Below are 58,874 nucleotides of genomic sequence, written 5' to 3' on the forward strand. Positions count from 1 at the left end.
ATGCTGGTGATTCATTTTCAGAATTTAGCATGTCCTATAGGTAAAATATAAAAACAGTTTAGTATGAAGTAAACATTAACAACATGAAAACTTGACTAAGTAATAAAGCGTCAAGCATCAAAACAAATATACATAAAATGATTAAGAGATTTAAATTATTTTATTTACAATATAGAAAAAAATCAAAAAATATATTTCGTACAACCTTTCAACATACCTTATCACCTCTACCATCTTTGACACTTTCGACCTCATTTATCTTCTTCATATATAAGTCATGCTATGAAAACATACATATGAATATCAAAATTTATTATATGTTTAAAATGTAAGTATAAAGCATTGAATTAGTTTCCCAAAAACAATGAAGTTGTAATTATCTCAATCTTTATATACATTCCCATCCATTTGTCAATAACACTAATCTCATCAGTTGTGCTTACGACGGTGTATGTTGAATTTTCATGTACTGCATTGTTATATGAAACATTCACTCCGAACAAATATCTTTTGACAAGGAAAAACTTGAATTCTTCAGAAAATGTAGTTCCAACAGAATCCTTATAAAGAATAAGAAAGCAAATGTATAAGACCTTAGCATAAAAAACAATACTTGCTTCTCAAGAATATAAAGAGTGGAGTTAAAAAAATAAATTTTGACAACCTTGTCTTGCAAGTCAAGTATTTCTTTGGTTGTCTTACCAACCAATTTCTATACTTCTTTATCAAACATTAAGAAAGAAGCATCAACAGTCTTGTCCGATACGATGAACTTGATCTTGAACCTATTATATTAGTATTATGTGAAACAAAGACAAAAGCCTCATAAATAAGTAAAAGAAATTCGATGAAGAACCATTCTTACTTGTAATGAAAAGCCTCATAAATAAGTAAAAAAATTCGAAAACAAGTTTTAATTAACAAAATGATTCCAAGTTGAATGATTTGTGTTTGTACTGAATTTTTTGAATTTATAACAATTATGTAGAATGTGAACTGAAATCCCTAAAAAAATATATTACTTGATAGCTTTAGCATGATCCAAGGAATGAAATAATGGATCACTGTAATAGCCCTGTTTTTAAGTACCTTTATTTAAATACTAATTATATTTATTAAGATAATTATATTTCTAAAATCTTATTTTATTTGAGTTAGATTTGAATTATATTGTCGTGTTTGTAATATATTTATATGTTTAATTTTATAAGGTTATTATTATTATTATTATTATTATTATTATTATTATTATTATTATTATTATTTTATATTTTCAGATTTTAAGTTTAAGTTGAGTGGTATTTGGCCCAAATAGAAAACCTAACCCAAAACCCGAATCGTGTTTATCGGTTAATAAGAACCAAAACCCATCTTCTTATCATTTGGTTTCGGTTGGATAAGACCCATAATACCCCATCATAACTTATGTGTCAGTACATTAAGCAAATAAAAGCCAAAAGAAAACCAAACCCCAAAGTTTAAAACCCGTGAAAACCCATTTCACTCAAAACCCCGTAAAACCCCAAAACCAAAACCCAGTTACTCCTTTTCTCTCTCTCTCCTCGCGCGTCGGTGCCGGTGGCTACAGGCTGGCGGTGCTGTCGGCCGTTTTCAGCTCGCCGGAGTCCTCCTTTTCCTTTGTTCGCGTCGTTGCTGCCAGTGACGTTGCTGTTGCTGCTGCCATGTTTTCTCTCTCCTCCTCTGTTTCGTCGCTGTTGTTGTTTTAGCGGTGTTGCCGCTCAGTCTTCAAGTCGGTTCGTGGTGGTTGTGCCACCACGGCTGATGTCGTTGTTGTGGCTGTTTTGTTGTAGCTGCTTTGTGCGTGGAGTTCGTCGATGCTCCACCGCTGGGTACCGAAGCTTCGAAACCCCCCTTCATCCCTTTGTTCTTCGCTGCTCATGTTGAGCAGAGGCAACAACTACCTCTTTCTTTTCCTCTTGAAATTCTGATTTCATGTTTTGTAAATTAAACCCAAGTTGCTATACCTTTATAATCTTGAGATTCTGGTGGGGAGCAAACATGGATAAATCGAACATGAGTGTTTTAGAGAGAGAAACTCTCTCCTCTCTCTAGGTTTTCAATGAAACAGTAACGATTTCTGAAATTTTGAGCTTCTTTAGATGCAATCATCTTAGCCATGGCGAGAACATCAAAACAACAGAAATCACACAGTAAACCAAAAGGACCTGTTTCGGATTCGAATGCGAAGAAGACGAAATCAATGGATGAGTTGCTTGGTGTGCAAGCAATGGAGGTAGAAATGAGGGATGGTAATGAAGAAAATGATGTGGTAGAGCTGCAGAGAACTCAAAAATCACACAGGATGTTTTCAGAATGGTTATCCTCGATGAATATGAGTGCTGAGAAGATTGATAAGGAACAGAGGAGTAAGCTTAGCTGGGCTGATCGAAGTGTAAGGGAGGTTGAACCTATTCCGATTATGCAATTCTCAGATAATGAGGTATGTTCAGAAAACTCTGACCCTATTGATGATGATAGATGTATTGAGAATGTTAATAGGAATAATACAATGAGAGAAACTGTGAAAATTGAGCTTGAGGATGTTCAGCCTGAGGTGGATTTCTGGAGTTCATCAATCATCTGCTATGTGATTGGTGCAAATCCACCACCATTGGTGATGGAAGGATTTGTGAGGAGAATCTGGAGAAACAAGAAGGTGGATAAGGTAAATATGTTAAAGAGAGGGGTATTCATTGTGCGATTTACAACGATGGAATGCAGAGATCAGGTCTTAAGTGGGAATGCTAATTTTTTTGATAATAAACCTCTTATTGTCAAGGCCTGGGATCCTAATATGGATGTGATGAAACAGAATTTTGAAGTTCTCCCCATATGGATACAGGTGATGGTGGATTTTAAATACTGGAATACATCATGTTTAAGGAAGTTGGTGAGCCCGGTGGGGAAGTATATCAAGGTTAATCAAGCCACTGAGAAAAGAGAGAAGCTCCAATTTGCTCGAGTTATGATTGATGTTGCAGTGAATTAGGAATTTCCTGATCAATTGAACTTCATAAATGAGAAAGGAGTGGAGGTGGTTTATGAGATCAAGTATGAATGGAGACCTACTATTTGTGGTAACTGTAAGAAAGTGGGACATACACAGGAAGACTGTAGGGATAAGGGTGAAAAGGTGAGTAGGAAGGTTTGGCAACAAAAACAAACTGCTAAACAGATTATAAGTCCAGCACCAAGCAGGGTGGAGGATAAAAATGATGATGAGAAGCCAGTGAAGGTTAGAGCTAGGGTGCAAGAGCCTCAGAGGATAACTACACAAAATGCCTTTGAGATACTGGATAGCTTACAGAATGAGGAGCTCATGGTGGGGAAAATTGTTTGTGAAGCAAGGGAGGGAGAACAAGGGAGAGGGAACTCTCCAACTGAAAATGGATAGCATTATTTGTTGGAATGTCAGGGGTATCTCTAGTGTTAATAAGCAACTGGATGTAAAAAATTTGCTAAACACTAGAGCCCTGGGATTAGTTAGTCTTATTGAGACTAAGGTAAAAGTTAATAAGATGGGAGAAATGTATAAAAGGCTTTTTAGTGGGTGGTGTTTTTGCTCTAACTCTGCATATCACCAGAATGGCAGAATTATAATTGCATGGAATGCATTATCATTCCATGTCAATATTCTAGCCATGTCAGCTCAAGTAATTCATTGTATGGTTGAAGGGGTGTGTAGTAAAACAAAATTCTACTGTTCTTTCGTTTATGCTTTTAATCAGGCTGATAGAAGGGAGGGACTATGGAAGGATCTGATGAATTTTGAAGAACAGATTCACCTACCATAGATTGTTCTAGGTGACTTTAACTGTATGATGCATAGAGAGGAAAGAATGGGTGGGAATGTGAGAGAAGCAGAGTTGTTGCCTCTGAGAGAATGTGTAGCTAGATGTGGGTTGAGTGATCTCAAATCTACTGGAGCATTCTACACCTGGAATAATAAACAAGAGGGTGAGGCCAGAGTCTTCAGTAAGTTGGATAGGGCTCTATGTAATGATAAGTGGCTGGAGATGTTTCCTACTTCTGAAGCTTGGTTCATGCCTGAAGGGTTATTTGATCATAGCCCAATATTAGTGAGAGTCCATAAGGAAATTGTGCAGGGGAACAAGCCTTTCAAATACTATAAGATGTGGAGTAAAGCTTCTAATTTTCAGAGAAGGGTTAGGGATGCATGGTCCACAAATGTTACTGGCACTGCAATGTTCTGTGTAGTCCAGAAATTGAAGCATAAAGAAGGAAATGAAACAGTTGAATAAGGAAGGGTTTGCAAACATCCAAACTGTTGATGCTCAGGCCCTTGAAAAGCTGCTGGAATGTCAGAAGAAGCTCATGGAAAAATAATGATCTAAGCAACAGAGAGATGGAAACAAAGGCAGCAGCTGAATATAGGAGAATTCATGAGAATTTTCTATCATTCTTGAGACAAAAAGCAAAAGTAGAATGGATTGCTCAAGGTGATGAGAACAGTGCTTTGTTTCACAAAGCTATCAAGCAGAGAAGACTTCACAATACAATTTATGGCATTCATGATAGCTCTGGAGTTTGGAAAGAAAATGAAAGAGTGAATGAGGCTTTCATTGAGTATTACAAGAAGTTACTGGGTACAGCAAAAGAGCAAGGGACTCGAATAAGCCAGGAGATTATGGAAAGAGGCAATTTTCTTACAGAAGAGCATCAGCATAGCCTTTTGGAGCCTGTGACAGGTGATGAAATTAAGAAAGTGTTATTCTCTATTCCTGGTGAAAAATCCCCTGGTCCTGATGGGTTTGGAACCCACTTTTTCAGAGACTCATGGCACATTGTGGGGAATGATGTAATTCAAGCAGTTAAAGAATTCTTTCAGAATGGAAAACTCCTGAAAGAAGTTAATAACACACTTATCACTTTAGTGCCAAAAGTGAAATGCCCAGGACATGTTACTGAATACAGACCAATAGCATGCTGCAATGTGATATATAAAACTATCACTAAAATTATATGCAACAGATTAAGCAAGTAACTACTAGAGATCATTGCTGAGAACCAGGGAGCCTTCATCAAAGGGAGGTTCATAGCTCATAATGTGCTGATTTGTCAAGATATGGTGAAAGGGTATGGTGAACAAGGCTAGTCCTAGCTGCATCATTAAGATGGACTTGAAGAAAGCTTATGATTCAGTTGACTGGAATTTTATTGAAAGCTTACTTAAGGCTCTCAGGTTCCCTGATAAATTCACACAGCTGATTATGGAGTGTGTTAGATCACCTCACTATACTTTAGTGATTAATGGGAGTTGCTGTGGCTATTTTCCTGGAAAGAAGGGGCTTCGACAAGGTGTTCCTATGTCACCTCTACTGTTTGTAATTGGGATGGACTACTTGTCTAGAACATTGAAGATGTAGGGGAGAAAACTGATTTCATTTCACCTAGATGCTCTGGAATTAAGCTAAACCACCTGAGTTTTGCTGATGATCTCATCCTGTGTTGTAAAGGTGAGTTCAAATCTGTTTACATGATGCTTCAAGGGTTCAAACACTTCTCTAATGTATCCGGTTTGGAGGTTAATGAAAATAAAACAGAAGTTTATACAGCAGGCATGAAGGAAGATGAAGTTCAAAGAATCCTGAATGTTTCAGGTTTCACTAGAGGAAAAATGCCTTTTAAGTACCTTGGGGTCCCAATTAGTCACAAGAGGTTGGGGGTGAAAGAGTGTATGGTGTTAGTGGAGAAGATGACAGCAAGAGTGAGATGCTGGAGTAGTAGAAACATTTCTTACCAGGGTAGACTGGTATTAGTAAATGCTGTTTTACTAAGTATTCAAGTGTACTGGGCTCAAATGTTTGTCTTGCCAAAGAAGGTTATTCATGAAATTCAAATGGTTGTAGAGCCTATCTTTGGTCAGGAAATTATTTCAGTAGCAGGGGTGTTATGTAGCTTGGGAGAAGGTTTGCAGACCTAAGAATGCTGGAGGCTTAGGGGTGAGGAATTTAGAGTGTTGGAATATGGCTACTATGGGGAGATTTGCTTGGGCTCTGGAAACCAAAAAAGATAATCTCTGGATCAAGTGGGTGAATGACTTTATGTGAAGAATGAAAATTGGTGGGATTATAAACCTACATCAAGGATGAGCTGGTATTGGAAGAAAATTTGTGAAGTAAAAGATGTACTTAAAGGAAAACTCAGTGAGGCTGTGCTATAGAATATGCATGAATATTCTGTTAAGTCAATATATACTATATTGACAGGTGAATTTACCAAGATACATTGGGATAAATATGTATGGGAGAGAATGATTATCCCAAAGCACAGATTCTTCCTATGGTTGATGCAATTAGACAGGTTACAGACTACAAAGAGATTATATGACATGGGTGTTGCAACAACTGACCAATGTCTGATCTGTGGAATGCATGAGGAGACTCAAAAGCACTTGTTCTTTGAGTGCAATATAGTAAGTCTATATTCAGAAGGATTGCTACATGGATGGGGATACAGCTGAGTAACATGAATGCGCAGGCAATAATGCAGTGGATCAGCAGATGCAGGGAAACAAAATTTAAGAAGCAAGTCTATGCAATGGTACTGGGAGCTGTGGTATATCATATATGGCGAGTAAATGAGTGTATTGGTCCCAGTATGTGTCTACTGTAAATAATATGTCATAGAGTACAGAAAGATGTTATAGATAGATGCTATAGTGTTCTCCCAAAAAAAGTGTCATAGCTAATAGAGGATGGCTCAGAGCTTGGTTAATGTTTGTAGGTAAATGGGTCTGAGGGCCTTGGGGTAGAGGGTCCAACCTAGTTGGTTTGTCTCCCCTTGGTTTCTCTGTAGGTTGTTGATTTGAGATTGGTTTGCAATATATATTTTCACTTTAGCAAAAAAAAAAAAAAAAAAACCCAAGTTGCTATTGTTTGTTGTTGTTGTTGCATTGTTGCTGAAGCTTCGAAACCTCCCCCTCAACCTCTCTGTTTCTCGATTCTTCGCTGCTCTTAATAGAGCAGAGGCACACACCTCTTGTTTATCTTTGTTTTAATTTAGAATCTTTGATTAGTAAACTCAAATTATAAATTAGATGATGAGTTTAATTATGGAGTATTTGTTCTTTGGTGGTTTCTCTGTTAAAGGATGATTGAATTGTTGCAGGGTGTTATGTTGTTATCCTCAAATGGAGGAATGTTTTATTGTTATTTCCCTAGGAACACTACAAGAAGGGGGGGGGGGTGAATTGTAGGTGTAGAAATAAACGTAACTTTTTGCGGAAATTAAAACTTAAACGAATAAACAAGCTAAAGGAACACAAGGGATTTTTACGAGGAAAAACTTCTTGGGCCCAACAAGAAGAAACAACCTCGACCACTAGGGATTTTAAACTCAACACTTTCACTAATTAGGCCAAACAACTTTGTTACAACCTAATTCTAACTCGAGCCACACCTTGAGTTCCTAAACTCAAGTTCCTGAGCCACTGTTCCCTTAACAGCAGTTCCTCTCAACTTCACTCGAAGTTTTCTCACACATACAAGCTTCACTCAAAGCCTCTCTCTTACAGAACTTCACTCAAAGTTCCCTTACCCCAAAAACCAAAATACAATTGATCGAAATAAGCTTAGTGGAATTAGAGTAAGAAGGCAAAGAACAAATGGCTATTATGAGAGAATGAAGGCACTGACACTTAATAGGTTAAACTCACTTAATTACTTAGTCAGACACATTTGGAACTTATCTAGACTTCTATATTTATAGTGTTAATCATGAAGAACGTGGGATTAAACTAGAGTACATGTTTAGTCCATTAACCCATGATGTTCCTTCCCCTAAGGAACACGTTCCACATCATGTCCCATGATCCCATGAACTACAAATGAACGTGGATATTTTCTAGCCATTACTCCTAAGTAATAGGAGTTCCTTGAGCTTTATCCGAAAATCAGTTTTTAAAACACTTTTTATCTTTAAAACTGAATTTTTAATCTTTAAGAAAATAATACTTTTAAAATTCTTTCTAAAACCGGATATTTATTTTCTTATTTTTCCGAAAAATAAAATCTTTTCTAAAACAGATTTTCTTTTTAAAACTGATTTTATCATTTGAAATTAGATATAACTAATTTCCTATAATTTAGGCATGACTTACTCAATATCTTTTTAACCGTTATAATGTTGCACGCCTAAGTCTAGTTCCTTTTATTAACTAAGTTCCTTTAACATATTCGTTAGTGCCACTTAGTTTGTTCCTTACAAAGGAACAAACCTCATTCTCAAATAGACTGCCATGTTCCTTACCATTCTTTCTTTGTTCCTTTACATTGGAACTAGAAAATAAAACGCCTAGCTTCTATTCTTCTTGATCCAATGCTTGCTCCAGTATCAACATAGAAACTTCTTTACTTAGCCTTTGAAATCCTCTCTTGACTTCTTCTTGACTTCGTATTCTCCCAGTTCCTTTATTGATACCTTAAACACCATACACTTAAATAACTCATTAGTTCACTACTTAGTTTGTTCCTTTGTTTCTTTGTCATTATCAAAACTAGGGTTCAACAATTTCCCCCTTTTTGATGATGACAACAAAGGTACAAACTAAGGAAAATAACAAATAATATAAGTGAATGATAATAAAAACATAAAGAAGAAAATGAAAAATAAAACACAATTATGTAAGTAACTGAATTTTGATTTTTCATTTACCTTAACCTATTTTTGATTTTTCATTTACCTTATCCATTTTTTAATTTTTTAATTTTCAATTTTTTCAAGTTTATGTACAGTTTGTTCCTTAAATCATTTTCCCCCTTTGTCATCCTCAAAAAGAATGAACTCTGCATGTATTGATGAATTGATTTAACACCTTAAGACCAATATAAGCACCATTGTGGTTAAGTTAGAAAATCAAAGAGTAAACTTGCTCAAACATCAATCACATAATACTAGCCATTCCAAGGAAGAAATTATGCAAATCATTTAGAAACATAGACATAATAGCAAAAGTCATTGATTATATAGCACTTGTTCCATAACAAAACAAAGAAAGAAAAGAAAAAGGATTAAACAAAAGTTGTGTTCCTTGATAAAGAAACAGGAACAACAAAACAACAAAAAAACTAAGAAAGGGAAGGGGAATGGTGTTCCTCTACAACTTCTTCTTCAACCACATCCTCTAATTTTTTCATCACCACCCCATGATTGAGTCCAACCTGTTCCTTCAGCTCCTCCAAGGCACGGCCATAGAGTCCATCTTCTTTGTGCGCAACCACTGTATCACTCAAGTCTTCATAAGACTTACATGTATCAGTTTTGGCATCCAAAGTCCAATGAAGATGATTATAAAATTTTATCATATGTTTGAGCAAGAAGCAACATCATTAACCCAGTTAGCATCATCCGGAGTTCTCCTGTTCCTTACCCTTGGAACTGAGGCAGATGGGGATTTTGTGAAGGAACTGGAGGGTTAGTGGAAGGTCATCTGTTCCGGGAAAAGAAAGGTGAAGGGTGATAAATGGGAGGAAGGAATGGTGGTGTGGGGAAGAGTTGTGGAGGTGGAAGCAAAAGGATTTGGGCCTTTTATTTCATCCTTCACTCCAAACTGGAAGACAGAGAGAGTGAGAATGGAGGGAATTTGGTGAAAGGAACAGAGAGTTTGGAGATGGGTGGAGTAGGTTCCTTGAGAGTGAGGGTACCTGTTCCTCATTATCCGAAAGGACTAATGGAGAGTCCTCGTTGGAAGGAACAGGAAACTGAGCAATTTTTCTACGAGTGCTCTTCCTCACTCTCGAGGAACAGAGGTTTAGGCTTAGCTGATGTTTGCGCCTCTTAGGTTTGGTTCCTCCGGTTTGGAACAGGGTTCATCCAAGTCATTATCTTCTTCTAAGTCAGTTTAGGCAGTTTTCTTTTTCCTGAGGAACTTGGAGCCATTCTTCCTTGAGTGAGACACCTTCTTGGACAGACAAGCCAAGTCCATTTAGGGTCTTCTCATTCAAGATGTTCCCTTGTTTGACTCCTATGTGGTCCAACCCGTAAGTCTTACTTTAAAGTGATGAAGTAAAGATGTTATCAAAGCACCGTACCCAATTACACAATTGTTCTCAATACAGTGAGTTAAGTGTTGAATGAAGAGGGAAGGGAAATTGATTTGTATGTGATGGTCCAAGCAAAACATGTACCACATATCCAGAAGACCCACTTCATTCCTCTTTTCAGTTCGAGGAATGAGTGCTCTCCAAACCAATTAAATAGCACTTTGTGAAGGGGAGAGAGTAGGTTATGTGTTAAGTTTGTTTTGGCCAGCTGTTCCTCCAAAATATTCTAAGATTTTGTCTTGAGGAAAATTCGGAAAGGAAACAGTTCCTTTCCGTTTAAAGTACAAATCAGTTCCTTTGCAAGGAACTTCCCATACTTTGCCCAAAGTGGCTTGATTAAACCTTATTTTCTTTCCTCTAACCTCAGTTGTGCAAGTTCCATTAGTATTAACAAATTTGCACAAATCATCCATAGCTAGAGGAACAAGAGCATTATTAAAGGCGAATTCAAACAAGAATTCCATGCCTTGTTCCTTTAGAATGGAGGTTAATTCTGGAAATTCTATTTTATTAGCCCATTCTAAATCGACGCAAAAACCCAAAACATACCTAGATTCACTTCGTTCGACCCGTTTCTTGGAAGACGAAGAAACAGTTCCTTTGGAAGGAACAGGTGTGATTTCTTCTTCTTCCCCCTGAGTTTGTTCCGGGGTTTCTTCTTCATCGTCTTCCCCAATAAGTTTTCTACGCATACTCCTTCTAGGAGATTCTAATTGCTGTTCCTCTATGGGGTTTTCTTGAATTATGTCGGTTTCAAGGGTTTTGGTTGGAGATGAAGAATTTCCATTTTTGAAGTGTCGGTTGTTTTTGATGTGGAAAAGGAAGTTTCTTGAAGTTTTTGCCATGATTTGTGAAGGTTTGGAGGTTTTTATGGAGTATCAAAGGGTGTGATGAGGTTTCGGCTATGGTGAAGATGAAGAGATTGAGAGGAACACGGTTTCTTAGGATGAATTAAAGAAGGAAGTTTTGCATGTAATAGTAATTATGACACGCGGGAAAGAAATAAAGCAAAAAAATAAAAATAAAATAAAGGAAAAAACGAAAAGATAATAAGAACCAAGATTTAATTTAAACTGGTTCCCCTTATTTTGGGATTTTCGGATTTTTCGGATTTTTATGAATTTTAATTTTTGAAAGAAAATAAATGCTAAGGAACTTGTGCTATAGGAACAACTAATGCTACATATCAATGTCCTTCATATCATGCATGTTTCTTACCTTAGGAACAGTAAGGGGAGTATTATGTGACATTTGTGAGTTGTTTAATTTCTTTGAATTCATGTTTATGTTTTGCAACATTCCAATTTGCAATGGTCTTAGGCAATTAAACACAATTATTTTTAGCACACAAAGTCACTCAAATTGATTCAAACATGGGGGAATGACATAGGAACAATCACTTAATTTTTATTAACCTAACTCAAGCCTTAATTTTTCATATCTATCCTTTGCAAAGGCTTAGTTAGAATATCAGCAATCTGATAATCAGTTTGACAAAACTCAAGTTTAATCAAACCTTTTTCAACATTTTCTCTTAAAAAGTGATGTCTGATATGTATATGCTTTACTCTAGAATGATGCACTGGATCTTTAGATATACTATAGCACTTGTATTGTCACAATAAATAGGAACACATTCAAAGTTTATTCCATAGTCACTAAGTTGTTGTTTTATCCAAAGCATTTGAGAGCAACATGCAGCAGCTGCTACATATTCTGCTTCAGCAGTGGATAAAGCAACTGTGTTTTGTTTCTTGGTACTCCAAGAAACTAAACTATGACCAAGGAATTGTGCCATACCTGAGGTGCTTTTCCTATTTACAAGATCTCCAGCATAATCTGCATCTGCATATCCTTTTAGTTCGAATGTATCACTTCTTGGATAGTAGAGTCCAAGATCATCTGTTCCTTTAAGATATCTAAGAATTCTCTTCACAGCAGTGAGGTGAGACTCCTTTGGATTTGCTTGAAATCTAGCACACAAACCAACACTGAAAGCTATGTCTGGACGACTAGCAGTTAGATACAAAAGTGAACCAATCATTCCTCTATATTTTGTTTGATCAACACTTGTTCCTATGGAGTCTTCATCTAATCTAGTTGAAGTTCCCATAGGAGTGTGATTCATTGAATTTTCGAGGCCATATTTCTTTAATAGTTCCTTTATGTATTTTTGTTGGTGAACAATTATCCTTTTTCAGTTTGTTTGATTTGTAGTCCAAGAAAGAAATTTAACTCACCCATCATACTCATTTCAAATTCATTGCTCATGAGACTTGAGAATTCTTTGCACAATGTTTCATTAGTAGCTCCGAATATGATGTCATCAACATATATTTGAACAAGCAAATATCAGTTCCTTTAGATTTTAGGAACAAGGTTTTATCAACCTTTCCTCTTTTAAAATTGTTTTCTAAAAGGAACTTTGATAATCTCTCATACCATGATCTAGGTGCTTGTTTTAACCCATAAAGAGCTTTATCAAGCTTGTAGACATGATTTGGGAGATTATTATTTTCAAAACCAGGGGGTTGTTCAACATATACATCTTCGTTTAGATAGCCATTTAAAAATGCACACTTAACATCCATTTGATATAATTTAAATCCCATGTAAGCAGCAAATGCAATTAAAATTCTAATGGCTTCTAATCTAGCTACAGGAGCAAAGGTTTCTTCATAATCATTCCTTCTTGTTGATTATAACCTTTTACTACAAGTATAGCTTTGTTTCTGACAATGGTTCCATATTCATCTAGTTTGTTTCTAAACACCCATTTTAAGCCAATTACTTTTGTTGTTTAGATGAGGGAACTAGATGCCATACCTTGTTTCTTTCAAACTCATTTAATTCAGCTTGCATTGCAGTAATCCAATCAGAGTCAGTTAAGGCTTCTTCATGATTTCTTGGTTCCATCATTGATAGGAACGCATGAAATGCACAAAAGTTCCTTAACTGAGATCTAGTTTGCGTACCTTTGGATATGTCGCTGATTATGAGTTCCACAGGATGTGCTTTTTGTAATCTCCAAGGTTTTGGTTGAAACTCTCTTATAGGAACATGTTGTTCCTCATGAGTTCCTTGAGTAGATGAGGAACTCTGCTCAGTTGTTCCTCTATTAGCCTCAGTGGACTCAGTTCCTTCATTTTGAGGAACATGAGCATCTTCTTCTCCTTGAGGAACAGGAACATCATTGATGTCATTATTTTCAAATTCCTCGTTCCTTTCCTCTTTCACTTCTTCTTCTTCTTGTGAATCTGCGTTCCTTGTACTTGGTTGTGCTAATCCTGTCTCATAATCATCAACCGACCTTACCCATAGCAACTATGTTACCTTTCTTATTATCACCAAATGTTACACTTCCACCTTCATAGGTTGTGAGTGAGAGAAACTTCGTTTTGTCTCCTGTCATGTGCTTGGAACAACCACTATCGAGATACCAAGTGTTGTTCCCCCCACTCCAACCTGCAAAAATCAACTAGGTGTTAGTTGTAGGAACCCCATCTTTCGTGGGTTCCTGTTCTTGACTAGGATTTGTTTTGACAACCCATTTTTTCTTACTTATTGTCACGTTTTTCCCAATCATTTCAGATTTTAATTGACATTGATTTATGTAATGACCTACCTTGCCACAATACATACAAAACTTGTCACTAGGTAGATCCACATATTTCTTTGTCTTGTTCCTTTTCTTGTAGTTTTCAAAACCAAGACCTTCCTTCCTCTTGGTCTGTGGTTTCTCAATCCACTTAGGAACTTTCATGATTTTGCCTCTGTTCCTTGCGACAACCAGCTCCTTTTTAAGATTATAGATCTGTTCCTTTAAAATAATTTTCTCTTTATTCATTTTTTCAATCTCAGATCTGTATCCTTTCAAAGGGGTTGATCTTATATCAAAGGAACTCAGAACAGGGACAAATTCCTTCAAGTGTGAAATCTCTAAATTAATTAGATAATTTTCGTTTTTCAAACTTTCATAACATTCTTTGATTTTTAGGCTTTTATCAAATAAGTCAAAGAATCTTGTTTCGACATCTGTTCTCATTTTCTTAAGCCATTCTATGTGTTCCTTGCAGACTTTTAAAGCTTGTTCCGTTTGTTTACGTTTTTCACTTTCATCTCTACATTCAAGAATTGCATCATAAAGAAGATCATATATTTCAGGCCTAGTTTTACCATCTAAGTCTGACTCAAGACCATGTTGACTTACCTCAACCTTTTCTTCATCTTCTTTTTCGTCAGTGTTTGCCATGAGGTAAAGGTTTGCTGTTTCTTCAGTTGGTTGTTCCTCTTCTTCTTCCGTCTCTGAATCTCCCCAAGCAGCTATCATAGCTTTGCGCACATTTGCCTTAGAGAAAGGTGCTCTTGATTCTTTGTTCCTTTCAGCAAAGCGTTCCTTGTTCCTTTCTTTGGTTTTGTCATTTTCCTAAAGAGGACATTCCTTGATAAAGTGATCTGTACTACCACATTTATGACAAGCAGCTTTGTTAGATATTTTCTTAGTTTTACCTTTGAAGTTTTCATTCTTCATGTTCCTGTACATCTTTCGAAATTTTCGAACCATGAGGGTTGCTTCTTCTTCTTCTGAGTCTGAATCATCTTCATCATCTGCTTTGAGAGCAATTGATTTTGATTTGGAGCTTTCACCATATTCAGTATCAAGGTGAAGCTCATGAGTCATAAGTGACCCTGCCAGCTGTTCTAAGTTGAACTTAGTGAAGTCTTTGGTTTTTGAAGAGCATTGACTTTAGCCGTCCATCGTCCTTAGGAAGACTCCTAAGAACCTTTCGAACCTGTTCCTCAGATGAAATAAACTTTCCAAGAGAAGCCAACTCATTAATAATGTTAGTAAAACGATTAAACATGTCTCGGATGCTTTCTTTGGATTTCATGCAGAACAATTCATATTGATTCATAAGTAAATCAATTTTCGATCTTTTAACTTAATTAGTTCCTTCGTGGGTTACTTCTAGTAAATCCCATATTTGCTTTGCGGATTTGCACCCCATGATCCTACTATGCTCATGGGGTCCAAGTCCACAATGCAACATTTAATAGCCATGGCATTTACTTCCATTTTTTCAAAATCAGATTTGTCAAAATCAGAGAGGGGTTTTAGAGTTACCTCATTTTTGTCATTTGTAGTTGTGACTTCGAAATCACCAACTTCAATGACTCTCCATACCTGATAGTTTTCAGCTTTGATGAATATCTCCATGCGGTTCTTCCAATAGTTGTAGTACTTCCCATTGAACATAGGAGGCCTTTGAGTGGAATAACCTTCTTCAAGTTTCTCGGTGGTATTAATTGTTCCTTGGATCTTTTTCTCAATAGGGTTTCTATCTTACGTGAGTTCTAGCTCTGATACCAATTATTATTTCCCTAGGAACACTACAAGAGGGGGGGTGAATTGTAGGTGTAGAAATAAACGTAACTTTTTGCGAAAATTAAAACTTAAACGAATAAACAAGCTAAAGAAACACAAGGGATTTTTACGAGGAAAAACTTCTTGGGCCCAACAAGAAGAAACAACCCCGACCACTAGGGATTTTAAACTCAACACTTTCACTAATTAGGCCAAACAACTTTGTTACAACCTAATTCTAACTCGAGCCACACCTTGAGTTCCTAAACTCAAGTTCCTGAGCCATTGTTCCCTTAACAGCAGTTCCTCTCAACTTCACTCGAAGTTTCTCACACATACAAGCTTCACTTAAGCCTCTATCTTACAGAACTTCACTCAAAGTTCCCTTACCCCAAAAACCAAAATACAATTGATCGAAATAAGCTTAGTGGAATTAGAGTAAGAAGGCAAAGAACAATGGCTATTATGAGAGAATGAAGGCACTGACACTTAATTAGTTAAACTCACTTAATTACTTAGTCAAACACATTTTGGAACTTATCTAGACTTCTATATTTATAGTGTTAATCATGAAGAACGTGGGATTAAAACTAGAGTACATGTTTAGTCCATTAACCCATGATGTTCCTTCCCCTAAGGAACACGTTTCACATCATGTCCCATGATCCCATGAACTATAAATGAACGTGGATATATTTTAGCCATTACTCCTAAGTAATAGGAGTTCCTTGAGCTTTATCCGAAAATCAGTTTTCTAAAAACACTTTTTATCTTTAAAACTGAATTTTTAATCTTTAAGAACATAATATCTTTTAAACAAATTCTTTCTAAAAACCGGATATTTATTTGCTTAATTTTTCCGAAAAATAAAATCTTTTTCCTAAAACAGATTTTCTTTTTAAAACTGATTTTATCATTTAAAATTAGATATAACTAATTTCCTATAATTTAGGCATGACTTACTCAAATATCTTTTTAACCGTTATAATATTTGCACGCCTAAGTCTAGTTCCTTTTATTAACTAAGTTCCTTTAACATATTCGTTTAGTGCCACTTAGTTTGTTCCTTACAAAGGAACAAACTCTCATTCTCAAATAGACTGCCACTGTTCCTTACCATTCTTTCTTTGTTCCTTTATATTGGAACTAGAAAATAAAACGCCTAGCTTCTATTCTTCTTGATCAAATGCTTGCTCCAGTATCAACACAGAAACTTCTTTACTTAGCCTTTGAAATCCTCTCTTGACTTCTTCCTTGACTTCGTATTCTCCCAGTTCCTTTTATTGATACCTTAAACACCATACACTTAAATAACTCATTAGTTCACTACTTAGTTTGTTCCTTTGTTTCTTTGTCATTATCAAAACTAGGGTTCAACATTTATGATTTTGGGATTAAGATTGCTAGCTAGGTTTGGTTGATATTGTTCGCTAAATCAGAGTTATGTTATTAGTTGAATGATTGATGATAAGAATATATTAGAAGAGGATAGTTAGATTAACTTCTCATTTAGTGAGCAATTTGTTTATTAATTTGTGGTTATTGAGATGTAATTAGATAGCGATTGCTAATGTTGTGGGGATGGTCGAGATTTCTTGTTGTTGTGGTGGAGTTGTGAAGCAGTTATTGGTTGTTGTTGTTGCATTGCTGTTATTGTTGTTCTCTTGCTCTGGTGTTGTTGTTCTATTGTTGTGGTACTGTTGTAGTTATTTGTTGAGGTGTTGGTGTTGTTGCTATTATATTATTGTTGGTGTTGGGATTGTTGTGGTGGTGGTGATGTGCCACAGTTATTGGTTATCGTTGTTCTGGTTGGTGGCTGCCGTGGAGTTGTTTTGGTGGGGTTACGTTGTTTTTGTTGTTGTGTGGTGGTGGCTGGTTTTGTGGTTGCTACTGTTATGTTATGTTTTTCCGGTGTTGTTATAATAGTTTATTAGTTGAGTTTAGAAAACTAAGTTGTTGATGATTTTAGAAAAGCTTATTGATTTAGATTAAGTAATGTGATTACAGGTTATTTAGTGAATAATTTATTCATCTCTTTTATGGTTAAGATGTATTATCGGATAGTCGTTGTTGATGATGTGATGGAAATCATAATCTTAGAATTGGGAGTCTGTTATGATTATTGTAGTTGGAGTTAATATGTATAAAGTCCAGTTATGAATTATGAATTATAGGATTGACTTATTTAATTTCTATTTGCGGGATTCAGTTGATTAGCATGGTGGTTGCGTTAGAAGAAGTTAATTGGAATAATTAAGACTGGTTGTTGATTATTGTTATTGTGATGAGGTGATTATTGGAGGATGATTTTGGAATGGAGTATCGTTCGGAATTATGAAAGGGATTTTGTTGTTGGAATTGTTATTCGGTTGGTTAAGGATTTGAGTGCAAGATGAATCAGTTTATTGAGGTTTATTTCTGTGCCGAGTCAGCTTTATATTTCATTATATTTGTTGATAGCCAAATTATGTTCTTGATTTAGGTACGGTTGTAAGTTATGTTTAGTTTGTTTAGTTATATAATTTGGAATTGTGATTATGAATTGGGATGCTAGCCAATGTAGCTAATATCATCAAAGTTATAGTTATTAATTAAGGATTAAGGAAATTAGAATGTTAAAGGTTGATAATTTGTGAATTGAGAATTAGTTTAAGTTTGGTTATTGATTATTGATCTTATCGTGAGATGGTTGTTGGAGAATGGCTATGTAGACGTATATAATTCAAGATTACATGGGAAATCAAGTTATGATTATTGGAGGTTTCGTATAATTGTTATAGAGTTGAGGTAACCTTTAGGTTCAACAAAATATATATTTGAAGGCTCCTGTGTGCGTTACTATTGAATTTTAGATATCATATATCGTTTGTGGTAATGGCCATGATTAATACATCTCTATGAGTTAGTTGTGAATTGCTATTGGATTATTATAAAAGTATTCTTTTTGTTCAGTGGAATTGTTCGAAAATACTATATTTCTCAAAATATGATTTGGTATGATAATGAGGAAATGATTCAAATATGAGTTAAGACCAGATACGGTCGAATATGGTGTTATGTTATGAGTATTGAGGATTCAAGTATGAATCATTAAATATCTTATTTTATAAATATGAAAGTGAGGCATGAATAGGCACCTCGAGTTAGGGCGGGTAGAGTCCCTAGCTGTTGCCTTCCAGGAAGAGCGAATTCCTGGCGTTATAGGACATGTCCGGGTAAGTCTTGCAAGCATAACAATAAAAGACTGGGTGACGACCCTCAATAGTTTGGAGACAGCTGGTACTGCGTGGTACCCCTCTCCACTCGCGTTCATGCCAAACGATTTGATTTTGTGAAACTATATTAACTCAGTTGAGTTTGATTATCTGTTACTATAACTATGTGTTAGTTTTCAAAATACACCTAAACTTGTATTTTCTATTATACAATGTGTACTTAGCTTTGTTGATAGTGTTGTCATTTCTGTGGCCTGTCACTTGGTGGGTGGCAGAGTCAAACATTGTTGCAGGTTTGGTGTTGTGAGCTCAGGATTTTGAAGTGAAGCAAGATAAAGATGTCGTCGTAGCTTATGGATTGAGTTTGTATTTTAGATAGTCAATTAAGGAATAGTTTTTGATATATTCCTTTGTATATAACTTTTGGGAATTAGAGTGGAGTTATTGGTGTAATTCAAGTCTTATATAAAGGATTTTGTTTTGTGGGCCAGTAACCCACAGGTTCAGGATCGTTTTATAGGTTATGTTTCCGTTGCGAGTAAATGTTTAATCCGAGGCTTATTAAGCATTGATTGTGCTTAGTGGATCTTAAGTGTATTTACCTAGCAGCTCAGGAAAACGGGATGTTACAATCACATTTTTAGATAAATCAAAGTAAAAAAAAAATTAGAAATTAATTTTCCTTTGGAGCAAATGATGAAGATGTTAGAAATCACCTATCATTTTTAGAAGATAACTAATATAAAACATGAGTATATTCTTCAAGATTTTGTTAGTATCCTTTTCAAACTCATATAGCTATACTACTTTTATACGAAATTATTCGTTATTAATAAATCCGTGATATTCAAATTAAAAAAACAAAACCGATGATTATGTATTATTTTAAAATTTCATATCTTGAAATGGTCGAAATTATCATTCAATAAATAACAATATTTGTTAATAAAGTAGTCAACCGTATAAATTGTAAGGTAGTCTAAGAACACTAAATAAAAACTTCAAAACGTATATTAGATTGACGTTAAGGAAGATACAATAAGGTAGTCTAAGAATAAATATATTAAAGCTAATAACAACAAACATAATCTAACATAACATAACAAACGATCGACTAAAATAAAGATCAAATACAAATGATTAAAAATACTACATTAGTTTTTTCAAAGGCATCATTAGTCATAGATTGTGAAACATCATCTTCAATGATCACCTTTCTCCAATTCATCACGATAATATTCAACAATATTCCTTGCTTCTCAAGAAGCAAGCAAGTTCAATTTGGTTGCGAAAATAAATAATTTGATCAATGTAACCCATCTTTACCTTTCCTTCATCTTCTTTTAATTTGCGTAATTTGTAACATGTCTGCATTCAAAATCTTCTAATCAATTGTCGACCAAAACTCTAAAAATTCAAAAGTGGCCTCGTTAACTTCTACCATATGTAGGGATGGGCATGGGTTCAAGACCTGACCCAGATCCTGTTGGACCAGACCCTAATTTAAGGATCTAGGTCCAAGCAATTTTTTAGGGTCCTGGTATTGATATTTTAGACCCCGACCCGACCCTTAGACCCTAAACTTATTTAATATATAAATTTAAACTTTTTTTAATAAAAAAAACCTGATTTTTTAAAAGAGTAAATCTTAAATAACTAAAACACCAAGACTCATTCTGTTTTGTGGGAGAGAGACGCCTCCAGGCTCCAGCCCTCCACAGTCCACACTACAGCGCCGCCGACTTCACCAGATTTCCTTCGACTTTGCCGTCGATTAACGCTGCTCACGCAACGCCAGGTATTTTCTCTTTAATTTTTTCAGTTTTTTGATTTCTCTTATTCTGATTTTCCTTCGATCTGTTTGTCTAATTTTCAATCTTTTTCTTTATTTCTCTCATGCAACGCCAGACTCATTCTGATTTTCCTTTGATCTTTTTCTTTGTTTCTTTCGAACTCTTTTTGTATGCAACTATGAATTGCACTCTTCAAACTCCCAATTTCTTGACTTCCTAAGTGTCTTTGCATTAAATTTCAATCCGTATGTGTGTCGAATCACGAATTCATTTGTCTGATTTGATTGTTAAATTTCAAATTGATGAATCGAAATGTGAAATGTGGATTTGTTTGTTTCAAACTGATTTGTTTGTTTCGTTTTTCAGTTTATTTGTTTAAATTTCAGTCTTGATATTTTGTTTGTCTCATGCGAATTATTGTTTTTGATGAGTCGAATTTGTAAAAAATTAGGGTTAAAAAATTGAAATGTGTACTTTATGTTGATGAAATGATATTTTTCTTATTTATGGGTACTAAAAATTTGGCAAAATAAAGAATTTAGGCTTGGACCCTCCAGACCCTTATAGGGTCTGGGTCAGAGTCCAATTTTTTCAGACCCTTAAAGTCCGGTCCGGGTCTGCAAAAAATACAGGATCCGGGTCCAGGGTCCGGCCAGACCCGACCCTTGCCCATCCCTAACCATATGCTAAGAAATTTTAGGATCTATTGAGATTATATGCTTAAATTTTATGGATTTGAGAATAATAGATGAAGTGCTTTGTAAATGTATTGAGTTGATATTTAGGAAAAACAAAGAGGAAATTTGCCTCATCCATAGAAGAGATGGCCGATTTTTTTTGAGGGCAAATTTATTACATGTTGGTAGAAGTAGATATAGCATTTATAAGGATTGACCAAGTGTGGTCAAAATTGAAAATGACATTGTTGCATGAAATACACATTAACTGAATTTTTTTATTACTTTTGAAAGCATTGAATAAGTTGGAAGACATATTAGTTGGTAGGATTCTTAAATTACATTTTTTGAGATGTTGATATTTATTTTTTTTTTAAAAAAATTGCCTCATCTAGACATAGCTGAATTTATTTAGGGAAATGTATTGAATTTTGGTGGAAGTTAGTATTAGAGAATATTATTTAACTTTGGAAAAAATATTGAATATAGGAATCACCATGATTTCAAATTTCTTTATGTTTTGCAACAATCACTCAATTATTTTTAAATTTATGATACCGTTTAGGTAGGTTATATTTTTCCAAAAAAAAAAAACGATTATATAACGTAGAATTATGAAAACGTTCTATTATGACTTACTTCCTCCGTTTTCTAAAGATCTTCCTTGATACTGTTACTACAGATACCAATGAGAATCAATTTATATGGGGTGTGGGAAGGGTAAAGTAGGAGAGAGAAAAGGGTTAAGATAAATAAAAAAATAAAAGGGGTTAAAGAAGGAGAGAGAAAGGAAGTAAAATTGAATTAATAATATAATGGTGGACCATATCATAGGGACATGAGAGAGTATAAAGGGGGGCAAAATTCCAAATAAGAAATAAAGTAAAAAAAGGAAGATCTTTTGGAAACGCACTTAAACGGAAAGAGGATGATCTTTAGGAAACGGAGGGAGTATATAACTAAAATGAAACGTTTTTCTCAAGTTATGATATGCATATTATAAACGAAATACACTACTTATATTATGTCATTCAAACATTATATGACAATTATATCATTACCAAAAAAAGTTAACAAACCGATTTGTAAGACATACAATAAAAGCAACAACAAAATATATTCTATTTTAATATAACCGAATAATACATATAAGGGGGTTGCTAAACACAATCTCACTTTACTAACGCAGCCTTACAAAAACCCCAAAAAACCCTTATTATCATATTCTTTCTAAAAACCCTTTATCTCTCTATAAGAAATGGGGAAATCGCCCCATATGATGGAGAATTGGGTAATTACTATTGAATCAGAAAAACTTCGAGAGGACGTTGAAGGAGGAAGAAGGAATGAGAGAGAGAGAGGGGAGTGAAGAGAGGAGCAATTAGAGAGAATGGGTGAAATGGGTTTTAAGGCTAAAGGGTAATTTAGGTATTTTGTAGAGTTGTATTAGTAAAGTAAGGTTGTATTTAGCAACCATGTACATATAACATGAAAACTCATTCAACATAATCGATTAGTACATTGAAAATAAGAAACTAACATTTTAAACAACTACGATTAATACTAACAAAGGTTATTATTTTTGCTAGCTAATATAGTAGTAGCTAACAAATACATCTTCATACTTCACTTCTCAATAAGAGATTCCAAATACTCAACGATACACTTTGCTTCTTTTGTAGCAAGTTCAATAGTATTACGAAAAGAGATGATCATAGCAATGTAACCCATAGCTTCCTCACCTTCTTCTTCTTCTTCTATTTTATTTAAACTTTGAATACATGTAGTAAGTTTATCATCAACCATGGACCACTGGTCCAAGAATTCGAGCATAACATTGTTAACCTCTTTCACATCATTGATACATTTTGGATCTATTGTAAAAATAATACTTTTTATATCTTAAACTTCTAAAATATGAAACTTCAAATGAGGGTTTTTTTTGTAAGTCACAAAACTGGTTTTTTTGGAGGTGATATGGAACGAACAAAGAAAGACCAGATAGATCTTTATATAGACCCAAATGGAACCGGTTGTGCTAAGTCAAATTTATTGCAATTTGGTAGGACAATGCAATTAACTATGTTAGGTAGATTGTTAGCTAATGTAATGGAGACCAATATAGTCAAAGGTAGACAATGTATCAATACATGGAAATATAATTGCTTTGAAAGTGATGAATTCAATTATTGGTGAACATGTTATTTTTTTTTTTTTTTGCTAAGTAATAATCATCTTATATCACCCAAAAAACAATTACAACCAAGGCCAAAACTAGGGAGAAACAAACCAACTAGGTTGGACCCCTCATCCCTAGCAAGGCAAAACACATTCTATACACTCAAACATCACATTACAGTGAGTAGAACCTGTTTCTATCATTTCTAGACATCTTCCTAGGCATGACAAGGAAAATTCTTCTTCTGACATTCTCTTTGATCCATGACTCCATGTGTTGAATACTAGGAACTCTTTGGTTCCATTTGCTATCATTTCTTGCTTTCCACACCCCATACACAACACCTACTATAGCAGCACCATAAGCAGCCTTCTGGAATCTTGACTTCCTGCTACTATATAGCCATCACACCAGTCTATTCAGGTCTTCACATGTGGAATCCATATTGATCCAGTTCCTGATTTTTCTTAGCAACTCTCTGCTATAATAGCATGAAAACATCAGATGTTCTTGTGTTTCAGTGGCATCACAGCATATCCAGCAATCAGTAGGAGCATTTGGATCATAAATCTGGACCTTATCTGCTGTATGTAATCTCCTTCTCATAGCCAACCAATTAATGAACTTAAACCTATTCACACTGAGTCTATTCCAGACATATTGATCCCAGGAAACATGTTGTCTTTCCTCAGCTAATTTTTCCACCATATCTTGAATCCTAAACTTATTCATCTGCTGAACCTCCTGTCTACTATAATAATTCTTCATGAGATTTTTAACCTCACATATGCGTCTCCAATACCAACTACTACCAGTAGGAGTATTGTACTCCCACCAGTCAACATCCTTTATGTAGACTGAGTGCACCCATCTCACCCATAATGTATCTTTCTTGGTAGCCACAGCCCACACATGCTTGCCTAAACAAGCTTTGTTCCAGTTGCTGATGTTTCTAAACCCCAAACCTCCTTTACTCTTGCTATTACACACCTCCTGCCAAGCAACATATCCTCCCCTAGCTGAGTAGTAAGCACCTGCCCATAGGAATGCCCTGCACACTGCTTCAATCTTTTTTATGACACTACTAGGCAGGACAAATACATGACCCCAATAGCCATGAATACTCATTAACACTGAGTTAACAAGTTGCACTCTCCCAGAACAAGAAATATGCCTTGTACTCCAGATCCGAATTTTAGCTGTCATTTTATCCACCAAATTCTCACATTGAGCAGCTGAAATTCTTTTAGAACAAATAGGGACCCCCAAATATTTAAAGGGGAGTATTTCTCTAGTAATACCAGACACATTCTGAATTCTCATAATTTCACCTTCCTGAATCCCACAACAGTAGAAGGATGACTTCTTAGTATTGATCTTTAGACCAGAGGAATCAGAGAATAATCTGAAGGCTCTCAACATTAAGTATACTGATGCAAAATCACCCTTTGAGCACAGAATAAGATCATCAGCAAAGCTAAGATGTGTGAGCTTTGTTGCCTTACATCTGGGGTGATATGTAAAGTGATTCATGGAACTCATTTTAGCTAGAATCCTAGCTAAATATTCCATACAAATTACAAATAATAAAGGTGATATGGGATCACCTTGTCTCAAACCTCTCTTTGATGAGAAAAAACCATGCATTTCCCCATTTATCATCAGGGAAAATTTTGGTGTGCAGACACATTCCATGACTAAATCCACAAAACTTGTGGAAGTCTAAAGCAAGAAGCATCTCCTTCAAAAAACTCCAGTTAATAGTATCATATGCTTTTTGCATATCTAACTTAATGATGCAGCCAGGCTTAGTAGACTTCCTATTATAATGCCTAACAAGGTCTTGCACAATCATAATATTGTGGATAATGTTCCTACTATGCACAAATGCCCCCTGGGTATCCTCAATCACATCAGGTAACACAATCTCAGTCTATTGCAAATCATTTTTGTGATGCACTTATAGAGTGTATTGCAATAAGAAATTGGTCTAAACTCACTAACATTCTTAGGACAAGAGGTTTTAGGAGTGAGAGTAATAAGAGTTGTGTTTAGAGATTTCAACATTTTACCATGTTGGAAGAAGTCCAGAACAACAGTTGTAATGTCCTCACCCACAATGTGCCAAGTGTCTTTGAAATAAAAACTCCCAAATCCATCAGGACCAGGAGCTTTATTTCCATCCATGGCAAATATGACATTCTTCACTTCCTCAGCAGTGTATGGTCTCAACAGTAACTCTTTATGCTCCTGAGTGAGAATGTTGCCAGCTCTAACCACCTCCCAGTTCACTGGGGTAATCTGAGTATCAGTAGTTCCCAACAGCTGTTGATAATACTCCAGAAAATCCCCTTTCACATCCTCATTATTGTCCATCCACTCACCAGACATATTATATATGCCATATTAGAGTTAATTACTCTTCTCTGTCTGATGCTTTGGTGAAAAATTGCTGAATTATCATCACCATCTTTAAGCCACCCAACTTTAGCCTTCTGTTGTAAGAAGGACATATAAGCTGATTTCTTCCTTTTGTATTTCTTCCCCATCAAAATCTCTTCATCAGCAAGCTGAATATTACTCGGATCTTCATGCATTCTCCTTTGGATATCTTCCAAGTCAGCAGCTGCCTTAATAACATCAGCCTGTATCTCCAGAAAACCAGACTTGTTAAGCCTCTTCAGCTCATTCTTCACACTCTTAAGCTTCTGAGTAACAACATACATCCTATCTCCCATCACCCTCTCCTGCCAACATTTCTTCACCAGCTCCTCAAATTGAGGTGATTGCTTCCACATTGTGAAGTACTTAAAGGGCTTCTTGCATTGCCCATGACTCTCATTCCCTGCTACAATTGCTGGGGAGTGATCAAATTCCCCTTCATTAAGGAAGGCAGTCCATACATTCTGATATACCTCCTCCCAATGATCATTAATCAAAACTCTATCCAGCTTTGCAAAAACCCTATCATTGCCTTCCTGTTTATTGTTCCATGTGAACCTATTACCAGAGCATTTCATATCATATAAACCACATTCATCAAGACATGATCTGATAGGTTCAATGTCCCAGCTACTCACCTGAGCACCAATTCTTTCATCCATGTGAAGAACACAGTTAAAATCTCCCCCCACTAGCTATGGCCCATTAATTTTTCCAGCCATCTCTTTCAGACCCTGCCATAACTCCTCTCTCCTATTTCTCTCATTAAAGGCATACACAAATACACAGTCAAAGCCACTTGCACCTGATTGAGGAGAGACATAACAGTGGATCCACTAACAATTTATTACTCCCTCTTATATCCACCATATACTTCCCAGGTTGCCAAGCAACTACAATTCTACCACCCTTATGAGATGCATTATTAGATGTAAAACACCAGTTCTGAAATACCATTTGATAAAGTCTGCCCATTCCTGCAGACTTCACCTTTGTTTCCAGGAGCCCCACTAGTCCAACAGATTGTTTGGTGATAAATTCCTTCACCACCTTCTGCGTCCTTGGACTATTGAGTCCCCGGACATTCTAGAAGCATACTTTATTCATTTGAAATGGAAAGGTTCCCTCTCCATTTGCTTGGCCCTCCTGCATTACCCCCACCTCCATATCTTCATTCAATAGCTCCAAGGCCTCAAACGAATTTCTAATCACTGTAGCAGGTGCAGGACTATTTGGATTTCTGATAGTTCTTCTAACATCCTGGAAGCCTTCACCATCAACTTGATCACTATGCCTCACCACATTTGTAACTGGTACCACTGCCACTGGAACGTTACTTACCCCAGGTTTAGCAACCCACACCGAGGTTTTCTTCCTCCTGCAACTTGATTCCTCATGACCAAATACTTTACAACCTTTACAGAAGGTTGGTTTCCAATCATACTTCACCTCCACATAAATGGTCAACCCCTTTTCATTTTCAAATTCAATCTCATCTGGAAATTCCTGCCCAAATTCCACTTCTACCAATACCCGCGCAAATTGTAGTTTCTCCCTATTCAATGTAGCCATATCCACTTTCAGAAACTTCCCCACGCCACTAACAATCTTCGTCAACATCCTTGACCCCAATATTTAAAATCTAGATTCAACTGAATCCAAATAGGAACCCTACGGATGTCCTCTTTACTGAAATCCATATCCGGATGTCATTTCTTCACCATAACAGGCTTCCCATCAAAAAAGGGGTATCCACCACTAATCACCTTGTCCCTGTTTTCCATTGTGGTAAATCGAACGATAAAAACCCCTTTAGCCACCATCGCCACCTTATCCACACCTAGATTCCTCCATATTCTCCGTACAAAGCCTTCCATTACCATATTTGGTGGATTCGCACCTAACACATAGCATATTATAGCAGAGTTCCAGTATTCTACTTCCTCCTAAATGTCCTCCAATCCAATTTGAATTACCGGTTTCATCATTTCAGCATTATTAATCGTATTAACATTCCTAACATCATCATCTACCTCATCAAATTGCTGTAATATAGAAGTGGACTTACCTAAATCATCTCTAGCATAGTGAGGGTCAGGTACAGGGTGAATCGAACTCATCCACGCTGAAAATGTTCTGTTCAATTCTGATTGTTGTTTCAATTAAATGATTGATTCACGAGGCGTAAGAACTTCTCCTACCTCAAAATTACCAAACTCCAGAGCTTCAATCCCCATGACCTCCTCAATCGAGCGAGTCTTCTTCGCCTTGAAGTCCGAAGTAGGACCCCTCGGTTTGATTGCAATATTCGCCGGAGATTTACCATCATTTTCCGCTGCGAAACTCCTCTTTTGGCCCCCCTTCTTTCTCGCCATGGCAACAGCGGAGCTGAAGAAAAGTTAGAGAGCTTTTAAGAGAGAGAAAAAACAATTGGTGAACATGTTAATACTCAAAATAAAATGGTAAATGATAGAGAATCTTAGTTCAATATCATTGCCATAATTGGACATTTGAATAACATAAAAAGAAATACAATAACAAAGAACATTAAAAATTACCATTGCTCAAAACTACATTAATAGTCGTATCAATAGAAATATAATCGAGCAACACTTTATTGTTAATACGACAACACTCCGTATTGTTTAAATCAATGTCTTCAAAAATAGTCATCATCAACTTTGTAAGTTCTTGGAGGAATGCATTGTAGATCATATAACATCATATTCCAAAAATCAAAATATGGACGATATCCATCTATTGTTGTATTGACATCTTCAACATAAGCCCAAACTTCATTGCTTATATTGATATGAAACGTGAACATACTTGACACATCGTGGAAATAAAGATGCCCTCCACGAAATAGTAGTAAAACCATAGATTCCACATCCAAGAAATTCGAATAATCAATTTTAGTGGGCCACTTTTCCTTTGAACTATGGGATTGTATATGATTTTGTGGAGGGTATATATGGTATTATTGCTTTTGAGGTGGAGGACAAAGTTGGCATGACAGAGCAAATTGAAAACACGAAAATGAGTAGTGATGATGAATGAAAAATCCGTACTATTTATACTAAAAGAGAGCTTTGTAAACATGTACTTAATTTCGGATATTTTTATGAATTGAATAATTGATTGGCCGAAATTTTAGTTGATTGCCAATTAACATAAATCATTCTTGATTGACATTTTTATTTCATTACCATATATAAATTAGAAAGGCAAAACCGAAAGTACATAAAATTGGAATGAATAAATTTCGGCCAAATTTAAACATAATCGGAGAATATAAAAATCGACCTTGCCTTTTTTATTCCACAATTTAAGCTAATCATCAATAATTACCTCAAATCACCCATAATTAAGGCATTTAAATTTCCGAAACTTTTTAATTTTCGGATTCCACCAAGGCAAATCCTACATGGATACTGATAGTTTTACATTCCTCATGCTCTAGAATTGCTCGGTGATTATAAGCTTGATACGTAGAAGTTTTTTATTTTATTTTAGATAATAATATAAATAGGGCATTATTTAGCGACCAGAAGATGACAACCAAAAACTTGACGAGTCAAAGGCCAGGCATGTCCGTATGCCATGGCATTACATGCTGACATTCCACATGCGAAATGATATTATTTAACAGATACATATCTATACTAATATATTAAAAGGCGTGCATAAACCAGGAACTGTGCCATGTGGCGCTCTTCCTAAGGGAGTTATACTCCATCATGTCATTCACAACAATTAAAAAAGTTAGAAATTGCATAGTATAGGGTTTGATCCCACAACCTCAAGAACACAAAGTAAAGTCTTAACCACTAGACCAGATAACATTTAGTGTTATCATCTTAATGTACAACATTAATAAATTGAAATTTTTCCTTACCTGGGGCGTAGCCCGGGCCTAATAACTAGTATTATTATTAAATCGTGTAACAAATAAAATAATAACCACGGGATTTGCTTGGAGTTTTCTAATTTCCTTCATCTATCTGTACTTCTGTAGTCTACACTCAATCGTTTTCTTCGCAGGTTCTATACTTCTCTCCATATAAGTTTTGTGGGAGAACTTCCATTTTCACTATAAAATATAATTCTATTTATCTGCTCTTTCATTCCCAATTTCTTTCTAATTTTTGAACTGGGTATGTGTAATTACTCTCTAATTTGTTCTGTTTATTTTGCAATTATGGATTTTAATTGTTGCCATTTCTTAGTATTTTTCCTCAACTTATTCTCAGTTTTATTTTAGTTCTATCGTTCCATATATGGTCTTATATTCTGAAGAGAAGTCATATCTTTTTGGAGCAGTTTTGAGTGATTCTTTAATCTTTATAGGGATTAGTAGGACAAAAAAAATTGGAACTTCGTGAATAAATGATTTGGGTGTATGATAATTTTCGATTTTTTTTTTAATGTTAAGTAGTAGATGAATCTTGTTCTTTTCATGGTTTTTGCTATCATTACTTTTGTTTGTCCTAGAAATTATGAGTACTTGTAAGAATTGTTCAGTGTCTGATTAGAGGGTGACTCTGAAAATGGTAATTTTATCATATGATCAAGTTCATAGTCTTTCTCTATTAATGGAGATCTGAACTAATGATTATCACAATTTATTGGCACCAACATGTTCAACAAATGGATTAAGAACCCTACTGCTTCCTGCATCAACATTAGATTGCACTGTGTCTCTTGCTGCATATGCTATTTAGCTTGTTTTACAAAGTCATTGCCAGTCGAAAATTTCATTTGAAAATAGTATGCTTAATAGTGATTCTGTACAGCTAATTTCTGAGTTGATTTATTCAATCGATGTTGTTTGGAGTTTTTTCGCCTATGGCTGACTATGGAGACCTAAGGTTGATGTTTATTGTTTTGTGTAGGTTATAGTATCTAATTCAAAATGGTTGAGGAAAAAGCCTTCATCGCTAAAGATGTGACTGAAGTAAGTAGCCCGACCCATTTGTATCTTTGTGGTGATATCAGGGAATTAAAACTCTCCCGTTCCGTTACAGAACGGCCGTTCTGTAACGGATTTTGGATTTGCCGTTCCGCGAAATCCCGTTACGGAACGCCATAATAAAATTCACATACTTCTCGCCGCGTTGTCCGTTCCGTAACGCGAACTCGCCGCGTTAGAACGCTTTTATCACCGTTACATCCGTTTTTTTCAAACATTGGCCAAATTCTTTCTATGATTTAATTATATAGTTGATGAAACATGTTATTCTATTAGATTTGATTACATTATGTTGTAATAATGCTTCATAAACTAAAAAAATGCAAATAAAGTTGAAACATAGTTATGTGAATTTTTTTAAAAAATTCACGCCGCGTCGGCCGCGAAACGTTCTATTTGCCCGTTACAAGCCGTTCCCGCGACAACGTGACCGTTCCCGCGAACGCGACCGCGACCGAGTTTTTTTTCCCTGGGTGATATACCATAGTTTATAAGATCTTGTCATTTGATGTGATTATGTTGGACTTGTGTAGTTGATTGGTAATACGCCATTGGTATATCTCAACAACGTTGTTGATGGTTGTGTTGCTCGCGTTGCTGCAAAGCTGGAAGCCATGGAACCATGCTCTAGTGTTAAAGACAGGTTATTTCTGTCCTGATTTAATATATACTTCTTCTTTTTTGTCGCATATTGACTTATCACGTTTGTCAAATGCACTACTTTGATCATTGGCATCTTTAATTATCTATTAGTAAAAGAATTAAAAATTGATATTTTGAAATTACACATTGAAACAAACTCAAGAACATTTTTTCACATATAAGTAAAAAAGATGGTCAGAGTAGGTTATATGAATAGTGCAAATGGTCAATGGTTTGTTGAGATCCTGACACGGCTCTTATTTGCTGTATATGTTTGTGTTTACCAATCTCCAGGATTGGTTACAGTATGATTACAAATGCAGAAAAAGAGGGGTTAATTACTCCAGGAGAGGTGAGTAGTCAGTAACGCTTCTGAATGTTGATTTTAAAGTTTAAGGTGTGGTAGTATCTAGTATCTAGTATCTAGTATCTAGTATCTAGTATCTAGTAAAGGTAGTGATGCTCTGAATTGGAATTTTACTTGTTGATCATTAATCATTATCTCTAGCTAGAAATTGCTGGGGAAAATGTGGTGAGGTAATGTCTGTTACAAAGCAAGAGCTAAGCTCCGCTTGTAGTGTTCTTTTGATGTTCTGAAGCTTGTATAATTTCTCTGTAATGGTTCAGAGTGTCTTGATTGAGCCTACCAGTGGAAATACTGGCATTGGATTAGCCTTCATTGCAGCAGCTAAACGTTACAAGCTCATCATTACGATGCCAGCATCAATGAGTCTTGAGAGGAGGACTATTCTCAAGGCTTTTGGTGCTGAGCTTGTCCTTACTGATCCAGCGAAAGGTATGAAAGGGGCGGTTCAAAAGGCTGAAGAGATCCGTGACAAGACTCCTAATTCATATATCTTACAGCAGTTTGAAAACCCTGCCAACCCCAAGGTAATGCTTGTTGGTGATTTTTGTGTGTCATTGGAGTTATAGCTTTAAAAACAACATATAGTCTGACACCATTCTTCTCTCTTAGATTCATTATGAAACAACCGGGCCAGAAATTTGGAAAGGCACAGGTGGAAAGATTGATATTCTCGTCTCTGGAATAGGGACTGGAGGTACAGTTACAGGTGCAGGGAGATACCTAAAGGAACAGAATCCAGATGTTAAGGTCAGTTGTGGCATTGATATGCGACAAACATTTGAAATCTTGCTACTTAAAGCTCTATTCGTTAATTTCATCCTTTGCGAATATATCTTACTATTTCTTCTGTCCCTTTCGTCCCCTTATCATGATATGTTATTTACCTTTGTTCTGCAGCTAATTGGTATCGAGCCAGTGGAAAGTGCTGTATTGTCTGGAGGAAAACCTGGTAAATAACAAAGCTCTGATCAGTGAGTTGTTCTTGTTGATGTCTGTTTGATTACCAGGAACATGTGGAAAAAGAAAGTTGAACTTTTTTCTACGAAGCATAAAAAAGTCAAGTTTTTTTAAATCTTGTGTAGCATCACTTGCAATATTTATATGTTTAGCTGTGAGCTTTTGGTGACTGCCTATTTTGTCTGTAACCGTTGATATTAAAACTAAGTATGTCTTGATTTTGAAGGAAACCTGTGCAAAAGATTATTTTGGCTAGTCATGAAAGTAGCTTCTCGTCCATTATGTCTGTGCCAGTATTATGTAAATTTTCCTAGTCTCCACACCGACTTTGAATATCTTATGTAAAAGTTATATTTTTGTAGTTTTTGTGGCTTTATGATGTAGATGCTATAGCTGCTGATACAACAGTATGCAAAGGATTTTCCATCCCAACAAAAAGACTATACAGTAGCAGTCTCTATATACAATATCTACCAAGCCTTTCGAACTGTCCCCTTCAAGCCCTTTGTCAATCATGTTATGTTGGTTTAAATACAAGCAGCATCAATAATTTACTAGGTGCCTGCTAAGGCAGGGATTAGGAGATTCAGATTCACATAACCTTACCTTTAATTAGCTGAAGACTATTAGGCAGGTGTGCTGGAACCCACATACAAAAGGAAAGCACACTCAGTTGTATGGAAATCCTGAGCTTACTTGTGTGTGTTGTAGAGAAAAACTTAACTGGTTTCTGTTCATTGAAAGCGATATTATATAACATCTTAGCACATAAGGTAACTACTTCATTATCAAAAATTATTCTTTGCTTTGTGATTCTTAGGTGCTGTTATTCTTTTCTTAGTGGCTGTAATTTTTTACTATGCAACAAAAGAGAACTGTTGCTTTACTGAGCAGTATAAGTAACTCTCTTCACTTGGTAAGATCACATGATTTTGTACATTTATAGGCCCGCATAAGATTCAAGGACTTGGAGCTGGATTCATACCTGGTGTTTTGGATGTAAATATTCTTGATGAAGTGGTCCAGGTGAGCCTTCAAGCCTTCTGGTCTGGATGATGATTTTCTTCCCCTAACTAATTTTACTGTTTGTTTGTATATTAGTTGTTGCTTATATGTCTATACATATATACTACATAGATAAGAATAAGATATCTAGGATAACCCCTTGAAAAAGACTAGCTTAAGTCATCCTTTGAACACATTATTACAAGTAAACCATTGAAGCATTGAGGGTTATGGGGTTATGGCCATTTTTAGTTATAAAATCTGCTATCTGAGTTGCCTCCTGAGAACCGCGTTGAATGAAGATGAAATCAAAGTGATAAAATCTCTGTCCAAGTTGGCAACAACATTGTTGGTGTGTCTTATTTGTATGATTCAGTTCAGACCAAAGGTAACATGATAGCGGACTCTAAATCATTTAGGACTAAGGCTATATTGTTGTTGTAGACCATAAGTTCCATTAGAGAATAAATAGCTTGAGGTCTCAACTCTCATGTATAACACCCATCTTGTGGACAAAGTTAGCTCAAGTCACAGCAAAATACTGACAGTTTCCACTTGAAAAAAAATATGAAAATTCTATCTACTTAACCTAACAGAGCATAAACCGAAAATGAACGCTCTTCGAGCTATTAGAATCTTGGTATGTATGTGCTCATGTAGTTCTCCTGCAAAAATGTTTTCATGCAGAGTTTTAATAGACAACTCATCCAGTTTTCTTTCCCTTTTTCTTCTCTTTCTTTCTTCCTCTCTTTTCTGTTGGGGGGGGGGGGGGGGGTTGATTGTACAGATATCAAGTGAAGAATCTATCGAAATGGCCAAATTACTCGCCCTCAAGGAAGGTCTGCTGGTAAGTTCTGGGTTATGTTTGTATATTCTACTTGCTTTCTCCACATGTTTCAATCACCAGTAACTGAATTTTTCATAATTTAGGTCGGAATTTCATCTGGTGCTGCTGCTGCTGCCGCCATAAAAGTGGCACAGAGACCTGAAAATGCTGGAAAACTCATCGTTGTAAGCTGCTCTGCTCTTTATACTTGAGTCCTATCTTACATTTTCACTATATTACACAGTAAGAAATGACTGCTTCTTCTTCACTAACTACATTATTGCTTAACTTATCAGGCGGTCTTTCCAAGTTTTGGCGAGCGATATTTATCCACGGTGCTGTTTGAATCAGTTAGGAAGGAGGCGGAGACCATGGCCATAGAATCTTAAGTTGAAGTTTCCATTGATGGTCTCGGATACATTAAAGGCTTCATACTCTGTTCACTTGGTCTTCTCTCACTTTTCTACTGTTTCCGTTTTCTTTTCTCGTAGACCTGCATATCGTTGTCTACCTTGTGTATTGAAATAATGCCAGTTGTGTTGCTGATCCTAGTCTTCCTGCACTGGCAACTATGGAGTGTGTTGTATGAAAACACTTTTATATCCTGCAATTTACATTCTATTGATTCCCTTCATGTTGAATATTGGTATATGCAATGGGTTTAAATTAGGCTAATTTGCTAGGCCTTTTACGGGATAAACCACCTTCGAATCAACCCGATAATATCATCTGTTGGAGAATTGATTCAGAGAGGGGGGAGAGATAGGGGAGAAAGAGTTGACACTTTTATACAATCTTCGTTGAAAGTTGAGCAAACTACACAAAATGTCAATGGTTTAACTAATTAAAACAACTTGGCCATCAAAAGAAATTGTAAAACAACTTGCTTTTTCAGGCTAGGAAGAGAGAATCAAAACCAAAACAATTGCTCCTCCAATTATTTCAAAAAGGGCAGAAATTAATTGTAGTATAAAATTTCATTGAGAGCTATCTGCTATTATTAATGGATTTTATTTAGAATTTATGTTACACAAAAACGGGAAATGATAAATGGATATGGAAGCAGGTAACAAGCGTTTATATGATATTATGCCTATGAAGTTGTCTCTTTTAGGTTTTCTTTTCGTGGAAACATTTCGCATTCAAAATGGACAAATGACTTTTATGTAAAATAGGCAACAACAACAACAACAACAACAATAGATTCAATTTATTTTCATGGTTTGTTGTAGGGGTATGTATATGCTTTGATTAAAACTTGATGAAATGAAAATAACCAACTACTCAACGTTGTAATCACATCGAAACATCCACAAGATTATATTTTTACCACAACCAATTTACTAGAGTAATTTGGAAGGCTTTGGACTTTTTGAGGTTTTCTTACGTCTTATTTTCTCAATTTAACCATTATAATATAAACATTGATATGAATTAGACAGAGGCTGCGAGAACGCATTCCCCCGCTGTCACAAATTATGATATACAATCTCCCTCTTGGGGAGATGTTAGACAAGCGCCCCTCCTAAGTGCAATGGAGGTCACCTCTCTAGGCCATGATAATCATAATACTACATAACTAGAGGAATGATAAAACCGTAGTAGCTATGGTCCATTTGGTCCCTAGCAAGGACTAAAATGCAAAATAAAATTTACAAAGGAGTATCCTAAAGGTTGGTTGAGAAAAAAATGAAAAGGCATTCTTTTGTTGAAGTGATGGGATGATTTGACACAAGGCAGAAAAGTTGGACAAATTAAAAGTGAACCTCAGTGTTTTATCACTCCTCAAATTTTAATTATCTTCATTCTAGTAGTATAAGATAATTTCTGAGAAGTTTGGTATCTAGTATCTACTATATACAATTTTTTTTATAAATTTTTGTACTTGTATCATTCACATGTTTCACTTTGAGTTTGACTATCATTTATGATACTCTTTCTGTTTCTTTTCAATCTACACACTTTTTTTTTTCAGTCTGTTTTTTTTAATCTACACATTGTTACTTTTTTTTATTCTTGATAACATGTCACATGGATGTTCTCCTTTTCCACCCATGTCATCCATTTTTGAATATTTTAACCCGTTTTTAGTTTCTCTCTATCACTTTTTAGTTTTTCTCTCCACTTTTTAAGTTTCTCTCTCATACTTTTGTACTTTCTCATTATTTTTCCCCCCAGAGTGAAGTGAGTAAATTAAAAAGAAACGGATGAAATATATATTTATAGGAAAAATATAGTATTATATGAGATTTTGTTAGATTAGTCACCATATACGTTTTCAAATATGACTTATTGTAAATTGTTTTTGTCATAACTGAAAATATTAATGGTTAAAACTTTATAAAGGCAATCATTTAATCAATCGTTTTAGCTATATGTGCATGTGATTATCTAATATTGACTAAATACAAATTATGTCAAATTTTTCTTTGGAGAAATTTTGTGAATAATTTTTCTTACTTATTATTTAAAATTATTAAATATAATAATACAATTTTATTTTCTATTTATTCTTGTATGCATCACATACATTTAAAACTAGTATTTATTATAAAATTTAGTCATGTAGTTTAAAATTAAAAGGGAGTAATAATCACCCATTGCCTTTACCTACGGTCAAATGGTTAGTTCTTCACTACTGGACAATAAAGGTACTTCTCTACATTTGAAACGAATGGAGTGTTTTGCAACTATTTAATGTTAATCTTATTTTTGGAAAAAAAAAATAATATATCAAGTAAAAGTATATCAATGTTAGAAAATTTTAGGTCCTAGAAAACAAATTCGAGAAATCTTTTTTTGACGGAAAATTCGAGAAATCTTTGAGCTTGAATAAGTGACACTCAAAAATGACCATGATTTTACGAATTTAGATATGTAAAGTATGATGGTGTTTGAATTTAGCCAAGTGTCAACCTGAATTTAACATGTTTCACGCGACATTGAACAACCATGGAACTTCTTCCCGTAGTTCGGACCATATTTTGTCACTCGAACAACAACATCCAGATTGTGTTTGCATTTAATTCGCCGACTTCCCCCCGTGAATGACGTCGACTGAGTACCAGATGCATGTGAATGTTCTCCTACCATTGCCGCTTTCAACCCCATAAATACGAAGTAAGGGTCCCTTTAATAATTTTCGAAATATTACCGTTGGAATTCATAATACCTTTCTAACACATAATACCTTATAAGACACGTCTTCAAACTTGGTACAAACAAGTGTCCAATGAAACCGACCACATATTACTATACATATTAGTTTATTAATAAACATATGGCATTAAAAACTTGAGTCCGTATGGGTAAGTGTAGAAACAAGTGTATGGTAATAAGAAACAGGTGAATTATAATAAGAAATAATGTATTTTAACAAGAAACAGGTGAATTGTAATAATAAGAAACAAGTGTATTGTTGTAAGAAACAAGTGTATTTTAACAAGAAACAAGTGTATGTTAACAAGAAACAGGTGTATTGTAATTATAAGAAACAAGTGTTATAAGAAACAATTGTATTTTAACAATAAACAAGTGTATTATAATAAGAAACAAGTGTATTGTATTAAAAAACAAGTGTATGGTAATAAGAAACAAGTGTATGTTAACAAGAAACAGGTGTATTGTAATAATAAGAAACAAGTGTGTTAAGAAACAATTGTATTTTAACAAGAAACAAGTGTATTATAACAAGAAATAAGTGTATTGTATTAAGAAACAAGTGTATTGGATAAGAAACAAGTGTATGTTAACAAGAAACAGGTGTATAGTAATAATAAGAAACAAGTGTCTTGTTATAAGAAACAATTGTATTTTAACAAGAAAGACGTGTATTGTAACAAGAAACCGGTGATGTAGTGATTGTGATCGTAATCGAAACTCTATTAGATTATTATAAGTTGTATATATATTGGTTTACTAATCATGTAGTGATTGTGATCGTAATCGAAATTCTATTACATTATTATAACTTATAGATATGTTGTTTTACTAATTGTGTAGTGATTGTGATCGTAATCGAAACTCTATTACATTATTATAAGTTGTAGATATATTGTTTTACTAATATATTTAGTAATTGTGATCGTAATCGAAACTCTATTAGATTATTATAAGTTGTAGATATATTGGTTTACTAATCATGTATTGATTGTGATCGTAATCGAAACTCTATTACATTATTATAACTTGTAGATATGTTGTTTTACTAATTGTATAGTGATCGTGATCGTAATCGAAACTCTATTACATTATTATAAGTTGTAGATATGTTGTTTTACTAATTGTTTCTTATTAACATACACTTGTTTCCCCATACAATACACTTATTTCTTATTAAAATACACTTGTTTCTTATAACAATACACTTGTTTGACGTAAGATAATTAAAACTGATATAAATATTAGTTTTCTCAGTTACTTTTTTTACTCCTAATTAAAATATAGTAAAACCAAAAATTCAAAGTACCATAAATAAGTTAGGGACAAACAACCATGTGTATATACCAATCCGCAAACAAACCACAAAACATATAACCAACCGAAAAACAGAGCGTGAAGAAAACAAAACATCAATATTTATACTAATCGATACGTACTAATTTATACTCCCTCCGTCTTTTATTAGTTTACCCCTTTTGACTTTTGACACTATTCACATAAATGACTTTGACTATCTCTTGTGATTTGTATTTAAGGAAAAATATAGTCATGTGAGATCTTGTTGGATTCGTCTCAATGTGTATTATCCAAATATCAACTTTTTGTAATTTTTGCTTATCGAAAATTAGAGATATTAAGGTTCAAATTAGTATCTCGGCAAATGTGCCCCAAAGAAAGGGGTAAACTAATAGAAGACGGAGGGAATAGTATTTATACGAGCTAAAAAACTGTACGTTTAAGCTAAAACTCCGTTACCACATTCTCTAGCAAAATGCCCTGGTTCTCCACAGTTATAGCATCCACCACCACCACCACCACCTCCAAATCTTCCTCCAATCCTACCACCACCACCGCCACTCTGACGACAATCTCGAGCCAAATGTTCGAACCCACCACAACTATAACAATTCCCACTACCCGCACCAACAACGCTGCTGCTACCGTTTCCGCTTCGGCATTCTCGGGCAAATGAGGGGAAGTTATGTCCAAAAACAAGTGGAAGTTGTGATTATAAACCTTTTCTAAAAGTGTGTAAAAGTTTACAGCAATAATAAAATATTTTCAACCTTTTCTAAAAGTGTGTAAAAACCTTTCTCATCATTGAAACTTAAGTAGGTGATGGCGGGTGTTGATGGGGCTAGTTGGTGATGGAAAAAAGAGAAGGTGTAAAATAGTAAATTAAAAATGATTTCCAAATAATTTTAATAAATTTTGAGACAATATTAACCATCTTAAAAAATCATGACAAGAAATTATAAAGTAGTGTGTTACTAGTAGTCAACTTGTTCGTGAACATTAACTAGTTGAACATAAAAGGTGGTCGAGTTAGGCTGATTTGCAGCCCTAAGAGTTAAAAAGAAGAAACACAATGTTGCTAAACTCAGTATTTTCCAGAAATGGCTACAAACTCGGTATAACCCAGTCACCCCCAATTACCAACACCAAAACTAAACCCCAAAAATGGTGAAAAACCCAGAAACTCCCTCCCACCTCCATCATCCACCATTACAACCACCAGCACCAACACACCAAAAGCGCCACCAAAACGATTCATACGCAAACAAATCCCTGCCTCAATCCTGAACAACCCATCCCTAAACGCCGCAATCTCTCTCCTCCCAGCAAACTACAACTTCGAAATCCGCAAATTCATCCACCGCATAAACTCTTTCTCATCCCCTTCCCCACGCATCGCTCTTCAGCTCCCAGAAGGTCTCCTCATGTTCTCCCTCTCTATCTCCGACATCTTCCGCACCTTCGCTTCAGTTTTCGACGTTTTCATTCTCGCTGACGTTACTTACGGCGCTTGCTGCGTCGACGATCTCTTCGCCGCCGCCCTCGGTAGTATCATTGAACAACATATTAGTGCAACTTAAAGAACAACAACAACAAGCTTGTTGCTTGACAACAGTATCATCATCATCATGTTCTTCAAATGAAGTTGGAGATGCAGAATCTTGCTGTAATTTCGGCAACAACAACAATATTGAGCGTTATTACAACAACAACAAAAACAGAGAAAAAGGGGTTGCAGAAACAGGGAAGGAGAGAGAAAATATGAACAAATGCGAAGTTTGTAAATCTGGGAATTCGTGCATTTTGTTGCTTCCTTGCAGGCATCTATGCTGTTGCAAAGCCTATGGCAGAAGAATGCTTTTGCAGGCACCTTTTTTTTTTTTCTTACACTCCACTTTTTAGAGAAATCCTTTATAAATTTTATTTTGCCATTTAGTCCTTGCTATGCTCCATTTAGCCCGTAGCTGCTATGGTTTTATTATTCCTCACATAACTAGCTTTTAAATCTGTGCAATACACGTACAAGCTAAAGTTAGTTATAATCATAATACTAATGGTATTATTAATACATTTTCATCCCTTCCCTAATTCTTTTTATTTAGTTGATCAAGACGTGTTGCAAAGTATGTTCCTTGAGACTTATGAATTGATTGAGTTTATACTTCATACATGAATCATGTCTGAAAGCACTTTGAACTTAAATATAATGATATAAGTTTTCGAAGTGTATAAGAAAGTTAAATTTAACTTACTCTCCTTGATCATCTCTAGTAGTGAAAGTGTTTGATTCCTTGAATCATTCATTAAGTCCACGTAGGGTAATATACACCAATTACAATAGCAATCCTAGGCTAACACTATGGAAACTACCATATAGCAAAACAAGTATCCTAATATAGAAGATTACAAAGATTACACGAATTACAAGAATATTCCCAAGATATTCTAGGATGCTGACACACCACCAGAGTTGAAGCGGGAGAGGAACGAATATTGAGACTGTCACGAAATTCCTCAAATAAGACTAGGGGAAGGCCTTTGGCAAAGATATCGGCAATCTGATAGCAAGAAGGAACTTGTAAGACACAAACCTCCCCACGAGCAACTTTCTCACGCACAAAGTGGATGTCCATCTCGATATGTTTAGTGCGTTGATGATGGACAGGATTACCAGACAAATATATAGCACTAACATTGTCACAATAAACCAATGTAGCGTTGCGAATGGGATAATGTAATTCTAACAAAAGATTCCGTAACCAACAAGATTCTGAGACCATATTGGCCACCCCTCGATATTCGACCTCAGCACTCGAGCGAGACAATGTAGGTTGGCGTTTGGCAGACCAAGTAAGCAAATTATCACCAAGAAAAATACAGTAACCAGAAGTAGACCATCTGGTATCCGGACAACCACCCCAATCGGCGTCAGTATAAGCAATCAAAGAAGAGGTAGGAGACGGATACAAGTGAAGTCCATGAGTGAGAGTACCCTAGATATAGCGTACAATACGCGTAAGAGCATGCATATGGATTTCCCGAGGATCATGCATAAATAAACACACCTGTTGCACAACATAAGCAATGTCCAGTCGGGTGAAAGTAAATAACTGAAGGGCCCCTGCAAGACTCCGATAGTGAGACAGATCAGCATGGGGGGGCTAGACTCAGCACTGAGCTTGGGTTTAGTGTCAACTGGTGTAGAAGAGGGCTTGCAAAAGGACATGGCAGCACGATCAATGATTTTAGTGGCATATTTCCGTTGAGACAAAAAGAGACCAACCACCTACATGACGGGTGACAATAATGCCCAAAAAATAGCTCATTGGTCTCAAGTCCTTCATAGCAAATTCTGTACTGAGAAGAGAAATAATAGACTGACAAAGATCATCAGATGAGGCAGTCAAGACAATATCATCCACATATAATAAAAGATAGGCCACAGAGGAGCCTTGCCGATAAATAAATAGTAATGATCAGAAGTACTATGAGAAAAACCAATAATAGAGACATAATCAGCAAAACAATGGAACCAAGCTCTAGGGGCTTGTTTCAAGCCATAAAGATACTTCTTTAATAAGAAAACATGAGTGGGTCGATTTGGATCACGGTACCCCAAAGGCTAATTCATATACATAGTCTCTTTCAAAGCACCATGCAAAAATGCATATAACATCAAGTTGGTGAATAGGCCAAGAATGAGACGAAGCCAAGCTGAGAACTGTACGAATAGTAGCCTGTTTAACCATCGGACTAAAGGTTTCACCACAATTAATGCCAACCTATTAAGGTTTGCCATCACCTACAAGACAGTGATAAGAGTTTTTAAGTGTGTCGTTAAGGCACCAAAAACCGCTTTTCAAACAATAGTTATAAGTCCTAACAAGCAATTACTAAGATAATAGTAAGGGCTAATCAAAGGTCGATCCACAAGGAAAAAAGGATTGATTAAAGTCTATCAAGTTTAGACTACCTCATTGAAAGGTATTTGGGGGTTCGAAAGAGGTTTGGTAACAATTAATACTAACTAATAACAAGAACAAGCAAATATCAAGAGTTTAAATATCAAATGAAAAGACAATAGAGTTGAGGTTACTAGTATGAATAAGAACTGTTGTATAATATGAGCACTATAAGAGGGGGGGGGTGAATTATAGTGAGAGAATAAGCACTACTTTTTGCGGAATTAAAAGTAAACTTGGGAACAAACAATGGGAACACGAGAGATTTTACGAGGAAAAACTTCCTAGGCCTAGTAGGAAGAAACAACCTCGACCACAAGGGATTTTAAACAACTTTCCACTATAATAGGCCAAAACAACTCTGATTACAACCTATTACTTTTCTCTCGATTCTCAACTTAAGTCACTCAACTCAAGTTCCCAACGACAGTTCCCAACAACTGACGTTTTCTCTCAAACTTCACTCGAAGTTCCTTTCTCTTTCTCTTTCTCTTTCTCTTGCTTCACTCAAAGCTTTCTCACACTTACAAGAGTTCACTCAAACCCTTTTTCTCAAAAATACACTTTGTAAAACAATGGAAGAGTAATAAAACTCGATTAATGTAAGTATGAATTCTCTTAAGGAAAGGCACTGACACTTTAGATAACTTAAGACAAATTAACTAAGTCAGACACAATTTTACTCAAATGAATTAGGCGCCTATTTATAGACATTTAAGACAAGACATGATTTCCACTAACTTAGACCATTATCACATGTTCTCCATGATGTTAATTAATTAATTAAATTAAATTAATTATTCCATGTCATGTAAGATCATCCACTAATCCATACTTCACTTCATAGAAGCAGTAACATATTACGTGGTTTTTGCAAACTTGGAGAATAATTAACTTATTTAATTTAATTAAATACTTGGAGGATAATTAACTTAAGCCACTAAATCCACTAACTACATAAACTGTAGCAGTAAACTTTAGGCGTGTAACTAGAATTTAGGAAATAAATAAATAAAATCTTTAGCTAGTTTTTAGGAAAAAATATATTTTTCAAAATCTTTTATAAAACCGGAAAACAGTTTTTAATAAAAAAATCCGAAACATTTTAAAACCGGAAATAATATATTTTTCGAAAACTAAATCTTTTAAATAAAATATAAAGATAAAATATATATTTAAAAAGATAAGATTTGAAAATCAGTTATTTTAAAATCAGAAAATCTATTAAAATCTTTTCCTAACAAACTTAAACTAACTTCCTAAAATTATGGATCTTAGTCAAATTATCCCTAAAAACTCTAACAACTATATTGGGCACACAATTACTTAGGCGCACAATATTAGTCACTTAGAAGTTCCTAAATTAGTTTTAAAGTCTTGTTCCCTAATTATTAAGTCTTGTTCCTAAGCCTTGTTCCTATAGTGCCAGGTCTGTTCCTTTCATGGGAACAGAACCAAGTTCCTTTGAGAATTCACCACGAACTTAATAAAGCTTTACTCAACCTTAACAAGAAGATTAATAAATACCCTAATGTATTCTAATCTTCATTCCATGCTTGATTCTTCATTTCTCGAACATCTTTACTTCGATCTTGATTAATTCTCCGCTTTAATCTTCAATCAAGTATTCTCTTAGCTCGAGCATGAATTACCTTGCAACAACATAAATAAAATATACTATGTCTTTTGTGGTTAGGTCATCTTCAAAACTCAAGGGTCAACAATTTCCCCCTTTTTGAAGATGGCAACAAAAGGCATATACTAAAAATAATACAATAAGTCATATAAAAATAATTTTAACAAAGTATGTAACCAAGTTAAATTAATATTATAGACTCGTTATTTTATTTTGTAAAGACGAAATATGAGAACATAAATCATGAAAAAAAAATTTACTCTGATTTGCCTTATCTTTCCCCCTTTGGCATCTTCAAAAACATAGTCCACGATTTCAAAAAGATGAATATTATTCACTAAACACATCACCAAACTTGTAAGAAATTAATTTGGTTAGTATAAGCAAATAAAGCATTCAACTCTCAAAAACCGCAATCCAAGAATATTAGCCATTCATTTAGACGCACACATGCAAAAAGATCAAACTTAGAATTAAGCAAACCAAAAGTTCCATTGTAGCATGATTTAAGGAGAAGGATAGAAAAGACAAATATTAACAAAGTTCATGTTCCCACACAAAATAAAACAAGCTAAAGAGAAAAGTTTATGATTTAGGAGAGGGAGGTTGTTCTACTTCTTCCACCACATCATGAAGTTTGCCATCACTTCTTGATGATTTTCGGCCAATGTATCATTTCCCTTGAGCACAATGTCTTCCAACTTCAAAATCTAGAGTTCATGCTTGAATGAGGAAGAAAGTTCACCAAGCCGAGCCATATTTCTTGTTGTCCATCCAAGGCTTTGTCAACTTTGCTCATAACCCCTTTTACCAACCCATTTAAATCCTTAGCTTCCGTAGCAAACTCCATCATTGCTTCCGAATGACCCATAACCAAGGAAAACAAAGAATCCAACCTTCTAGCATGAGCTAGAGTATATGTAGAACCAATGGTAGGATTTTGAGAAGACGAGGGAGCTTGAGAAGGATTGGGTTGCGTTTGTTCCTTAGGTTTGGGAACAGCAGGTTGTTCCTCTAGAATGGGAACACCACTGTTTCCTTAGCTTTAGGAACAGAACAGGAGGGTTTTGAGGTAGAGGGAGGGATAGGATCATCTTGTGGTGCTAGGGTAGAGGGTGAGGCAGATTTTTGTGGAGATGGAGGAAAAGGAGGATTGGTTTCCATGGGAACAGGAGTCGGTTCCCTAGAAGGAGGTAGGTTAGATTCATAATCTTCCCTATCAATCACCTTTACTTCATCTTCCTCACAACTTTCTTGGCATCAAGAAAGGAAAATTAAGCACTTTCATATTTTGAACCCTTTGACTAGCTCTAGTGCTCTTCAAACCGGTTTCACCACCTCATCAACCACCTTCTTCCCTTTCTTTTATTCTTCTTTTCTTTTTCAATTTTCTTTTCTTTTTGATTTTTCTTTTCTTTTTCTTTTTCGCTTTTCATTTTCTTCTCTTCAACTTCTTTTTCTTCTTCTTCTTCTTCCACTTCATCATCCACATCATCATCCTCATCATCATCAAGATTAGCACGTCCCTTAATAACTTCTCCATTCACAACACAAACATTTAAGTTATTCAAGGCACGCACATTCAACATATTTCCCGTAGATACCCAATGGACTGAGTTCCCGAAATTTTCACTTTAAACTTAAGTAGAATTTCGGTTACTAAGCTCCATATCCAACAACAAATCCATTTTCAATGCAATGACTCAAATGTTGAATCATTAAAGAGGAAAGTTTATGTGTTTGTGAGAGCTAAACAATGAATGTAAATTAAATCCAACATGCTAACTTGAGCACGTTTGGAAAGACGAGGCAATAAAGCTTTCTTGAGGATGTGAAACAAAATTTTGTGATAAGGGGAAAGAAGATTATGATCAAGAAATGTTTTTCCCTTTTGACCACATACTTAACAATCAATTGATCAAAGAAATGTCCGAAAATGGTATGAACCACGTTGTTTCTTGAAATAAACATCTGTTCCTCTCACGGGAACACCAAGCAGTTTACCCAAATTTTAGCATTAAAATCAATTTGAGTTCCTTTCACCAAGTGGAACAATTTCCTTCTTCATCCATGGAAAAGTTTTCACAAAATTCGTCCATCAATTTAGGAATCAAACTATTTCCATAACATTTCACAAAAAGATTTTCCCAACCTTGAAACTTAATCATATTAAGCAATTGACGAAAGTTTACTCTTTTGCACCAAGAAACATCAATAAAAAGTCCATGCACATACCTAGTTGCCGTGGAATTTTTTCGAACAACCGAGTTGTTCCTCTCTCGGGAACATCTGATTCCCCCTCACTAGTTGCATGAGCTTCTTCAACCTCCATTTCAACCGATTCTTTTTTTCTTCCTTTTCCTTAGAATTCTTGATGAAGAATTGGAGAAATATCCATGGGTGTTGGTGATTCAATTTTAGAGGATGAAGGAGAGGGTTTTTCGGCTTTGTGGAGGAGAGAGAGTGAGAGTGTTTTTGGTAGTCATGTTTTGTGGAGTATTTTCGATTTTATGAGAAGGAAGAAAATTTTTTTTTTGTTTAAGGAAAGAATAATATAAAACCGTGTATTTACACGTTTTTAAGAAAAAAAATCTATCTAATAAAAAATATCTTCAACTAATTGAGAGATATAAGGAAAAATCAGATTTTTAGGAAATAAAATCTGAACAAATATTTTTGGTTTTTCGAATTTTAAAAAAAATCTAATCAATACGCTGGGAATGGGAACAGCGTTTGGGAACAATGAATGGAACAATGAAATTTTGCTACTTTGGAACTCATTAATTCTTTTAATCCTTTGTATCACTTAAGGCATAGAATTGTCCTATGAACAATAAGGGGAATATTATTGGACATTGGTGAGCAGTTTTCAGACATTTTTACTTATACATATGAAATAATCATATAAGAATTGTGATGTATTTAAGCAAATAAAAACATCAAAATGCACATCAGACATAATGCCAAAGAATTAACACAAAGGGGAATAATGTAGCAATCATTTCAATTTATTAAGCCAAGTTCAAGTCTCAATTTCTCAAACCTATCTCTATTTAAGGGTTTGTAAGATGTCTGCAATTTGACGTTCAGTCTCACAGAATTCCATTTTAATAAGACCCTTTTCAACATTATCTTTCAGAAAGTGATGCCTAATATGGATGTGTTTGACTCTGAATTGATGTACGGGATCTTTAGAAATACTAATAGCACTAGTATTATCACAATAGATGGGAACACATTCAAAGTAGATTCCATAGTCACGTAGTTGTTGTTTTATCCATAGCATTTGGGAACAACATGCTGCTGCTGCAACATATTCAGCCTCTGCTGTAGATAAAGCAACTGTGTTTTGCTTCTTGGTGCTCCAAGAAACTAAACTATGACTAAGGAACTGAACCATACCTGATGTACTCTTTCTATTGACCAGATCTCCTGCATAGTCAGCATCCGCAAATCCTTTCAATTCAAAGGTATCACTCCTCGAATAGAATAGGCTTAAATCATCTGTTCCCTTGAGGTATCTTAGGATTCTCTTCACAGCTGTGAGATGAGATTCCTTTGGATTGGCTTGAAACCTTGCACATAATCCTACACTGAAAGCAATATCAGGACGACTTGCAGTTAGATATAGTAATGAGCCAATCATACCTCGATATTGGTTTGATCCACACTTTTCCTATAGAATCTTCATCCAATCTGGTTGAGATTCCCATAGGTGTATGATTACTTTGGATGCTTCCAAACCATACTTTTTCAATAGTTCCTTTATGTACTTTTGTTGATGGATGTAGATTCCTTCTTCTGTTTGCTTGATTTGCAACCCCAAGAAGAAGTTGAGCTCACCCATCATACTCATTTCAAATTCTTTACTCATGAGATTAGCAAAGTCCTTGCACAAAGATTCATTAGTGGCACCAAATATAATATCATCAACATATATTTGAACAACTAATAAATGTTTTCCTTTTGATTTTAAAAACAAGGTTCGATCCAATTTTCCTCTTTTAAACTCATTTTCAAGAAGGAACTTAGAAAGTCTTTCATACCATGCTCTTGGAGCTTGCTTTAACCCATAAAGAGCTTTGTCAAGCTTAAAGACATGATTAGGAAATTCTTTATTTTCAAAACCTGGAGGTTGTTCTACAAATACCTCCTCATTAAGATAACCATTTAGAAAAGCACATTTTACATCCATTTGATACAATTTGAAACCCATGAAGGCAGCAAAAGCTATGAAGATTCTAATTGCTTCCAATCTTGCAACTGGAGCAAAAGTTTCTTCATAATCAATGCCTTCCTGTTGATTGTATCCTTTCACAACTAACCTGGCCTTGTTTCTTATGATAGTTCCGAACTCATCTAATTTGTTTCGAAACACCCATTTTAAACCAATAACCTTGTTATGTTTAGGCTTAGGTTCAAGGTGCCAAACTTTGTTTCTTTCAAATTGATGAAGTTCATCCTGCATTGCTACGATCCAATCAGCATCAGTGAGAGCTTCTTCATGATTCCTAGGTTCCAACATAGAAAGAAAAGCATGAAAAGCACAAAAGTTTTTCAATTGAGATCTCGTTTGAGTTCCCTTATTTATGTCACTGATTATTAGTTCCACAGGATGGGAACGATGAGTTTTCCAAGGCTTTGGTTGGAAATCCTGGATGGAAACTTGGTTTCCTTGATCATCTTCATTTCCTGTACTTGGGAACCAGGTTCAACAATAGTGGATTCATTCACTAGTGCATCATCACTTAGTTCCTCTTCTTCCTCATTGGGAACAGGAACAGGATGTTGTTCCCTTGGCTTTGTTCCCATGACTTCGTCTTCCAAAGTCTCATCAATAAGACTTATGTTTTGCAATCCTATTTCGAAGTCATCTTCAACCTGTGTGCTTGCATCAAATTTATCTGTTTCATCAAAAATAACATGCACACTTTCTTCTACACACATAGACCTTTTATTATACACTCTATAAGCCTTGCTACTAGAAGAATATCCTAAGAATACAGCTTCTTCACTTCTAGCATCAAATTTTCCAATATTTTGTTTCCCATTATTATGAACAAAACATTTACATCCAAATGTTCTGAAATATGTAATATTGGGCTTTTTACCAAAATACAGCTCATAGGGCGTTTTATTTAATAAAGGTCTTACCATGGCTCGATTTATAATGTGACAAGCAGTATTCACAGCTTCTGCCCAAAAGTTTTTAGGAAGCCACTAGCTATCACATAGTCCTAGCCATCTCTTCTAGTGTTCTATTCTTCCTTTCAACAACACCATTTTGTTGAGGTGTTCTAGGGGCTGAGAAATTGTGATCTAATCCTTGTCTCTGCTAAAGTCATCGAACTTAAATTTTCAAACTCTTTACCATGGTCGGATCTAAGGTGAAGTAACTTATGACCACTCAAATTTTGTACTTTCTTTGCAAAGACAAGGAACTCATCATAAGTCTCGTCCTTGCTAGAAAGAAAAATAACCCAAGTAAATCTAGAGAAGTCATCTACAATTACTAACACATATTTCTTTCCACTCCTACTTTGTATCCTCATAGGTCCACATAAATCCATATGTATTAACTCTAAAGGTCTTGTGGTACTACCACATTCTTGGACTTGAAAGAGGACCTAACATGCTTGCCTTTTGCGCATGCATCACACACATGATCTAAATGAAACTTAGTAGAGGGTAAACCTAAAACTAGTTCTTTAGAACGCAGTTTGTCAAGCAAGGAAAAGCTAGCATGACCTAGACGCTTGTGCCATAAGAATGAATCATCATCAATAACACTAAGGCATGTGAATTTGTTTTTGGGAACAAGGTTGAGATCCACAACATATGTGTTCCCTTTCCTTGTTCCTTCCAAAATGATATCCTTTGTGCTATTGTTGACATCAAACATTTTTCACTATTAAACTTCACACAGTTCCCTCTATCACAGAATTGGGAAATACTTAACAAGTTATGCTTTAATCCATCAACTAGAAACACATTTTCTATGGAATGTGACGATGACTTACCAACTTTGCCCATGGCAACTATGTTACCTTTCTTGTTGTCACCAAAAGTCACACTTCCACCATTGTAGGCTGAGAGTGAGAGAAATCTTGATTTATCTCCAGTCATATGCTTAGAACAACCACTGTCTAGGTACCATGTGTTGTTCCCCCTCACTCCAACCTGCAAGAAAACTAATTGTTAGAGTTAGGAACCCAATCTTTCTTGGGTTCCTTTCCTTCAGGAACAATAGATTTCTTTTTCCAAATTACTTTACTTGTTTCCAAGTTCTCATTGATGCGACCAAGTCTTTTAGGACAAGAGTTCCTAAAATGACCAGTGTTCCCACAAAACATACAAACTTTATCACTTGGTAAATCAACTCTCTTTTTAGGTTTTTCAAATTTCTTTTTGTGATTAAAACCAAGACCTTCAGTTCGTTTTGTTTGAGGGTTCTTAATCCAGTTTGGAATAGGTAGCATTTTCTTTTCATTTCTCATTTGGTGCAGTTCCCCTACAAGTTCTTTTTATTTTCAATTTCCAAAAATGAAACATGATTTTTCAATTCGTTTATTTCAGATTTGAAACTTTGCAAGGGAACTGACTTAATGTCAAATGAACTTACTTCAGGAACAAACTCTTTTAGTTGTGATAACTCAAGACTTAACAAGTAGTTCTCATTTTTAAGATTTTCGAAATCCTCTTTTAATTTAAGATTTTTGTCAAACAATTCGAAAAATCTTTTCTCAATATCAATCGAACACTTTTAAGCCAAGAGGTATGTTCCTTTGCTACACTTAAAGCATGTTGACATTGTTTTAGTTTAATGGTTTCATCTTTGCAATCATTTACAGCGTCAACAATAAACTCAAATAATTTTTCTTTACTTAAAGAATTAAGACGAGTTTTGATGGTGTCTAGACTTGCCTCAAGAGATTCAATCTCTTCATCAGATTCGGAATTGTCAAGAGCCATAAGACAGAAGTTTGCAGTCTCCTCATTTGGTTGAGGATCATCTTCTTCCTCAGAGTCAGAGTCTCCCCATGCAGCAACCATAGCTTTCTTCATGTCAGATCGAGTATAGGAGTTTTTGTATTCTTTGTTCCTATCTCTGCTCTGTTCCCTTCCTTTGCCTTTTTCTTGTTCCCATTGGGGACAATCCTTGATGAAGTGCTCAGAACTGCCACACTTATGACAAACAAGTTTGTTAGAATATTTCTTATTCTTACCTTTGTAATCACCTTTCTTCATGTTCCTAAACATTCTTTTGAATTTTCGGACCATGAGAGCAGATTCTTCTTCATCGGTTCTGAGCCTTCACTTTCATCAGCTTTTAAGGCAATCACTTTTGCTTGGACATGTCTCCATTCTCATTGTCCAATTGCAACTCATGAGTCATGAGGGAACCAGCAAGTTGTTCCAAATTGAACTTAGTAAAGTCCTTAGTTTCCTGTAAGGCAGTTACCTTAGCCATCCAACGATCCCTAGGAAGGCTCCTTAGGACCTTTCGTACCTGTTCCTCAGATGTAATCACTTTACCAAGAGATGTTAGCTCATTAATTATATTAGTAAAGCGTGTAAACATGTCTTGGATAGACTCTTTTGATTTCATTTGAAAAAGTTCATATTGGTTCATCAAAAGATCTATTTTTGATCTCTTAACTTCACTCGTACCTTCATGAGTGACTTCAAGAAGATCCCAAATTTGTTTTGCGGTTTTACATCCCATGACACGATTGTGTTCATGAGGACCAAGACCACAATGAAGCAATTTTATAGCAAGAGCATTAATTTCCATCTTTTCGAAATCAGCTTTATCAAAATCAGATATAGATTTAGGAATTACCTCATTTTGTCATTAGTGGTAGTGACTTCAAAATCACCTACCTCTATGACTCTCCATACCTGGTAATTGTCGGCTTTGATAAAGATCTCCATTCTGTTCTTCCAGTAAGTGTAAAACTTACCATTGAACATTGGTGGCCTCTGCGTAGAGTACCCTTCTTCCAGTTTCTCTCTAGTATTCATATTTTTCAAGATCTTGAACTCAACAGGGTTTCCTGAATATTAGAGTTCCCGCTCTGATACCAATTGTTGTATAATATGAGCACTATAAGAGGGGGGTGAATTATAGTGAGAGAATAAGCACTACTTTTTGCGGAATTAAAAGTAAACTTGGGAACAAACAATGGGAACACGAGAGATTTTACGAGGAAAAACTTCCTAGGCCTAGTAGGAAGAAACAACCTCGACCACAAGGGATTTTAAACAACTTTCCACTATAATAGGCCAAAACAACTCTGATTACAACCTATTACTTTTCTCTCGATTCTCAACTTAAGTCACTCAACTCAAGTTCCCAACGACAGTTCCCAACAACTGACGTTTTCTCTCAAACTTCACTCGAAGTTCCTTTCTCTTTCTCTTTCTCTTTCTCTTGCTTCACTCAAAGCTTTCTCACACTTACAAGAGTTCACTCAAACCCTTTTTCTCAAAAATACACTTTGTAAAACAATGGAAGAGTAATAAAACTCGATTAATGTAAGTATGAATTCTCTTAAGGAAAGGCACTGACACTTTAGATAACTTAAGACAAATTAACTAAGTCAGACACAATTTTCTCAAATGAATTAGGCGCCTATTTATAGACATTTAAGACAAGACATGATTTCCACTAACTTAGACCATTATCACATGTTCTCCATGATGTTTAATTAATTAATTAAATTAAATTAATTATTCCATGTCATGTAAGTACATCCACTAATCCACTACTTCACTTCATAGAAGCAGTAACATATACGTGGTTTTGCAAACTTGGAGAATAATTAACTTATTTAATTTAATTAAATACTTGGAGGATAATTAATTAAGCCACTAAATCCACTAACTACATAAACTGTAGCAGTAAACTTAGGCGTGTAATCTAATTTAGGAAATAAATAAATAAAATACTTTAGCTATTTTTTAGGAAAAATATCTTTTTCAAAATCTTTTATAAAACCGGAAAACAGATTTTTATAAAAAATCCGAAACATTTTGAAAACCGGAAATAATATATTTTTCGAAAACTAAATCTTTTAAATAAAATATAAAAGATAAAATATATATTTAAAAAGATAAGATTTGAAAATCAGTTATTTAAAATCAGAAAATCTTTTTAAAATATTTTCCTAACAAACTTAAACTAACTTCCTAAAATATGGATCTTAGTTAAATTATCCCTAAAAACTCTAACAACTATATTGGGCACACAATTATCTTAGGCGCACAATATTAGTCACTTAGAAGTTCCTAAATTAGTTTTAAGTCTTGTTCCTAAGCCTTGTTCCTATAGTGCCAGGTCTGTTCCTTTCATGGGAACAGAACCAAGTTCCTTTGAGAATTCACCACGAACTTAATAAAGCTTTACTCAACCTTAACAAGAAGATTAATAAATACCCTAATGTATTCTAATCTTCATTCCATGCTTGATTCTTCATTTCTCGAACATCTTTACTTCGATCTTGATTAATTCTCCGCTTTAATCTTCAATCAAGTATTCTCTTAGCTCGAGCATGAATTACCTTGCAATCAACATAAATAAAATATACTATGTCTTTTGTGGTTAGGTCATCTTCAAAACTCAAGGGTCAACAAGAACGGATAATGATTGTTAATGCGATTATGAAGCAACGAAGACGATTATGCAAGGTTTGTTTTCCTCTAAAATACTCGAGTCCTCTCTTGAATGGTCTTCAAGAGTAATCACTTAATCAATCAACTAAATCCTCTCTCGAATGGTCTTTAGTTCATTGATTAAGAGATTCAATAAGTTCGGAAAATCCCTAATGAAGGATCCCCTTAATTTCTACCCAATATCTTGGCCTAGAGATTAAGTTGATTCTTGGGGATGATAAAAGAGTTCAAAATTCGATTTAAGAACTTTTGAAATCAAAATACCAAAGTATAAATGTGATCAATATCTATCCTAAGGTTTCAAAACACCAAGATCAATGCATAAACTTCTTTAAACATCACAATCACATCAACAACACATTTAAAACCCTAATTCATACTTTCACCCTAATCCTAGATATGAAACTGCTCACTAATCATGGAGTTTAAGCAATTAAACATAAAATCTATGATTAATCTAAGGCTAGACATGATTAATAAATGATTAAACTAATAGAAATCACAATTATGAAACTAAGAGAATGAAGATCTAAAATAATTTAAAAACAAGAACAAACACTACGAGAATGAATTAAAAACTGAAACTTTGAATTAAAATTCAATAAAAAGTACCTTTGATGTTAATGGAATCACAAACTAGGATCGATGATCTCAATTCTCTATCAAACTAAAGTGTTTTCTCTCTAATACAAAACCCTAAAATATTCTCTAGAAAACTAGAACAAAACATAAGTCTTTCTAAAAACAAAATCATCGTTTAATGAAGCCACGAGCTTCATTTTCCGGAAACGACGGGTGCGGGCGCACCATCATCAGGTGCGGGCGCACCATCATCAGGTGCGGGCGCACCTAACTCGTCTGCCTCAAACTTGGACAGTTCAACTCAAAACAAGCATAACTTCTTCGTTGTATATCCAAATCAAGCTTATGACCAGTCGTTGGAAAGATATCGAAACGAGCTTTTACCTCCAACTGGAATTAGCATCATCCGATTTGTGGTTTGAAAGTTATGTCCATTTGAAGTTCTCTGTTCAAGATTGTATTGTGCAATGTGCTCCTTTGTGCGAGCGGACATGGAGAATGGTGCAAGCGCATCATTTCTCAATGTGTGATTTGTTTTCATTGCTACCTTTTCCAACTCTACAAATTGTAGCCATCTTAGTAGTTTCACCTATATCAAGAACATGGCAAAACAAGGTGAAAGCAAATGTACTAAATATTCGGTCAAAAATGACTAAAAATCTAGTAAAATGTCACTGTTATCAAGTATGATCAAGTGAATGAAATAGAAGGGTAAAGGGAGAAGAAAGAGGGAAGAAAGGGGAGAAAGAGGATCAAAACGAGTTAAAAGAAGTCCATAAAATACGTTTGAAACGCACTTATCAAACTCCCCCAAGCTTAGCATTTTACTTGTCCTCAAGGAAACCAAGAATGAGAAAGAAGAAAAGAAGAGGAAAAAGGGAGTAAAAAGAAAAAGAAATCATGCAACAAATTAAACTAACCTACATGCTCTAAACGCAAAGCGACAAACATGACATATAAGCTAAATGAGTTCATAACAAGATTTAGGAGACCAACCAAACACAAGAGGGAAGATGATTAGGAAGCACAAGAGTGACTTCCAAGTCCCGATTTTGACTCCTCCCTAGCGATGCTCAACCATAATAGCTCGCCTCTACCACATTTTGATGACCTTCATCATGACTTGCACAAAATCTCGCTCGCCACTACTAAATCAACCAAGTCCAATCTAGAAGTCAAAAGGGACTTTGTTAAGGTTGTAACGGGGCTAGGTTAAGGGTGTGGATGATAGTTTAGGAATGTGGTGCAAAAAGGGTAAGTGGAGTACAAACTAGGGGTAAATACTCCCCAAGCTAGTCCTAACACCAATCTCAATTCAAGAACTCACACATGACCTTGATTTCCACTTTGACTCTTTCACCTTTTGAACTCTTTCACTTTTTGAATATTTTTCATTTTTCTCATCGAATTGCTCTTTCTTTCTTTTCTTTCAATAGAAATTCAAATGAAACACTAAGAGATTTCTTTCTTTTATTTCATTTGACGTTCCTCTCGCAATTTTCTTTAGCTTTTGCAATCATACTTATACATTAATTCACTTTCAACCAAGACTCAATATCAAAACAACTCAACTCAACACAAACTAGACATGCACTCCACTTCGAGGGAAGTTTGGCCATGACTTATTTTGAGGGTTAAGAAAAAAATAGGATAGAGAGGCTCAGATGGGTTGAGAAGCGGATAATTATGCCGGAATTAAAGCTTTTGGCTTTGGAGCTCCTATTTCTAGCAAAAAGAAACGCCCTAAATCATTCTTCTAAAGGCTCAGTCTTATGTAATCTTGGGGAGCTAAAATGCAAGTCACAAGTTAGACGATCAATGGTGAGGGTTACGAATGAGTCTTACGAGGTTCTTGGCCCTCGTTCGGGATTCGTCGCACAAGGGGCAAGGCAATCCAATCAACCAACTCGCCTAATTTCAAAAAGATTCTACCAAAAGTTATCGTTCTCAAGAGTCACTTAAACTCACAAGCTTGGCTATTAGTTGGTACACACATTTTAAGGAAGAATCCATAAGATATAAGGATTATAAAGGCTTGTTTACGTTTGTTGAAAACTCCTAAACTAAACTGAACTAAATTGAACTGATCTGAATTGAACTGAATTGAATTGAATTGAACAGAGCTGAGCTAAAAATAATTGTTTATGAGAAAAGGAAATTGAGAACTGAAGACTCTTGAACTAAACTAACTGAAAATAAGCTGAAGTAAATAGGCCTAAGTGACGCACGAGCCAGCTTGGCATGAAATATGGGACACAGGGACAGGCTGTACATGAGCTTTTTTTATGCCACAACATTAGCTCGAAATAACACGACTTTATCTTGACGTGTTGTCAATGGGCTTGGCACGTGAGTTGTCCTAGCACGTCCCTCACCGCTTTAGTAATCGTATTGTATGACGATGTTTGTGTCTAACTCACGTATAAGAACGAATTTGACCTCTTTTGTTCGTAATCCAACCTATTTGATAAACAAGCCAACATCTACTTATATCAATGCACTTGTGACGTGTTAATCCACTTACTTAGTAATGTTAGAATTCTTGACCAAAACCCACTAATTTTTTGATGAACAAGCCAGCATCTACTTATATAAATGCACTTGTGACGTGTTAATCCACTTTTGTAGTAATGTTAAAATTCTTGACCGAAAACCACTATTTTTTTTTATTCAGGGTGAGTCGTATTAGTGTGTAGTGTCATCTTTTGCATGCTAAAGTTTGTTGATTGAGTGAAGTCATGTCATGTCAACTTGTTTATTCAAACAAGTTGAACCCACTGAACTCCAACTTGACTCCCTTAATATATGTATTGTATAATCTCGAACTAGGTATGGTAAACGCGCTCAACCTAAATTCGCATACAACAATGCAATTTCACGTCGAGTTGGCAGCCCAACAGATCCTACTCCCAAGATAACTTAGTTTTTGGGTACTCCTTTAACAATCTTTGCTCATTATTTTTGATAAATTTCAAATTCATTTGATACAGACACAACATAGGATGAGTAAAAAAATTTGAGACTTAGATACTCTGTAGATAGGGATGACAATGGGGCGGGTCTGGGTCGGGTCCTCCTAGACCCATACCCATTTATTTTTTATAGACCCAGATCTGCTGGGTCTAGATTTTTCAGACCCAGATCCGCTGGATCTAGCGGGTTCATGGGTCCTAATTGGGTCCTAAATGGGTCCTTCTTAGTTTTAAGTTTTCATCACATTTTTGAATATATGTAATTAAAAATTATCGCCCAAATATATAAAAGTCCTATTTAACATGCTTAATTAAAGCATTCTCTAAACAAAATTTTAAGAATTAACTCATAAATATTAAAATATTACAACTTACAAAGTTATAAGTCTTAGATTGAGTTACAACACTAACGAGTTCACAAAATCACAACTCATAAAACCTTAGAATTTAGGTAAAAATAAAATTCTAATATGTAAATAGATCTGCAGGGCGGGTCTGGGTCTAGCATATGTGGACCCGGACCCAGACCTGATCCATGCTCTTCTAGACCCAGACCCGACCCGAACCCATTGGGTCTAAAATTTCTGGACCCAAACCCTTATAAATGGGTCGGGTCCTAGCGGGTCTGGATCGGGTCCAGGACCCATTGCCATCTCTATCTGTAGAGTGCCCAAATTTTTATATATTGAGTTACTATAATTTAGGAAATTTTAAAGTATTACATATCTTTGCTCTTTACAAAAATATATGTATATATACTCCTTGGTCAAAGTTCATACACTTTAACTACAAAGCGAAAATGTAACAATGATTAGGGAAGAGTAAACCTTTTGATCATTCTTTGGCCAGAAAAATCATCTAACATGGAACTGATTTTTCTTTAGTTCAACGCTCATTGGACAATGCACATGCACTAAGTCTTCACATTTCTTTTTCGCCAAATGAGAAGAAAGGAGATACTAACAGAGCATGAAAGAACTGTTGAAACCCATTGAAAGTCCACTTGTGAGTGTCCTACATTAGAGAAAGAGGAGAGAATAAACCACTTTATAAGATGAGGAGTT

General features: G+C 35.3%; 3 protein-coding genes and 1 pseudogene across 5 annotated transcripts; 2 read left to right on the top strand and 2 right to left on the bottom strand.

Moving 5' to 3' along the window:
• The first annotated feature begins 3,860 nt into the window (after window positions 1–3,860).
• On the top strand, window positions 3,861–4,283 carry LOC130591167 (uncharacterized). Its single transcript, XM_057394103.1, has one exon. The coding sequence runs from the start codon at window positions 3,861–3,863 to the stop codon at window positions 4,281–4,283; it is 423 nt and encodes a 140-aa protein (XP_057250086.1).
• An 18,478-nt stretch (window positions 4,284–22,761) lies between these two features.
• Window positions 22,762–27,376, bottom strand: LOC104891064 (uncharacterized). The gene is made up of 6 exons (XM_010676712.3): window positions 26,912–27,376; window positions 25,699–26,394; window positions 25,319–25,615; window positions 24,922–25,208; window positions 23,726–24,821; window positions 22,762–22,947 (listed from the first exon to the last, which is right to left on the bottom strand). Exons 1-6 carry the CDS (start codon window positions 27,374–27,376, stop codon window positions 22,762–22,764), a joined length of 3,027 nt encoding a protein of 1,008 aa, XP_010675014.3.
• Window positions 27,377–29,689: 2,313 nt separating this feature from the next.
• On the top strand, window positions 29,690–35,166 carry LOC104890968 (cysteine synthase). Of its 3 annotated transcripts, none has more exons than XM_057394336.1 (11): window positions 29,690–29,822; window positions 30,650–30,713; window positions 31,262–31,371; window positions 31,665–31,722; window positions 31,998–32,261; window positions 32,347–32,484; window positions 32,635–32,686; window positions 33,641–33,720; window positions 34,487–34,546; window positions 34,630–34,710; window positions 34,822–35,166. In XM_057394336.1, exons 2-11 carry the CDS (start codon window positions 30,672–30,674, stop codon window positions 34,912–34,914), a joined length of 978 nt encoding a protein of 325 aa, XP_057250319.1. In that variant the 5' UTR covers window positions 29,690–29,822; window positions 30,650–30,671; the 3' UTR covers window positions 34,915–35,166. The 3 variants fall into 3 exon arrangements, with proteins under 3 accessions (XP_057250319.1, XP_010674894.1, XP_010674893.1); XM_010676592.4 differs by having other exon boundaries at window positions 29,729–29,800; window positions 30,652–30,713; XM_010676591.4 differs by having other exon boundaries at window positions 29,763–29,913; window positions 30,652–30,713.
• A 797-nt stretch (window positions 35,167–35,963) lies between these two features.
• Window positions 35,964–36,114, bottom strand: LOC125497224 (U1 spliceosomal RNA; annotated as a pseudogene).
• Between the last annotated feature and the right edge of the window lie 22,760 nt (window positions 36,115–58,874).

This window comes from Beta vulgaris, chromosome 4, assembly GCF_026745355.1.
Source record: "Beta vulgaris subsp. vulgaris cultivar EL10 chromosome 4, EL10.2, whole genome shotgun sequence".
NCBI classification, from domain to species: domain Eukaryota; kingdom Viridiplantae; phylum Streptophyta; class Magnoliopsida; order Caryophyllales; family Amaranthaceae; genus Beta; species Beta vulgaris.

Bases quoted from the DNA above. Each gene is read 5' to 3' on its own strand.
- LOC130591167 (XM_057394103.1), top strand. From the start codon at position 3,861: ATGGGTGGGAATGTGAGAGAAGCAGAGTTGTTGCCTCTGAGAGAATGT.
- LOC104891064 (XM_010676712.3), bottom strand. From the start codon at position 27,376: ATGTTGACGAAGATTGTTAGTGGCGTGGGGAAGTTTCTGAAAGTGGAT. The intron at 26,395-26,911 runs GTAATGCAGGAG...ATTGGTGCTCAG, and splicing joins ATGAAGATATGGAGGTGGGG to GTGAGTAGCTGGGACATTGA. The intron at 24,822-24,921 runs GTGATCCCATAT...ATATCACCCCAG, and splicing joins AAAGAGAGGTTTGAGACAAG to ATGTAAGGCAACAAAGCTCA.
- LOC104890968 (XM_057394336.1), top strand. From the start codon at position 30,672: ATGGTTGAGGAAAAAGCCTTCATCGCTAAAGATGTGACTGAA. The intron at 31,723-31,997 runs GTGAGTAGTCAG...GTAATGGTTCAG, and splicing joins GGTTAATTACTCCAGGAGAG to AGTGTCTTGATTGAGCCTAC. The intron at 33,721-34,486 runs GTGAGCCTTCAA...TTGATTGTACAG, and splicing joins TTCTTGATGAAGTGGTCCAG to ATATCAAGTGAAGAATCTAT.